Source organism: Myodes glareolus, chromosome 6 (assembly GCF_982192425.1).
Source record: "Myodes glareolus chromosome 6, mMyoGla1.1, whole genome shotgun sequence".
Classification (NCBI taxonomy): Eukaryota; Metazoa; Chordata; class Mammalia; order Rodentia; family Cricetidae; genus Myodes; species Myodes glareolus.
In genome coordinates this window covers 43,588,554-43,660,642 of record NC_142031.1, presented here as the reverse complement: position 1 = coordinate 43,660,642, position 72,089 = coordinate 43,588,554, and the positions used below count along the sequence as shown (strand labels likewise).

The window sequence follows — 72,089 nt, the reverse complement described above, 5'->3', positions numbered from 1 at the left end:
TGGCACAACTTCAGTTCTCTGAGCATATCATGGTTTGTAAATATATGAAGCTCTGGACTGGCCTGTAAGGAACTATGCAAAGCAGTCATCAAATAAGGAAGTAAATTGCCTCAGCAGTGGGGTGTGAGATTATTCTGTTCATGTCAATAGTCAAAATACCATGAAATAGAGTAAAAATATCACTCAGAACAAAGTCAACACAGAAGTTCAAGGACCAACATAGAGCTCTTAGACCATATATGGCTAGATATTCTCATGACAGGCTTCTAATCACAATCAAAGCCATTTGTAGCAGATAAGTTTTACAGATATCATAGTGGAAATACCCTTGGTTACAATCCAGAGAATGCACTAAATATCCAGGAAAAAAATAACAAAGAAAGGAAGAGGAAACAGTACAAGTGGAAAGAAATAAAGGAAGAAAAGAAGAGGAAAGAGAGAGGAAAGGAATGGAGAGGAAGGAAAGAAAGAAGAGAATGGAGAAAAGGATATGTAAGTTATGAATGTGGTTGGAGGGGAGTATGAGGGAAGGAGAGGCAGAATAGCAAAGAGAATGAAAGATAAATATTTAAAAAGAATTTCATTTTGGCTTGAAACTCAGTTCAGTTTTAAGAACATTTATTGATATTTTAGAGGACCCAGATTCGTTTCTATGAACTCAAATGATAGTTCTAAGCCATCCATAATTCCATTCATGGCACTCACTGGGTACACATGCATGCACATATACAGTTTGAGATGTGAATCCTCAGTTTCTGTTCAAACTACCATGTCTGCTGCCTGTTGCTTCTTTTTTACCATCATGAAGTCTTATACGTTGAAAGCCCAAATGAACCCATTCTTTACAAGTTGTCTTGCTCATGGTGTTCATCACAACAATAGAAACATAACTAATAAACAGGGAGAACCCATCAAATGGATTTGTAATTGTAAGAAGATACATGAACAATCGTTTTTGGTCCATAAAGCTGTCATTCTCTGCTGTATCTGTGGGCTCCTAAAAACCAGATGATCATTTTTTTTTAAGGAATGTATAAATGGTATTAGTTAATCTATTGTTTACATAAAGCCTTAGATTTACACTTCATAAACATTAAATTTACACATAAATATGAGATATAAGTCTAGAAGGTAGAGTTTATCAATGCAAAATCATACATTCTTAGTATAAAGTCAGATATCTGCATCTCCACTTTTGAAAGCAGATATAAAGTGTTCAGAGTGATACGTGACCCATAAAGAAGAGGCAGAGAACAGAAATATAGTTTAGAAACAAAGCTATTATATATACTCTTTAATTTATGAGTCTAATATTTTTAAACACAATTTCAATAGTGTAAGGTGTATAGAACGGAAACTAGGAGGAGGAAGGAAACTTGTGGGAAAGGGAACATAGAACAGAAAAAGTGGATAAATAAAGAAAGTATCTTAAAGTTATTACTGCTGTGATGAAAATCATGACCAAAAGCATCTTAAAGATGGGACAATTTGTTTTTTTATACTTACAAGTAACCATCTATCTGTTAGGGAAGTTGGGGCAGACACTCAAATAGGAAAAGATCCAAGAGACATTGGTTCAGTATTGCTTACTGGCCCCTTTCTCATGACTTGTTCAGTCTGCATTATTGTAGAACTCAGAAATACAAATAAAGAGCAATCTTCTCCCACAGTGGAATGTTGGGCTCCCTCGATCAGTAATTTAATAACTGTCTTACATGTTTGCCCACAGTCCAGTATTATGAAGGTATTTTCTCAGGTGAGGTTTCCCCCTCTCAGGCAAGTTTAGCTTGTGTCAATTAGAAACTAAAAACTTATCAGGCTAGGGTATAAATATAGTTTATAGATCATAATCTTGAAAGAATTTGTTTTGTGACATCCAGCACTATATATAATGAGTATATACCAACAAAAATATTATTTTCTTTTTTTTAGCAAGAATAAATAAGGATCAGGATCTGTTGGTGGGAGACATCTGAATCTCTGTTGCTGCCCATCTATGTTTTATCCATATGACAAATACATAGAGTCTTTTGCACTCAGACAGGCAAATGTGTATCAGCTTAATTATTTACATGTCAGTGATTGCCAAAGAATTTAAAGTATAAATTCCTGCCTAATTCAAGTGAATTCTATATTTCCAGGACTCCTGATAATCAGTGTAAGTTTTTTTTACAAAATAATTCAGAAACAAATGAATTTATACATAAGGAGTATCACACACAGAAATTCAATACAGAAAAATTCATTACTGTAATTTAAAGATTGTATATTTGAAGAACATGACTGGCTAATATGATATGAATATTCTTGAATTGTTTCCAAAGTTCTTGCTCTATTAAAGAACACAACCATAAAAAAGAGGTACATTATATCAAATCAGCATTAACCCTATGACGTCAAACTAAGCAAAACTAGGGGAAAGAAACCATTACATCTTATACAATGTTGTCACTCCCATTATACAAAAGAACACATTAGACCCAGAATACTCTACTGGGCTTTCAGATCTATTCATGAAAAAGTCAGGGCACACTCATTCTTCGTCAGAAAGGATAGTGTTTGAATACCGGGCTGTATGTGGGGAGAGAAAAGCTGCTCCTTCAAACACTGGATGGCAGGCTGACATCTAAAGGAGATATGAGGAGAAGGCTATAACCATGTTCACAGCAATAACCTGTTGCATCTTCAGGATAAATGCTGATGGTGGTGAGAAATGGCTCTGTCCTAGACCCACTATGATATTGGGGTTTCTGTGTACCTTTGTCCTTCCTGGTTCCAAAAGTTATTTAGTTCCAAAGAAATCACACAGAGGTCTACATTAACTATAAACTGATTGACCCATTAGCTCAGGCTTCTTATTAACTCTTATAATTTATATTAACCCATTATTCTTGTCTATGTTAACCATGTGGCTTGGTACCTTATTCAGCCAGGCAGTCACATCTTGCATCTTCTGTAACATGGCCAGGACTGCAGAGGAAAGGGCTTCCTCTTTCCCAGAATTATCCTGTTCTCATTGACCCACCTCTATTTCCTGTCTGATTGTCCTGTCCATACTTCCTGTCTGGCTACTGGTGAATCAGCATTTATTTAAAATATAATTGGCACAATACAGACCATTTTCCTACACCACCACTGCCACTGAAACAGTAAAATTCCCTTATAGCAGCATTGTATGTTATAGCCAGAACCTGGAGACAACCTAATTGCCTCTTGACTGAAGATTGGATAAGGAAAATGTGGTGCATTTACAGAATGGAGTACTACACAGCAGAGAAAAATAATGATATCTTGAAATTTGCAGGCAAATAGATGGAGCTAGAAAACATTATCTTGAGTGAGGTAATTCAGACACAGAAAAACAAATATTATATGTACTCACTCATAAGTGTTTTTTCAATATAAAACAAAGAAAATCAGCTCACAAATCACAATTCCAGAAAACCTAGATACCCTAAGAGATATCCTAAGGTAAAACAATGAATAACCTAAGAGAGACATACATGGATCTAATCTATATGAGATGTTGTAAAAGACAAGATCTCCTGAGTAAATTTGGAGCATGTGGACCATGGGAGAGGTTTGAAGGGGAGGGGAGAGGAAGGGAATAGAGCAGAGAAAAATGTATAGCTCAATAAAATAAAAAAATTTCCCAGGTAGACTCCCAGAAAATTAGACTATTGGTCTTCTTTTGTTGGTATCAGGCTTAATAGTTTGCTGTTATAGCTCTGTGTAGACAGCACTGACATTGCAACTGAGGGTGAATCTTTGTGCTGCAGTCATGGCTAAGAAGTCTTCATATTTCAACCAGTTTCCTACCACACCTTTCTGCTCCTCTGAAATCTCCTCCTGAAGAATCCAATAGATAGCTTTAGGCATTACAAGCAGAAAAGGTGTTACTATAAGCTCTGTTATTGTGTGTTTTAATTTATGGACACACTCAAAACTACTTCCATAATTTCACAATGTGTGATGTGTGGATGAGTTTTTAACTTATGTCACTTTCAAACTTATTGAGTTTTATTGACATGATGGTTGGTGGCAGTGAGACCTTAGTGTTAAGTGCTATTTTGATTGGTATTCTGTTGTAGGAGGCGTGGGCTGCATCCTGCCACCTGGCCTGCTTAACCCCTAAAATAACCACACAGAAATTGTATTAATTAAATTACTGCCTGACCATTATTTCTAGCCTTTTATTAGCTAACTCTCCCATATTAGTTTAACCCACTTCTAATAATCTGTATATAACCACAATGTGGCTTACCAAGAAAGATGCTAACCAATGTTTGTCTCAGGCAGGAGAATCATGGCATCTGCCACACTGCCCTTCTTCCCAGAATTCTGTTCTGTCTACTCCACTTGTCTAAGTCCTGCCCTATTAGAAGGCCAAGGCAGTTTCTTTATTAACCAATGAAAGCAACACAAATACAGAAGGACCTCCTACACAATTTCCCCTTTTCTGTTTAAACAAAAAAGAAAGGCTTTCACTTTAACATAGCAAAATTACATATAACAGGTATCAAGCAAGAATTACAGTTAAAATATTTAGATCTATTTTATCTTTTATCATAACAAAGGAAAACTATAACTATGTATCTATTCTTCAACTCTATCAAATACTCCAGAAGGATATAATATTACCTAGGTAAAGGAGAAGTAAGCAACTTCCAAAACTCTAGAAATGACAGAGACATCTTGCTGCCTGGAGAGCAACTCAAAGTTGTTTTGTACTGTTGGGATACTCATCTTCAGCCAACAGGCCCATAGAATCCAGCAGACATTTCCACGAAGCAGGAACTTTTACAAACAGTTCAGTCACTTTCCTTTTTATCCTGCAGAATGTCTCACAGACTCTTTTATGAAACAGGATCCCTGAAGGACCATCTCACCTTTAGGCAAGTTCAGCAGTCCTCTCTCTGTGGGTTCTTTATGTCCTCTTTATGCAACAGTCCAGGCAAGAGCTGTAGAAGAATGAAAGTAGATCCATATCTATCACTATGCACAAAACTCAAGTCCAAATGGATTAAAGACATCACCATTAATCTGACCACTTAAACCAGAAAGAGGATAAAGTGGGAAGTAGTCTACAAGACATAGGAACAGGAGACCACTTCCTAGGTAGAACCCCAGTAGCACAGACAATAAGACAATCATTGAATAAATCAGACCTCCTGAAACTGAGAAGCTTCTGTAAAGCAAATGACACTGTCAATAAGACAAAAAGGCTGCCTTCTGACTGGGAGAAGATCTTCACCAACCCCTCATCAGACAAAGGCCTGATCTCCAAAATATACAAAGAACTCAAGAAACTAGACACTAAAACTCTAATTGATCCAATTAAAAAATGGGGCGCTGATCTGAACAGAGAATTCTCAACAGAAGAAATTCAAATGGCCAAAAGACACTTAAGCAATCAGGACTCCTTAGCAATCAGGGAAAAGCAAATCAAAACAACTATGAGATACCATTTTACACCGGTCAGATTAGCTAAAGTCAAAAACACCAATGATAGCCTATGCTGGAGAGGATGTGGAGAGAGGGGAACACTCATCCATTGTTGGTGGGAATGCAAACTTGTGCAGCCACTGTGAAAATCAGTGTGGTGGTTTCTCAGGAAACTGGGAGTCAACCTCCCTCAAGACCTAGCAATTCGACTCTTGGGAATATACCCAAGAGATTCCCTAACATACTACAAAAGCATTTGTTCAACTATGTTCATAGCTGCACTATTTGTAATATCCAGAAACTGGAAACAACCTAGGTGCCTCTCAATAGAAGAATGGTTAAAAAAGGTGTGGAACATATATACATAAGAGTTTTACACAGCGGTAAAAATCAATGAGATCTTGAATTTTGCATGCAAATGGATGGAAATATAAAACGCTTTACTGAGTGAAGTAACCCAGACCCAAAAAGAGGAATATGGTATGTACTCACTCATAAGTGAATTCTAGCCTTAGTTAAAAGTCTTTGAGCCTATTATTTGTGATCCTAGAGAAGCTAAATAAGAAGGTGAACCTGAAGAGAATCATGTAGTTATCCTCCTGGATATTGGAAGTAGACAAGAGTGCCAGGCAACCTTGGATGCATGGGGGGAAGGGGAGTTGTTGGAAAGGGAGAGGGTTAGAGAGAAGGGAGTAGGGGAGGAATGGGGAAAGCTTGGGGGATTGGAATGGGGGGAGGGAGGAAGGATGGATATGGAAGCAGGGAAGTATATATGTCAACCAGGGGAGTCATTTTAGGGTTTACAAGAGACTTGATTCTAGAGGGGATCCCAGGTCCAAGGAGAGATCCCCAGATTATTCTCTGGACAGAGGAGAGGGTGCCTGAACTGACCTTGGCCCATATCCATACTGATGAATATTTTGCATATTACCATAAAACCTTCATCTGGCGATGGATGGAGATAGAGACAGAGACCCACATTGGAACACTGGACTTAACTCCCTAGATCCAAACGAGAAGCAGAAGGAAAGAGAAGGTGAGCAAGGAAGGCAAGATCAGAGGGAACCTTCACCCGTTGATGGATGGAGATTGAGACAGAGACCCACATTGGAGCACTGGACTGAGCCCCCAAGGTCCAAATGAGTAGCAGAAGGAGGCAGACATGAACAAGAAAGGCAGGACCGTGAGGAGTGCGTTCACCACTGATACAAGGGGACTGATCTAATGAGAGTTCACCAAGGCCAGTTGGACTGGGACTGAATGAGCACCTGATCCGACCAGATTCTTTGAATGTGGCCTAATTCTCTGAATGTGACTGACACGGGGACTTCCTGAAAAGCCACTGACAATGGCACTGGAACTTGTTTCCTCTGCATATACTGGATTTTTGGGATGCTCACCTTCCTGGACCTGGAGGGAGGGGGAGTTACTTGAACTTCCCACGGGGCAGGAAACCCTGACTGCTCTGGGGGATGAAAAGGGAGGAGGAGAGGGAGTGGGAGGAGTGGGAGGGTGTTTGGAGGAGGGGCGGAAATGGAAACTTTTATAAATTAATAAACTTTTACAAAAAAATGCTAAGTAGCTAAGTTGTGGCTGCTCTGAATGTTGGCTCCACCTCTCTCCTATTTCAAAATGGTGGACATACCATTTCTGCTATCTCTGGGGCCTCAGCACTTTAACTCTGAGAATGAGCTTTTTATATGAGTTACAGCCAAATCTGCCACACAGAGCACTGTGCAGCCTGGAAACATCTCTTTGTATGTCGACAGAAATTCATCATGCTCTCCTGCTTGTGCATGCCTAGTAAATCTGATCCTGCCACCTTCCCAGGAAGGATGCACTGAGTCACAGGCATGGTCATAGCCTGTTTTCTCCCAACTCTAGTGGGCACATAAACACCCAGGTCCCACAAATATTATTGAAATGCTTTATCGCCAGAGGTTGCATGGGTAGCAGGGCCCAGGAAGCCTTGTTTTAAATGGTGTGGCTTTTTTCTGTTGCTATTGCTGAGTCAGGAAATGTCTCTGATGCATGCCCCAGCAAACAGCAAAAAGCTGTGTCAAACTCTCTCTCTCTCCTTTCTAAGCCCTCTCGGTTATTTAAGTGTATTTAGTCCACCATGGAGCAACAATCTGTTGTAGGAGGTGCAGGCTGCATCCTGCTGCCCAGCCTGCTTAACCCCTGAAATAACCACCCCAAAATTGTATTAATTAAATTATTGCCTGGCCCATTATTTCTAGCCTCTAATTGGCCAACTCTCTCATATAAGTTTAATCCATTTCTAATAATCTGTATATCACCACAAGGTCATGGCTTACCCAGAAAGATTCAAACCAGCGTATGTCTCAGGCAGGAGAATCATGGTGTATGCCACACTGACCTTCTTCCCAGAATTCTGTTCTGTCTACTGGGCTTATCTAAGTCCTGCCCTATAAAAAGGCCAAGGCAGTTTCTTTATTAACCAATGAAAGCAGCACAAATGCAGAAGGACCTCCTATACCAGTATTCCTATATACTTTGACTAAGATATTCTCTAATACAATCAGTATTATTAATCTATCACATACTGTGATTTTAAGAATCATACCTCTGCCAAGCTTGATAATGAATGCCTTTAATATAAGCTTTTCAAATGCTGAGGAAAGAGGAATTCAAATTTTTCTCCAGCCTATGTTAGTGTATGCTACACAGTAAAGCAAATAGGCATAGTTTATGTGTGTGTGTGTGTGTGTGTGTGTGTGTATGTGTCTGTGTGTGTAAAGATTTTTGTTCCTGTTCTCATATAGTCTTATTAAGTGTGTACATACATTATAACTTATATAAAATTAACAACTTAACATCTGTTCCATTAACAAATTTCCTTCTTTTTTATTTTCTACAATTTATTTGACATTTTCACCTCCTCCTGTCCTCCCTTATCCCTCCCACTCCTCCCAGTCTCTCTGTCCCTCACTCTCCAGTCCTAAGAGAAGCCTTGCGGTGGGACTGATCAAATGGGACTTCACCAAGGCCAGCTGAACTGGGTCTGAATGAGCATGTGATCAAACTTGACTCTCTGAATGTGGCTGACAATGAGGGTGAACTGAGAAACCAATGATAATGACACTGGATTTTGATTCTACTGCATGTACTGACTTTTTGGGAGCCTAGTCTGTTTGGAATCACAAATTTCCTTCTTCAGTGAACCTGAAACTACTTTAAAATATGAAAGATCACTTTGAAATGTAATTCAGACCAAATTTTAAAAAGATCAAAACAAAAACAGAACCAAAAAATCACAAGATAAGTAATAAAACAACAACAAAAAGAAGATGAAAAGTAACTGAACTGGTGGTGATCTAACAGAAATACAGTGACAGGAAACTCATTTTCAGGAACAGCTACTTGAGAGCATTTTCAAGAGAAGAAATTTGGCATTACAAAGCTCAGAAAGGAGTCCTTTACAAATAACTATGCCCTTTTATTAAGGGGTGAAGGTCTGAAATGTATGAGTACTAGGAAAGCTTTTGTCAAAGAAGACAAAAAATGTGCTTAGAAGCCAATATGGGACCGAGACTGCTAGATTTGGGAAGTCTGTCAATAAGTGTGAGGTTTAAGCTAAGTACAATGAAAACTTGTTGGACAATATTTATAATGACTTCATATTCACCCTCAATATGTTTTGGTCACTGTAGTGTTGATGTATAAAGAGGAGAAAATGTGAAGGTCATCATCATTTGTGGTTCAGAGGAACTTGTATCAAGCAGGGGGCCTGATTGTTGGGGTTTCTGTCCTGCCCATAGGCCGCAAGCCCCAAAGAAAATCACACAGAGCTCTCTATAAGTTATAAAGCTGATTGGCCCATTAGCTTAGGCTACTTATTAGCTCTTGTAGCTTATATTAAACCATTATTCTAATCTATTTTAGCCATATGGCTCAGTACCTTTTTAAGCTGGCAGGTCACATCCTGCTTCCTCGGTAACCCCTGCTGAATGGCCACAAGGTTTAGGGGGATGGGGTGTGTCTGAGCTCCCCTTTCCAGGGCATTAGGCCATCCACTGGTCAGGCACTCACTCACCCCTTTGGAAGGTCAGATCTTCTGGTACAGGATACAGGCCTCTTGCTGGCCAGAGACCTTGCAGACTAAAGGGCTCCCTTGCTGGTTGCAGGCTCAGTGGGACAAAGAAACTTCTGCAGCAATTGCTCTCACCAATTTGACCCCAGACCCCAGCCCAGAAGCAGACTGAGTTGGGGAATTCTATGACCCTGCAGATGGAGAGGGGTGCTGGGGAGGGGAAGCTGGGATGGACTGAGAAGAAAAAGGCAGCAGGCGAGATGGGGGAAGCCCCCGCTGGATGACCAGAAAGTTTAGGGGGATGGGGGTGCCTAAGCGACCGTTTCCGGGGTGTTAGGCCAGCCACTGGTCAGGCACTCACTCACCCCTCTGGAAGGATGGATCTTCTGGTACAGGATCCAGGCCACTTTCTTGCCAGGGACCTTTCAGACTAAAGGGTGCCCTGCTGGTTGCAGGCTCAGTGGACAAAGAAACTCCTGCAGCAATTGCCCTCACCACTTTGACCCCAGACCCCAGTCCAGAAGCAGGCTGAGTTGGGGAATCTAATGTAGCCATTCTTAAGGCTATACACTTTTCTCTCAGTATCACATAACTACATCTCAATGATCCAAGGAAGTTATGCTGTCATTTTCATTTGATTCTAGGTATTGTTGGTTTTTCTCCTTGGCTTCTTGAATAAATCAATGGTTATTCATGAGTCTACTATGAAGTGTCCAATTAATTATTTAGTTCCTGTAATTTCTTTCTGTACTTGTTACTAGTTTCATTTACATTTTCTTATTTGTTTTAAGACTTACATTTTGTCAAGTCTCTTGCCAACACTAAAATGGCTCCCTTAATTAAGATATCTTCTTCCCAACTCCCATATCCACCCTTCCTCCATCCCAACCATCCCATTCCCCCAGGGTCTCCCCATCCTCCCCTCCTCACTTTTCTCTTCCCATATCCTCTTACCCCTACCTCCCCACCCCCATGATCCCATTTTTTGCCTGGCAATCTAGTCTACTTCCAATATCCACGAGGATAACTCTATGTTTTTCTTTGGGTTCACTTTCTTATTTAACTTCTCTAGGACCATGAATTATATGCTCACTGACCTTTATTTATGGCTAGAATCCACTTATGAGTGAGTACATACAGTATTCATCTTTTTGAATCTGGGTTACCTCACTCAGGATAGTATTTTCTATTTCCATCCATTTGCATGCAAAATTCAAGATGTCATTTCTTTTTTACCGCTGAGTAGTACTCTAATGTGTATATATTCCACACTTTCTTTATCCATTCTTCCATTGAAGGGTATCTAGGCTGTTTCCAGGTTCTGGCTATTACAAATAGTGCTGCTATGAACATAGTTGAACAAATGCTTCTGTAGCATGATTGGGCATCTCTTGGGTATATTCTCAAGAGTGATATTGCTGGATCCTGGGGTAGGTTGATCCCTAATTTCTTGAGAAACCACCACACTGACTTCCAAAGTTGCACAAGTTTGCATTCCCACCAGCAATGGATGAGTGTTCCCTTTACTCTACATCCTCTCCAGCAAAGGCAATCATTTTTGTTTTTGATTTTAGCCATTCTGACATGTGTAAGATGGTATCTCAGAGTTGTTTTGATTTGCATTTCCCTGATTGCTAAGGAGGTTGAGCATGACCTTAAGTGTCTTTTGGCCATTTGAACTTCTGTTGAGAATTCTCTGTTCAATGCTCCCAGGTGTCCAAGGAGATGTCTCCAGCTAATTCCTCGGGCAGCTGAGGAGAGGGTGACTGAAGTGGCCTTATCCCATAGCCACACTGATGAATTACTTGCATATCACCATAGAAGCTTCTTCTAGCGATGGATGGAGATAGAGACAGAGACCCACACTAGAGCACTGGACTGAACTCCCAAGGTCCAAATGAGGAGCAGAAGGAGGGAGAACATGGGCAAGGAAGTCAAGACCACAAGGAGTGGTCCACCCACTGAGATGGTGGGACTGATTTAATGGAAGCTCACCAAGGCCAGCTGGACTGGGACTGAACGAGCATGTGATCAGACTGGACTCTCTGAATGTGGCTGACAATGAGGGCTGACTGAGAAGCCAAGGACAATGGCACTGGGTTTTGATCCTACTGCATGTACTGGCTTTCTGGGAGCCTAGTCTGTTTGGTTGTCCACCTTCCTTGACCTGGATGAAGGGAGGAGGTCCTTGGAGTTCTCACAGGGCAGGGAACCCTGTCTGCTCTTTGGACTGGAGAAGGAGGGGGAGGAGAGTGGGGAAGGGGGAGGGAAATGGGATGTAGGGAGAGGGCAGAAATTTTTTAATAAAACAAACAAACAAAAAAAGACTTACATTGTGGTTTAAAGTGAAGTCTGTTTTTTGAGAAGGTTTGTGGGATGCTAAGAATAATACATAATATACATGATAGATAGATAGATAGATAGATAGATAGATAGATAGATAGATAGAAAGAATTTATTTTAGATGTCATGATGACCATTCACTTTTTTTACAGTATAGTTCAAAGATTTCTCTGGTAGGTTTTAGTCTGAATCTAAAGAAGAGAATAGTGTGCTAAAATGAACTTCTATTTTATCAGGGCAAATCTGATCTTCTATGTCCATTCTATCTGCTCCCCCCTTTTATTAAAGTCTATTGCATACCAGTTCTAAATGACAAAGGGGAAGAAGCAGCAACTTGGAGCTTTAGATTGCCTGTGAACATGAAAGAAATAGTCTTCCAGGAAACAGCTTCTGGGAGGCCTCTGAACTTCAGTTTACAAAGAGGGGAGGTATAAAGGATGGGACAGTGGCTGACTCATCACATTATTTGCACTGTACAGCACAATCCTACCATATAGTTCCTAGCACAAGTCTTAGTTATCACAGGTGGCAGGGTAGTCCTATCAAATATGTCCTAGCACAATGCCTAATTATTATTTGGGCAACACAGAGAAATCCTCTGCAAAGAACCATGTTAATGGTGACAGTAGAGAAAAGCTGGGCATTTGGGACAAGAGACAGTTCCAAATAAGGTCAGGCAGAAAACAGGGTGCTTTCCACTAGTGAGCCTCCAAGTTACCAAGTTTGGAGAGAGCTGCCAGGCTATAGTAGACTGAAAGCTCCAACCATCAGGGCCTCCCACCATCTATCCAGGTTTGTTATATAAAACTTGTGTCCCAAAGATTGATGTGTATACATTTGGAATTGTTATTGGTGAATCTTTTCAGATTTATTCAAATTCTAATGTAGCAGTTACCAACAGAGTTGTGTCAGCTTTTTTAGGGCTTCCATTCCCTTAATAGATTTGCTTTCATCATTTGACTCACAGGACACATGTATTATTTACCAGTTAGATTCATTTCTTGGCGAAAACAGACAGTTGGATATAGTTTTCTTGACCTAGTTCAGCAATATGTATATAATTTTTGTGAATTGTGGTCACACACGATTATTAATGAATTCTTAGTAATTTCTGTCATTTATTGCAATTTCTTGGTGTGTTAGATTTTTGATAGTGTATTTTCCTTTACCCTACTCCTCAACTGTATTGGAATTTCTGACTTACAGCATTGGACATACTAATATACCTTTTCCTGATAATTATAATTCATCTACTCCTTTCATGACATTAACATCTTGTCTTTTGCTCTCACAATTGAGATGATCTTTCTTTTTATTTTTGCATACTAGTTTTATAGTGCATGGGTATGTGAGTAGGTGTGGACATGAGTGTTTGTGTATATATGAGAGACAGAGAGATAAAAATAGAAGGTAGACTGGGGAAGAAAAGATGGCAGGAGAGAGAAGGAGAAATGGGGAAGATGAGCAAATACGGTCAAAATAAATGACCTAGTAGAATATCATTGCTTTTAAGAAAATTGTGTGCAATGAATTTATAGAAAAAAAGATTTTTAAGGGGTAGCAAGATGACCCATATGCCAAATATGCTTGAAACCAATCCTGCTGTCAAATATAATTTGATTTTCTAGAACCCAAATTACAAAGGATCTATCAAGTCTAACCTGTTCTGAGTTCAAACACTAGGCAATATCACATGTGTACCTAGAAATATGCACACACTTGCACATAACACACAAATGCACACTCATTTTGACACAGAAAAACTTAATCTACTAAAATGTAATACAAAATAAAAGAAAAAAACAAAAGAAATAGACACTAATAAGGAAGTATGAAAATCTTCTGGAATCTGGAAAAGTAGGGAACACACTTTTTTATACCTTCTGAGGCAAAATACAAATTTCCATCATCATCACTTCAGTCCAAAGGGTCTTATGATAGATGCCAGAACTCCAGAAGTATAGAAAGATAATTCCTTTATATTCAAGCAACAGAGTTTGCAGTATTGTGTTATAGAAGGAATAGAAAGATAATATTGTGTTCTTCTCTGCATTTTCATATACAGATTTTTTTTTGTACCAAAAGATGTAGGGACACTGAATCCATTAGATCTCACTCAGCTCTGAAAACATTTTTATCATAGTTTCAGGCTCACTTGCTCTCAGGAAGAAGAGGGAAGTATACAGGCCCAAGGCTGAGCATGATACAGACAGTTGGTGAGACTTACACAGGAAGTTTTTGTTCGAGGTTGAAGCACTGTGGGAAGAGAAGTGAGATATTGCTGACAGTAATAATCTGCCAAATCTTCAGCCTGGACACTGCTGATAGTGAGAGTGAAATCTGTTTCAGATCCACTGCCTATGAAACGAACAGGGACCCCTGTGTGCCGAGTTGATGCCCAGTAGATTAACAGTTTAGGAACCTGCCCTGGTTTCTGTTGGTACCAGTTCAAATAGTACTTCTTGTCTTTACTGTATAAAAGACTCTGACTGGACTTACACCTGATGGTGACCTTCTCTCCTGCTGACACAGCAATGGAGGATGGAGACTGGGTCATTATGATATCAGCACAGGCACCTGCAATAAAGAATTCAAAATGAAGATTCATAATATGCAAAAACAGAATTTAGTGATTGTTTAAATTTATTTAATAATCTTGTAATGTCACATTATCATTATATATCTTATACAATGCTGTAAGAAACATTATGTCCTAGCACATACTGTAAATTTCTTATATACAAAAAAATATCTCTAAAACAACTATAACACTGTTAAACTTCTCACCAGACTTGCAGAACAGCAGGGACATGAGGATCTGTGTCTGTGACTCCATTTTACTTCCACTGCCTATCTGATGCAGCTCAGTTTATGCTGTAAAATCTGGTTTATAAATTTTGAGCAGCTGGGCTGGCCTGGAGGGGCCCATGCAAAGCAGTCATCAAATGCATAAGGACAGCATGTGTGAGGCTGGTGACAATCAACAGGCAAACATAACACCACAGGCAGTATTAATGATCCCTGCAAGATATCAGCTTATAGCTCTCCATCAGAAATCTATTAGGTATTATAATAACAAATTTGTGTTAGGATACCAATGGTAAGATGAACTTCAGTCCTCTGTGGACATACTTCTCCAAGACATATTAAACCAGTTTGCTTTTGCAGAAATGTAGGGACAGCTATCTCAGATTAACAGTATTAGGAAAATAGTGAAAGATGTTCAAAAACTCACAACAGCTAAAGAAACTTATAGTAAGAAAACATGAAGCAAAAGAAAAGAAGAGTGGATGGAAAAAAAGATGAAAAGCATGAGAGATGGAGAGAGAGAGAGAGAGAGAGAGAGAGAGAGAGAGAGAGAGAGAGAGAGAATTGAATCACTCATGCTGAGTGAACATTGGGCTCCAGGTTACATACTTAAAAAGAAGCAGAGATAAAAAGAACAGACCAGAATTCTCTCTGTGGAAATCCTGTATAACATTAATTTAAGATTGAGATGAGAGACGCTTTAAACTCAAAGCAAAGGTAAACCCAGCAGGAACAAAGAATTATCCTCCCCACAACATAGGGAAACTGAAGCAGGACTCTAAATTTGGAAAGATGGATTTCTTCAAGTAGTCATGGCTGTAAAGTAACACTGCCAAGAGTGCTTATTTCAGACATGCATATTCTAGAATAATCTAGAAGTCACCAAAAACTAAAAGTGAGTAAAAATTGTCCCACTGATATAGTGAACATCTAAAAACCTCTCCAGAAGAAGCTTCAGTCATTCTACATGACATCAATAGACCACAACATCAGAGATTATTGTGATCCTAAGGGAAAAAAAATGTTTCAGTATGAATAAAAATCAGAAGCAATAACAGAAATCACAGAATCTGCCTGGACTTCAGCTTATTGAACTCTGAAAGTATATACAAGAAGAAACTATAAAGGTCTGCCTGCTTCTGTCTTCCAAGTGTTGAGATTAAAGGTGTGTGACACAGCACCCAACTTCTCTCTTTTTTTACAGACTTTTGAACATTTTCTTTTCTCTCCCAAGCCAACATATATATATTTTTAACATACTGTAAAACATTTAGAGGCTTTCATCAACTTTGAATCTTTCCTTTACAGAATATCATTTCTCTTTTTCTGACCACATGAGTCTTTTTATATTTATTTATTTTTATTTTTTTATTTATTAAAAATTTACACCTCCACCCATCCTCTCATTTTTCTCCCCCACCACCCCAGTCATCTTCTCCCTTCCTCTCCAGTCCTAAGAGAAGTGAAGGTACCTTCCCTGTGCTAAGTTCAAGGCCCTCCTCTGTGGAGGGCCGCAACCACATTCCCCATTACTTTAAGGGACAGAGGTAGTTGACCTCTGTGACTTCAAGGTGTGGTAGCACACACCTTTAATCCCAATGCCTGGGAGGCAGAGGTACGTTGACCTCTGAGACTTTAAGAGACAGAGGTAGTTGACCTCTGTGACTTCAGGGTGTGGCAGTACACACCTTTAATCCCAATGCCTGGAAGGCAGAGACAGATCTCTGTGAGTTCAAGGTGTTGTAGCACACGCCTTTAATCCCAGCATTGGGGAGGTAGAGACAGTGGGACTATAATGCTCATGTGCTTGGTAACTGTCCACTGCTGCGTCCCTGCCTACTCCCGAGGCGTCATCTGGGTTGATGGACAGCAGACCAATTCAAGAGTGACACGTCCGAAGCGAGGACTGTTTCCTATATAAGGGATGGGTTCCCCTCATTCTGTGTCTCCGCTTTGGAAACTTATGCTCTCTCTCTCAAGACGCGTTAAAGCTTTTCTGCAGAAGGATCCTAAGTGTGCTGCGGGTCATTCTTGCTGGCGAGATGGTAGCGCGGGACACTACTCCATTCTTCCCTGTCTTGGAAGGTGTGCATCCAAACAGTCTAGGCTCCCCAAAAGCTACTACATGCAGTAGAATCAAATCCCAATGCCATTAAAATTGGCTTCCCAATCAGCCCTCATTGTCAGCCACATTGAGAGTCAGGTCTGATCACATGCTCGTTCAGTACCAGTCCAGCTGGACTCGGTGAGCTCCCATTAGATCAGTCCCACCATCTCAGTGGGGGAACCAACCTTTCACGGTCCTGACTTCCTTGTTAATGTTCTCCCTCCTTATGCTCCTCACTTGGACCCTGGGAGCTCAGTCCAGTGCTCCAATGTGGGTCTCTGTCTCTATCTCCACCCAGCATTGGATGAAGATTCTATGGTGATATTCAAGACATTCATAAATGTGGCTATTGGAGAAGGCCAGTTCAGGCACCCTCTCTTCACTTCCCAAGGACTTAGCTGGGGACATCCCCTTGAAAAACTGACCACATACTCGGTAACAAAGCAAACTTCCACAGATACAAAAAAATATTAGTAGCTACCTGTGTCTTGTCAGATCACCATGGATTAAAGTTAGAACTCAACAACAATGCTACCCCCAGGAAGCCAACAAACTCATGGAAGTTGAACAGTCAACTAATAAATCACCCCTGGGTCAAGGAAGAAATAAAGAAAGAAATTAAAGTCTTCCTTGAATTTAATGAAAATAAAGACACAACATACTCAAACCTATGGGACACTATGAAAGCAGTGCTAAGAGGAAAGTTCATAGCACTAAGTGCCCAATTAAAGAAAACGGAGAAAGCACACATTGGAGACTTAACAACACACTTGAAAGCTCTAGAAAAAAAGAAGCTGATACATCCAGGAGGAATAGAAGACTGGAAATAATCAAACTGAGGGCTGAAATCAACAAAATAGAAACACAGAAAACAATCCAAGGAACCAATGAAACAAAAAGCTGGTTCTTGGAGAAAATCAACAAGATTGACAAACCCTTTCCAAACTAATCAAACGGCAGAGAGAGAATGTGCAAATTAATAAGATCAGAAATGAAAAGGGGGACATAACCACAGACACAGAGGAAATTCAGAGAATCATTAGATCTTACTACGAAAGTTTATATTCCTCAAAGTTGGAAAATGTAAAAGAAATGGACATTTTTTTAGGTAAGTACCATATACCAAAGTTGAACCACGAACAGGTGAACAATCTAAATAGACCAGTTAGTCGCGAAAAATTAGAAGCTGTTATCAAAAATATCCCTACCAATAAAAGCCCAGGACCAGATGGTTTCAATGCAGAATTCTACCAGAACTTCCAGGAAGAGCTAATACCTATACTCCTCAATGTATTACACAATATAGAAACAGAAGAGACATTGTCAAACTCCTTTTATGAAGCTACAGTTACCCTGATACCAAAACCACACAAAGACACAACCAAGAACGAGAATTACAGGCCAATCTCACTCATGAACATCGATGCGAAAATTCTCAATAAAATACTGGCAAACCGAATTCAAGAACACATTAGAAAAATTATCCATTATGATCAAGTAGGCTTCATCCCAGAGATGCAGGGCTGGTTCAACATAGGCAAATCTGTCAACGTAATTCATCATATAAATAAACTGAAAGAAAAAACCATATGATCATTTCACTGGATGCTGAAAAAGCATTTGACAAAATTCAACACCCATTTATGATAAAGGTGTTGGAGAGATGGGGATACAAGGATTATACCTAAATGTAGTAAAAGCAATATACAGCAAGCCAACAGCTAACATCAAATTAAATGGAGAGAAACTCAAAGCCTTTCCACTAAAATCAGGAACATGACAAGGCTGTTCACTCTCTCCATACCTCTTCAATATAGTGCTTGAAGTTCTAGCAATAGCAATAAGACAACATAAGGGGATGAAGGGGATTCGAATTGGAAAGGATGAAGTTAAACTTTCGTTATTTGCAGACAATATGATAGTGTACATAAGCGACCCCAAAAACTCTACCAAAGAACTCCTACAGCTGATAAAAACCTTTCGTAATGTGGCAGGATACAAGATCAACTCCAAAAAATCAGTTGCCCTCCTATATGCAAAGGATAAAGAAGCAGAGAGGGAAATCAGAGAAACATCACCCTCATGATAGCCACAAATAGCATAAAATATCTTGGGGTTACTCTAACCAAGGAAGTGAAAGACCTATTTGACAAGAACTTTAAGTCTTTGAAGAAAGAAATTGAGGAGGATACCAGAAAATGGAAAAACCTACCCTGCTCTTGGATTGGGAGAACCAACATAGTAAAAATGGCAATTTTACCTAAAGCAATCTATAGATTTATGCAATCCCCATCAAAATCCCATCAAACTTCTTCACAGACCTTGAGAAAACAATAATCAAGTTTATATGGCAAAACAAAAAACCCAGGATAGCAAAAACAATCTTATACAATAAAAGAACTTCTGGAGGCATTACCATCCCTGACTTCAAACTCTATTACAGAGCAACAGTATTGAAAACAGCTTGGTATTGGCATAATAACAGAGAAGTCGACCTACGGAAAGGAATAGAAGACCCAGATATTAACCCACAAACCTATGAATACTTATTTTCGACAAGGGAGCTAAAGGTATACAATGGAAGAAGGAAAGAATCTTCAACAACTGGTGCTGGCATAACTGGATGTCAACCTGTAGAAGAATGAAAGTAGATCCATATCTACTTTCATGCACAAAACTAAAGTCCAAATGGATTAAAGACATCAACATTAATCTGTCCACTTTGAACCTGATAGAAGAGAAAGTGGGAAGTAGTCTACAAGATATAGGCACAGGAGACTACTTCCTAAGTAGAACCCTAGTAGCACAGACAATAAGAGAATCAATGAATAAATGGGACCTACTGAAACTGAGAAGCTTCTGTAAAGCAAAGGACACTGTCAGTAAGACAAAAAGGCTACCTTCGGACTGGAAGAAGATCTTCACCAACCCCTCATCAGACAAAGGTCTGATCTCCAAAATATACAAAGAACTCAAGAAACTAGACACTAAAACTCTAATTAACCCAATTAAAAAATGGGGTACTGAACTGAACAGAGAATTCACAACAGATGAACTTCGAATGGTCAAAAGACACTTAAGGTAATGCTCAACCTCCTTAGCAATCAGGGAAATGCAAATCAAAACCACTTTGAGATACCATCTTACACCTGTCAGAATAGCTAAACTCAAAAACACCAATGATAGCCTATGCTGGAGAGGATATGGAGTGAGGGGAACACTCATCCATTGTTGGTGGGAATGCAAACTTGTGCAGCCACTTTGGAAATCAGTGTGGTGGTTTCTCAGGAAACTGGGAGTCAACCTCCCTCAGGACCCAGCAATTCCACTCTTGGGAATATACCCAAGAGATGCCCTAACATACTACAAAATTATTTGTTCAACTATATTCATAGCTGCATTATTTATAATAGCCAGAACATGGAAACAACCTAGGTGCCCCTCAATAGAAGAATGGTTAAAATGGTGTGGAACATATAAACATTAGAGTTTTACTCAGCGGTAAAAAACAATGACATCTTGACTTTTGCATGCAAATGGATGCAAATAGAAAACGCTTTACTGAGTGAGGTAACCCAGACCCAAAAAGAGGAATATGGTATGTACTCACTCGTAAGTGGATTCTAGCCATAATTAAAGGTCTTTGAGTCTATAATTCATGATCCTAGAGAAGCTAAATAAGAAGGTGAACCTGAAGAAAATCATATAGTTATTCTCCTGGATATTAGAAGTAGACAAGATTGCCAGGCAAACTTGGGTGCACGGGGTTGTAGGGGATGTGAGGGTGAAAGTAAGTGGAGATGGTTAGGGAGAGGGTAGAGGGGGAGGATTGGGGATGGCTTGGGGGAATGGGAGGTGGGAGGGAGGAAGGATGGCTATGGGAGCAGGGAAGTTTATACCTCAACTAAGGGTTTGCATTATAATTTATAATTATAAACCATTATAGGGTTTGCAAGAGACTTGATTCTGGAGGGGTTCCCAGGCCCAAGGAGAGGTCCCCAGATGGTTCCCTGGTTAGCAGAGGAGAGCATACCTGAACTGGCCTGGGACCATAACCATACTGATGAATATTTTGCATGTCACCACAGAACCTTCATATGGCGAAGGATGGAGATAGAGACAGAGACACATATTGGAACACTGGACTTAACTCCCTAGGTCCAAATGAGAAACAGAGTGAGGGAGATCGTGACAATGAAAGCAGAACCAGAGGGAACCTTCATTTGATGATGGATGGAGATAGAGATGAAGACCCCCATTGGAGCCCTGGACTAAGCCCCCAAGGTCCAAATGAAGAGCAGATGGAAGAAGAACATGAAAAAGGAAGTCAGGACCGCGAAGGGTGCGTTCAGCCACTGGTACAAGGAAACTGATCGAAAGAGAGTGCACCAAGGTCAGCTGGACTTTTACTGAATGAGCATGTGATCAAACCAGATTCTATGAATGTGGCTGTAACGGGGACTGACTGAGAAGCCATTGACAATGGCACTGGGTCTTGATTCGTTTGCATGGACTGACTTTTTGGGATCCTGGTCTGTTTGGATGCTCACCTTCCTTGACCTGGAGGGAGGCGGGAGGAACTTGGATTTCCCACAGGGCAGGAAAACCTGACTGCTCTTGGGATAGGGGAGGGAGGAGGAGAGGGAGTGGGGGGAGCGGGAGTGGGAGGGTATTGGGAGGAGGGAAGGAAGTGGAAATTCTTTAAATAAATAAATAAGGAAAAGAAAAATTAAAAAAAAGAAAATACAATTTTGCTGGAAGTAGCTAATTTATTTGGCAACTATATACTATCAGTTTCTGAAATATATTGTTATATATTTTCTGGGCTTTAAGGTTTTGAATAAGAGTTTAGATGTCATTTTGATGTGTTTGACCTTGGATTTGACTTAGCATTTTTCAATTATATCTCTTGATGCTGAGTCTTTACTTTGTACTATTTTTTATATAATAGGTACATTCTATGACATGGAAATGTTCTTCTTTGGTGCTATTTATTTTGAGACCTAAAATTCTTTTTATAATTGCCAATAATTTGTAGATTTGAACTTTTCTTTTCTCATTTCATTCAGTATGTTCCCTAGGTCTTTAGTTTTTATCTCTGATCTTGCATATATTATGATTCTTTGCTATGGTCTCTTCATCATTTGCAGAATTCTTTGACATAGTGACAATGAATTTTTAACAAATGATGTTTCAATGCTATGTTTCTTCTTCATTTTCAAACTTAATTCAGGATATTCTTTCATCTGTTTTGTTGAGTCTTCTGGTGATTTCTTTGTTCTGTGTAAAAGGAAAAGTATAAGCTCAGGCCTTTCAATACAAAGTGAATGCACAAAGGAGATGCATTCACCCCGAAAGACCAGAGGGCAAGGAATAAAAGAAAGACAGACGATAGAGAAATGGGTAGAAGGGATATGGAACCAGGGAAGGAAGGCATAATATTTTTCCTGGAGTAAAAAAGGACTGTCTCTTGGTAAAGAGACAGACACAGAACATAGGAAAAAGATAGTTTATAAAAGTAGAAACCTGGTGTTAGAATGAGGTGCTTAATCTTAACTGGGTATTTTGATTAGTTGAGCAAGTGGAGACTTTTGATCACTGGCTTTATATCTGTGCCTTGGTATTCAGTCTCAGGAAAAGGAAATAGACAAATAAACAAATAGACCTTGGTGACTAGCTTCAGCAATGTAATCTAAAGATTTTAAGCAAGACAAAGTGCTGGGGAAAAGGGAAACCCTGCAAGATCCATATGCTGGACTAGGCTAGAATACCTTTCCAGAGTATTGTATTAATTTAATTTACCATTTCAGTTGTGGTTTTTTCCTTGTTCACTTATTCTGTCAAGTTGTTGATTGTTTCTTCATCTTTTTTCTGTTTGCCTATATGTCACTAGACTTCCTCCCTACATCCTTGTCTGAACAATTTTTTTTCATTCTTTTTTGTTGTAATTCATCATTTTATGAGTATATCTTTGAAGTCTTCACATAATATTTTATCTTTTCCAGATCCTTGAGTTTAATCCTACAGTGAATGATTATGTTTTGGGACATCATTTTTTACTTGACTTTTAATGATTTTTGCATTTCTGTGGTATGTTTCATATCTATTTGTTTAAGTAACTTTTTGATTTATGTGAAGTTTTTGTTCTTACCAACTTATACTCAAGGTATGTACCCAGAATCACTCTGAGAATCACTTAGCTTTAAGGAATTGTGAGATCTGCAATTTTATGTAGTCTGCATTACTTGTTCACTGCCATATCTCCAAAATAGGTGTTGAATGTGCTTTCAAATGAGAATAGGGACATGATTATTTACTATATGATTTGCACAGGAACACAACGTATTCCTTTCAAAACCACTTAACTCTATGATATTAGACTAAAAGGGAGCATCTGCTGACACAATATTATATCAACCATTAGGGTGGATGTGGGATATTTTCAAAGTTGGAAATCAAATATAAAAACTTCTTGAAGGAGATGTGGACCCAGAATCAAAGGAAATAAATATCACAATTTCCCTCCTTTGTAGATTCTAAATATTTCTGTATGAGTGTATGAATGTCTCTGTGTGTATGTGTACATGTACATTGTATATATGTATATCTATGTGTATATGTATGCATGTGGCTTTTGGTGGATATGTGTGGCTAGAGGTGTCGACATGGGTGGATTATTATGTATGAGAGACAAAGTGATAAAATTAGTAGAGGGACTAAGGGAAGAAGAGGTACCAGGAGAGAGAAGGCCAAATGGAAAGTCTGGTGCATATAGTCAAAACACATGGTATACTGAAAAATTATTACTTTATAAAATAAAGTAAAACAATCATGTACAATAAAAGAACTTTCAGAGGCATCATCATTCCTCACCTCAATTTCTATTATAGAACTATAGGAATGAAAACAACCTGGTATTGGCATAAAAACAACAGATAGTCCAATGGAATAAAATTGTAGACTCTGATATTAATCCACACATTTATAAACACCTGATTCTTGACAAAGAAACAAAAAATATACAGTGGACAAAAAGCATCCTCAACAAATGGTGCTGACATAACTGGATGTCAATATTTAGAATATGCAGATAGATACATATCTATCTATATGCACAAAACTCTAGTCCAAATGGGTCTAAGAACTCAACATTATTTCAACCATATTGAAATTCATAGAAGAGAAAGGAGAAAGTAGGTTTGAATGCATGGGCACAGGAGACCACTTCCTAAATATAACATCAGTAGTACAGGCACCAATTAATCAATGGTACCTCCTGAAACTGAGAAGCTTGTGTAACACAAAGAAGACAGTCAATAAGGAAAAATAACAGTTAACTGATTGAGAAAAGATCCTCACCAACCTCACATCAGACAGATCACTAATCTCCAAATTAAAAATCTCATAAAACTGGACATCAAAATTCCAAATAATCCAATTAGAAAATGTGATACAGATCTAAACAAAGAATTCTCAGCAGAAGAATGGATAATGACTGAAAGGTAGTTAAAGAAATAGTCAACATCCTTAGCCATCAGAGAAATGCAATACAAAAGAATTCTGAAATAACATTTTACACCAGTCAGAATGACTAAGATTAAAAACACCAATGATATCTTATCCTGGAGAGGATTCAGAGTAAGGGGAACATTTCTCCATTGTAGGTGGGAATACAAACTTAAACAGCCCCTTTGGAATTCGGTATGGCTGTTTTTCTTTTTTCTGAAAGTTGGGAACCAATCTAACTTAAGACACAGCAATACCACTCTTAGGCATATAACCAAAGGATGCACATTCATATCACAAGGTTGTTTGCTCCTTTTATTCATAATATTCAGTATTGGGAAACAACCTAGGTGCTCCTCAAAGGAAGAATGGATAAAGACAATATGGTACATTTACACAATGGTGTACTACACAGTGGTTAAAAAAACTTATATTTTGAAATTTGCATGCAAATTGATAGAACAAGAAAAAGACATTCTGAGTGAGAAAAGCCCTACTCTGAAAGACAAACATGGTATGTACTCACTCATAAGTGGATATTAGATGTAATGTAAAGGATAATCAGTCTATAGTCCACGACCTCAGAGAAGCTAGGTAAGAAGGAGAATTCTAAGAGAGATATGCGTGGATCTGCCTTGAGAGATGAAATAGATAAGATCTCTTGCAAAAATTGGAAGTAAGGGGGCAGGAGTGAAGGAAGGGCAGAGGGGGAGTGAAGTAAGGGAGGTAGAAGGAGAACATGATTAAATGGTTTGGTCAAGATTGGGGAAGGACAGAAAAGGAGAACAAAGAAAGACATATTGTTGAAGGAATGTCATTTGTTGGTTCCTCGCCACTTAACTCTGAAATAATCACGCAGAAGCTGTATTGATTAAATCACTTCTTGGCCCATTAGCTCTATCTTCTTATTGGCTAACTCTTACATATTAATTTAACCCATTTCTATTAATCTGTGTATCGCCACATGGCTATGTCTTACCAGCAAACATTTCTGGTGTGGGAGAATTGTCTGTAATCTGTCAATCATATTTTAAATAAATCCTGATTGGCCAGGCAGGAAGCATAGGCGGGAAAACCAGACAGGAAGTAGAGGTGATGCAATGAGGACACGAGAATTCTGGGAAGCAGGAAGTTCGCTCCACCATTCCTGCACAGTTCACTGAAGAAGCAACAACTGTGAGCTGACAACTGAAAAAGGTACCAAGCCACATGGCTAACATAAACAAGAATTGTGAGTTGCCATAAGATGTAAGAATTAGTTAATAAGAAGACTGAGCTAATGGGCCAATCAGTTTATACCCTAATATAGACTCTGTGATTTCTTTGGGACTTGCTGGCTCTGAGGTCCCGGGTAGGAGAGAAACCCCAACAAGTCGGCCCTCATGTTACAGATGGTGCCCACGTGGATAACTGCATCCACAGAAAGCCTGAGAAAGCTTGGAAAAGAATAGAGCAAAGCATGTTTTCTTGGTAGCAGCAATTTCTCAGGTCTGCTCTGCTTACTAGAGGCAAGCAAGCGCTCTCATTTAAGTGAGGCTTCCTGACTCAGCTTTAGCTGCAAAACCCTGCAGCTCTTTAGGAGGTCCTGCCACAAAACACTTAAACGGTGTTGATGAAAACCTGAATGCATGCTTTTTAGGTTTTCAGCTGTAGCAGGAAAAAAGCTGCGCTGTTTTAAAATACTGGCTTTCTGGGCTGTCCTGCCAGGGCAAACTCTGTCTCTTTTGGGCAGGCAGTCTGACTGACTGTGATCTGTGAGCAGAATGCTGCAGCTTTCTTGCTAGCAGGGACCTTGAAACACTGTAGAGTTGTGATGACAAAAATGGCTCTGATGGTTCCTCCACCATGAGGCTGGAGAGCTAAGGAATGGGCTGGATTCAGTGGTCAAAGCCACAGCTCTCCATATTGCTTGGTAAACTAAAGACTCACGTAGTCAGAAAAAAAAGAGAGATATACAGTAAAGAGAGATTCAAAGAAGAAGAAGACCTCTAAATGGTTTACAGTGTATTAAAAATATATGCAAGTTAAAGGTTAAAGTCATTAAAAATAAAAAAATAAAGAAAGAGAGAAGTAGGGTGTAGTGGTATACACCTTTAATCCCAATGCCTGGGAGGCAGAGACTGACCTCTGTGACTTCAAGTTGTGGTAGTACACACCTTTAATCCCAGCACTGGGGAAACAGAGACAGGTGGATCTCTGTGAGTTCAAGGACAGCCTGGTCTACAGAGTTATTCCAGGACAAAGATATACAGAGAACCTGTATCTAAAAGTCAAAGTAAAAGTAAAAGAAATAGAGGTTAAAGTAAAGCCACACAAAGATGGAAAATATACAGAGACTCTTGATACTGTATGCTATTATGCTCTCTTTGAATTGTTTGAATGCTGAGGAAGGAGCAACAGCTGCTAAAAAATATTTGCTTATAAATGCTGCTGAATTAATCCAAGATAGATATTTTGAAAATGCCCTGGCTTCAAAATTAAAGTCAAAAGGTATGCTACTTTGGAGAAGAGATTGTGCTTTTGTTTCCACAGGAAATGAGAGGCTGTGGATTCATTCTGAGTTAAGAAAAATCAGGTTCGATAAAGGAAGACCACCTGAGAAATCTCTGGTAGGAACAGATGGCCCAGATTACAGAGTTCTATAACTCTGTAATAGATTCTATATGCAGAATAGATTCAAGACTGCTGCCTGAGATGATCAAGACTCCCAGGATACTCCAGTCAGGACTTGATTATAACTCTAAGTTTTCTTTTGGTCTCCATAAGATTATCAGCGCCCCCAATCAGCAGGAAGTAGCCTCGAAAACTACGCCCACATTCCCCCCCAAAATGGACTGTGGATATTTTCCTTTGTTAAAAAAAGAGGTGGAAATGGTGTGGGAGAATTGTCTGTAATCTGTCATTCATATTTTAAATAAATGCTAATTGGCCAGGCAGAAAGTATAGGTGGGAAAACCAGACCGAAAGTAGAGGTGATGCAATGAGGACACGAGAATTCTGGGAATCAGGATGTTTGCTCCACCATTCCTGCACATATCACTGAAGAAGCAACATGTGAGCTGACAACTGAAAAAGGTACCAAGCCACATGGCTAACATAGACAAGAATTATGAGTTACCATAAGATGTAAGAATTAGTTAATAAGAAGACTGAGCTAATGGGCCAATCAGTTTATAACCTAATGTAGACTCTGTGATTTCCTTGGGACTTGCTGGCTGTGGGGTACTGGGTGGGACAGAAACCCCAACAAGCCGGCCCTCATGTTACACATTTCAGCATGTCTGTCTCCAGTAGTGGATCCATGGCTTCTTTTCTCCACACTTCTTTCTGCCATTTATCAGTTTAATTTTCCCTGCCTAGTTCTGCTCTACCCTATCACAAGCTCAATACAGTTTCTTTATTCATTATTGAAGAAAGGGAACACATAGGCAGAACAACCTCCCATACCACATATCTTGATGTTGAGAGCCATTATGGGACTATCATGAAACCTGGCAGCAGTGAAATTCCCGGGAATCCACAAAAATAACACCAGCTATGCCCTTAAGCAAGAGTGGAGAGATTGCCTAAACTAGTCTGCCCCTGAAGTCAGGTTTCAGCATCACAAAACCTTCACCTATCAGCTAATGGAAGTAGATGCAGAGATCCACAGCTAAGTACTGAACCAAGATTACAGAGACCTGTCAAAGAGAGAAAAATGGTTATATCAGTAAGAAGTCAAGGCCATTATAGTTATACCCACAGAAATAGCTGATCTGAGCTAGTGGGAGCTCACTGACTCTGGACTGATAGCAGGGGAACCTGTATAGGATCAAACTAGGCCCTCCAAATATTGGTGAGCTTTGTGTGGCTTGGGCAGTCTGTGGGGCTACTAGCAATGGGGTAAGAACTTATCCTTATTACTTGAACTGGTTTTCTAGAGTCCATTCTTTTTGGAGGAATACTTTACTTATCCTAAATATATGGTAGAAGGCCTTGATCCTGCCTCAAAGTGATGTGTTAAACTATTTTGACTCCCTGTGGAAACCCTTACATTCTCTGAGGAGTGGGTGGTGGGTGGGGGGCTGTGATTTGGGGGAGCAGGAGGAGGGAGAGAGTGATAACTGGGATAGGTATGAAAAACAAGATACTTTTCAAATCTTAAGTGGTACATTTTGATCATATGTCTAAGTTATAAGAGCTATTCATTTGTATTAATCTATATTTTCTAAAATATATGATATATAAAAATGTTCCATTATTAATGGCATCTTTAAAATTTTAATCATGTGCTTTGTTTTTAATTTTTTTTCATTTCAATGAAACCTGAAGTGTCTATGTTTATTTTTCATCATGTATAAATGTATAAAATTCTGAGTAATGCATTTTTTATTTGTTTTCATTTGAGTTCTGTAAACTTAGCTTTCAAATTAAACTCTTTTATGAATTAAAAAAAAGAAAAATGAGAAAAGATCATTTTGAAATTATATTAAAATAAAAAAGAAAGTTGAGTACAATTAATTCATTTCTATTAAAGATTTTAAGGAGCAGAAAGATCCATCAGATGCCAAAGACACTTGCAACCAAGCCTGATGTCATACCCTACTTTGATCCCCAGACCTAAATGACACAGAAACAATCATGTGCAAGTGTCCTCTGAAGTCCACAACTATACCTGTTGTGGTCAAACAACAGGTATACCTGTTATATATCAACTGTTATATATAACAACTATACCTGTTATATGTCAAAGTGTACCTAGAATCATGCCCACATATACACACAGACAAACAAATGCATATTCACAATGACACAGAAAAGACTTCCTAATTTATCAAAATATAAAAAAGTAAAATAATTTATGGAAAGGGAAAGAAAAAGAAACAGAAGAAATGGACACTAGTAAGGAAATAAGAAAGCACCACTGAATTCAGTAAAAGAGCTGAAACATTTTTCCTAGAGCCTCCACCTTTACATTTGTCATTACTTAGTCACATAGAGTATTATATATTAGATACTGAAAGTTCAGAACTGTAAAAATAAATCCCTCAAATTCAAGCAGCAGAGCTTGTGTTAATGTGTTACAGAAGGAATAGAAAGATAATACTGAGTACTTATTTTCATTTTCATTTAAAGTTATTTTTTTTTCATACGTAAATACATAAGAGACATTGAACCCATTATTTTTGCTGGGCACTTCAAACTTTTAGCTACTGTTTTAACACACCAGTATCAGGCAGCAGGGGGACATTTGCAGGTCCAGGGCTGTGTGGTGCAGGCATCTGGTGAGAATCTTCTCAGGGAGGTTTTGTTGGAGGCTGAAGTACTGTGGGAGGAGTACCAAGTTGATGCTGACAATAATACTCTGCCAGGTCTTCAGTCTGGACACTGCAGATGGTGAAAATGAAATCTGTCTCATATCCACTGCCTGTGAAACGTTCAGAAACCCCAGTGTACCGAGTGGATGCGTAGTAGATCAGTAGTTTTGGAGACTGTCCTGGTTTCTGCTGGTACCAAGCCAAGTAGTTAGTTCTACCAGATAAAAGACTCTGACTGGACTTGCAGCTGATAGTGACCTTCTCTCCTGATGACACAGCCATGGAGGATGGAGACTGGGTCATCACGATATCTGCACCGGCAACTGCAAACAGGAATAACACGCATGCACAGAAATGGTAACACTTAAAACTTGTCATTTCATAACCTTATATTGTCATATTCAAGAGTGTATTTCTTACATACATTGTAAAATTCTTGTATAAAAGAAGTGACTCCAAACATATTATAAATTTGTCACCAGACACCCAGAGGAACAGGCACATGAGGACCTGGGTCTGTGACTTCATATTGCTCTGCCAGCCTCTCTGACACACTCACGTTCTCACTCAAAAGTCCTGGTTTATAAAATCAACTGAACTGGGCTGGAGGGGCCCATGCAAAACAGTCAGCAAATACATAATGAAATGTTTGGGCAGTATGTGTGAATGGCTAGTGCCACTCAATACAAAATACCATCACTGGCAGTGTGAGCAATCACTGATATAGTTTACTGCTCTCAAGCAGAAATCTATTAGGTACTCTAATAACATCTTTGGGATGAGGTCCAAGACATATTTAAATCAGCTTGATTTTGCAATGTTAGCAAAGCTTTCTCAGATAAATTGTACTGTGGAATTGATATGACATGCTCAAAAATTCACAACAAAAGAAACTAAGGATCATCAACGCAGTCATAGCCAAGATTAAGACTCGGGACCTGTGCGGCAAGAAGAAGGAGGGGCTGCTTAAACAACTGGAGGATTTGAAGGTGGAGCTATCCCAGCTTCGCATTGCCAAAGTGACAGGTGGCGCTGCATCCAAGCTCTCCAAGATACAGGTTTATCCTCAAATCCATCGCACCTGTCCTCACCATCATTAACCAGACTCAAAAGGAAAACCTCAGGAAATTCTACAAGGGCAAGAAGTACAAGCCTCTGGACCTGCGATCCAAGAAAACGAGAGACATGAGCTCACCAAGCAGAAGGAGAAACTGAAGACAAAGAAGCAGCAGCGGAAGGAGAGGCTGTACCCTGCTATGCAAGTATGCGGTCAAGGCCTAATGGAAGGGCAATAAAGTGAAAAAAAAAGAAACTAAGGGTAAGAAAACATGCAAGAAAATAAAGGAAGAGTGGAGGGAGGTATAGAGAAAAAGAAGTGAGAAAGTGAGTATTAAGGCTAAATTTGTTTATCTCCTATCTTTAAATCCATTATTTTTTAAAACTTATTTTTTTATATTTTAAATATCAATCCCTGTTCCCACTCCTTCTTTTCATCTGCTCCCCTAAACCCACCCCCATCTGCTGCTTCATGAAAGTAAAGACTCCTCTGGGAAATCAACTAAGTCTGTGCCATCAAATCATTGAGAGAGGATCAAGGCCCTTCCTGTCCCCATGCCAAGACTGAACAAAATATCTCTCCATAGGGAATTGGCTCCACAAGGCCAATTTATAGCTTCAGTAATATGAGAGAATAAAATATTAATTCAAAAAATCATTAGCCCTCCTATGTACAAATAATAAATGGTCAGAAAATAAATCAGAGAAGTATCATCCTTCACAATATCCACAACAACATAAAATATATTGGGGTACCTCTAAAAAAAAGGTTACATACCTGCATGAGAAGAACATTAAGTCTTTGAAGATTGAAACTGAAAAGGATATCAGAAAAGGGAAAGCTCTCCCATGTTCTTAGATATGTAGATCAATATAATCAAAAAGGCAATCCTACCAAAAGCAATGTACAGATTCAATGCAATCTCCATTAATATCATAGAATAGTTATTAACATACCTTGAAATAACAATGATAAATTTTATACGGAGAAACAAAAAACCCAGGATAGCCAATAAAATACTGTACAATAAAGGAACATCTGGAGGCATCACCATACCTAACTTAAAGTTCTATTATAGAGCTACAGTAATGAAAAAAGCTTGGTATTGGCATAAATAGAAACAGGTGGACCAATGGAATCAAATAAAAAACCTGAATATTAACCCACACAACTATGAATGCCTGATTTTTGACAAAGAAGCTAAAAATATAAAATGGAAAAACGAAAGCATCTTTAGCAAATTGTACCGGCATAACAGGATGTAGACATGTAGAAGAATGAATATACACCTATATTTATCCAAATGCACAAAATTCAATTCCAAATATATCAAAGACCTCTATATAAACCCACCCCATGGAAACTCATAGAAAAGAAAGTAAAATGTACCCTTTAATGCATTGGCACAGAGAACATCTCCTAAATATGAAACCAATAGCCCAGTCACTGAAAGGAACAATTAATAAATCGGACATCCAGAAACTGAGAAGCTTCCTTAAAGCCATGACAACAATCAAAAAGACAAAATGGTTACATAAAAATGGGAAAATATTCCACCAATCCCACATCTGATAGAGGGTTGGTATCTGAAATATATAAAGAAGTTGAGAAACTAGACATCAAACTATCAAATAATCCATCGAAAAAGTGGAGTATACATCTAAGAAGACAATTCTCAACAGAAGAATCTCAATTGGCCAGAAGACACTTAAGTAAATGCTCAATATCTTCAGGGAATCACAAATCAAAACGACTCTGATATACCATCTTACACCAATCAGAATGGCTAAGTTCAAGAACACTGATGACAGTGGAGGCACATTTTACCCCGTAACCAGTTACACATCCTCAGACTCCACAGTTCCTTTCAATCAGCATTCAGCATAGGAATCCCAGCTTCTCCCATGGTCAGAGTCATAAATACCTTGACAATGTTCATACTATGAAACACAAAGCAGATAATGGTGCTAGGTTTGTGTCCCTGTGAACATTCAGCATACCATCAATTCCACATAGGACTATAGCTTTTAAGATAAACCTCAACTTAGCTAGGAAGTGAGGCTTTTTCCATAATCAACATTTTCCTTCTCTATAGCACCTGAACTGGAGGTACTGACAATGTGAATAAAAGTCAGATATTTCTGTTCCGTCTCAAACCTTGATATCCTTGAAGAGTATCATTCAATTTGAAGCACTGAGTGAAGTTCAGTATTCTCCAATCAAGGACAGAAGTACACTGCAGCCTTACTCTACAGGATATATAGATATATGTTTGCGGTAAAACACGTATAATTACAGGTTCCCTAGGAAGGTTTGAGGTCACTAACTCTGTGTTCCTGGGAGAACTGTGTGACAGTGATCTCCCCCCTCTTTCCTCTTCATAAAGTTATTAGTTTTGCTTCAAACACTCCTGTCCCAATGCCTCAACACAGCTGCACACAGGTCCTTACTCCCATTGAGCAGAACATCCAAATGAGCAAATATTAAACTCATTATCTCCTTTTCTTCTAGTGATTGAAACGGGGAGACACACCAGGCTTCACAGTTTCAATGTAATTCAAATTAAGAGATACTTAAGTTATTGCGTAGCTGAGCACTGTAACACTCACTTCCATGGATGATAATGAAATATGATGATTTTCACCACTGTTTTTCCAACTCTCTGAGCAGTGTCCCTGGGATAATGATGTGGATTGAATTATTGTTTCACACTGTTACCACATCCTGCAAGACATTCTCTATTAATGTCTAAATATCTAAAGAATTTTCCATCCTCTGTCTTCTACAACTTCATTATTTAACATCCTAATGATTTCATGTATGGATCTTTATCTGTTTTTTTTAATTGGTTCCTAGGCATTTTGTTTTTAAGTTGTGAATGGAATTCACCCCTGACTTCTTTCTTAGGAAGTTTGTTACTTTTACACAGAAAATCTACTGACCTTTGTCTATTGACTTTATATAGTGCTCTTGGTTTATATCCTGCCCTTTGCTGATAGAATTTTTAGGACTAAGAAATTTCTGACTGAATTCTGAGAGTCTTTAAGATTAAGAATATATTGTGCTCATTTTACTTTTTGCAGTTTTTCTCAGTCATGTTTGTGAATTTTTCTGAATAAGAGTGAGATTGGATATGTGCCCTTCTCTCATTTCAGAATTGTGAATCAGTGCTCTGTTTTTTCCTACTTAGTATAATTATAAGACTATTTCTCTCATTCATAATTTTGGTTTTTGCTTTAAATTGCTTTGCAGTGTTATTACAAATTTCTTTCATTGTTGTTCTTTTAATCCCATTTTATCTGGCTTGTCAATCAATTACAACACTGTCCAACAGACAAACAATAAAAACAGCCTGTCTGAGAATTATCCAGAACTATCATTCCCTCATTCTCCATGATCTCTGTTGCTAAAAGGCCCCTGGACTCTGGATCAGCAATTCAGTTCCATGGATAGGGACCAAGATCTATGTTTCTTGAGCTGACACCCACACAGCTTCCATAGGTCTCTGGAGATGCTTCAGGGACGTGCAGTTGCACAAGCCTCTCATGTGTACTCTTTCATTTCGAACTGAAGACAGCAGACCTTTTGGAAATTAGCCACCCAGGACCTTTGTATGTGTGTAGGCTGTCTATTAATCCAAAGTTTATTCAACTCCTTCACAGCCTTCTTAATATCCTCATCCATCATCAAGGAGAAACTCGACATAATCCATCCCATCAAGTGGATTCTCAGGTTGTTGAAGACATTCATCTCATCCAGTACTTGGGTTTCATATCAGTGAAGACTTCCTCAATGAACCCATCACATTGCTCCTGTCCCTCCGTGTCATTCTAGAACAGTGTGAGTCACCAGCTGTCTGTGCACTGTTTGGAGATTTATTTGTTGTTTTCAATCAAGATGCTCTGTCTAAGGGTCAGCATACTGTGTAATAAAAAAAAATCTGTCTCCTTGATGACATGCTCCTATTTTGAAAAAAAAAATGAATAGTTGACATGGTCTCTCTTGGTCCTGATAATAGAAACCAAGTATTCTTCATTTTTCCAGAAGAACCTGCAGGAGAACAGGGTTGCTCATGCTAGTTGCTGTGTCCTATATTCTTAACTATATTCAGGAAACATTCTTCTACTGCTAGCTCATTCTGGGATTTATCCTGAGTTTAAATGAGTGTTTTATACTTACCAAGATGATGACAGGATTTCAACTTCTGAAGTATTTTGTGTTGAATTGGAGTTAATATTTTTAGGTTTGAGCCACCCTTTCTTTCCTGCATATAAAATAATTTGGTTATAGTTTACACCTCTCTTAATGTATTCCTAGATTTCATTTGCAAGAATCAAGAGGTCCTTATGTTAATCAGGGAAATTTTCTCTCATCTCTGTATTTTTTCCCTTTTGAATCTTTATTTTGATTTCTAGATAATCCTGACTTTCCCACATGAAGTCTGATTGTATTCCTTTCTTTTCTTTCACATGAAACAGTTCCAGGGGTGTTAATGTTATTTCTTCATTAAAGCACCACCATAATTCTGCCAAATACCTTGTGCTTCACTTTTAAAATAAATATTTGTATTTTAATTTTGAAATGTTGTACAATAAAAAATTTAAAATATTTATCCCATCCCAGAAAGAAAATAAAGATTAATGAAGGCATTTGGGCCTAGAGACAGTCTCCAAATGAAGTCAGGTAGAGAACAGAATGTCTCTGTTGGGGAGGGATACTCCTTGTTTCCAAGAGTTGAGATATCTGTCGGGCCATGGTAGATTGCAACATCTGACCAACAGGGCCTCCCAACATCTATCTAGGTTTGTCTCATAACACTGTAGTTCAAAGTCAATATGAATGCATTTGGAACTGTTAAATAATTTTGGTGACTCATTTTCTTTAAGGTTGCCTTGTCCCATTGATTTAGCACTCTTCAGATTCTAATATAATAGTTTCCATCATATGTGGTGATATTTTTTTTGTGCATTAACGAATAAAGCTTGTCTGAATATCAGAGTGCAGAATTAGCCACAATTGTAAACCACAGAGGCTAGACATTTCTGGCATACACTTTTAATTACAGGTTTTGGGAACACAGAGGCAGACAGATCTCTGTTAATGCAAGGCCACCCAGGGCTGCACAAAATTTATTCAGTCTTAAAGAAAAACAGATCACACAAAAGTGATCCCAGCATTTGGTATCACATGCCTTTAACCTCAACGCTAGGGAGGTGGAGACAGGAGTGATATGGCTTGGCATAGAGAAGAATACACAGAGAGGAGACAGGAGCTCGGGAATTCAATCTGAGCAGTCAGTCTGAGAATACAATCTGGAGAGGTAGTCTGAAGACAGGATCACCCCTTTGATCTGAGCATTGGTAGAGGTAAGAACTCTAATGGCTGGCCATTTGGCTTCTCTGATCCTTCACCTTTCTTCCCTGATGGCTGACTTCAAGTTTTTTTTAATTAGGACCATTTGGAATTTGTGCTACAAGTACAATTCTTCCAGCTTAGTTTTGGACCCTCATTCTCTCAGTAGATTTACTTTCAACATTAGACTCTAAGCACATGTGTATAGTTAAAACATAGTTGTGGTTGAATAAAAGAGTTGGATATATTTTCAATCTAGTCTAAAATTTGTATGTCATTTTTGAGAAATGGGATCATATAAGGTTATTAATAAATGTTTATTAATTTATATAATTTTGTTGAGGATTCTTAATGTAAGAGATTGTTGATTTATCTTCCTCTGCCCTACCGCTCAACTACATTGGAGTTCCTGGCTTATAGTGTTGGACATAATGATATCTCTTTTCCTGAAAATAATTATTCATCTAGTTCTCTCTTGAAAGTATGATTTTCCTGTGCTCTCTTGATTGAGATGATCTTTATTTTTCTCTGTACATAGTATTACTGATGTATTTTCTAAAGTGTTATTTTCATGGTTGTGAACTGCCATACCTTGTGATTTTCTTGTAATGTCCTTATTTCTCCCTCAATTTAAAATACAATTTGGCTGAACTTAGCTCAATTATTCCCATATATTTGTGAAATAGATTGTTCCATGCTTTTCTGGTCTTTAAGGTTTGGAATGAGAGTTCAAGTGTCATTCTCAAATGTTTGTCTTTGAAGTTGACTTAGCACCTTTCCATTACATGTTTTGATGTTTATTCTTCATTTTGTAGGTTTTTTTTATTGAAGAAGCACAATCTATGACATGGAGAGATAACTCTCAAGTGATTTCTATCTGGGTAGCTAAATGCCTTTTGTCATTTATCATTTTTTTCTAAATATGATTTTTTCTATTCTTGCTTTATTCTATATAATCTCTATGTTTTTAGTTTTTTCAGCTCTTCTTTATCTTATGCTTCTTAGTATTGGTAACTCCATCATATACTAGAATTCTTAGACATTATAACCATTATATATATTTTTAACCAATGATGTTTCAGCTATTTTTTTTCAATTTCAGTATGAAGATACAGGATATACTTTCCTCCATTTTATTGAGACTTATGGAGATTTCTTTGCTCTGTGTTAAAAGAAAAGTATAGGCTTAGGACCTGAAAGATAAGTTCTCAGCACAAAGCATATGATTATTTTTCTCCAGATGGCAGAGGGCAAGTCATAAGAGAAAAGGCAGAATACAGAGGAAGAGTGAGAAGGGGATTGTAACCCTGGAAAGCGAGTAGGAGTATTTTTCATGAATTATCAAGGACTGTCTCTAAATAAAGAGACAGATATAGCACATTGGAAAATGGTAGTTAATGAATGTAGAAACCTGGTTTTAGGATGAGATGCTTAATTTAGTTAATTAGAGTGCAGGAAGGTTTCTTCTTTCTCAAAATTGGGAGTCAGATACAGATTCTTCAGAAGGAGATATGATCCCAAAAACAAAGGCAACAAATTCCACAAATTCCTTCCTTTACATACTTAGAATACACATATTTAGAATCTGCAAAGGCTATGTGTGTGTGTGTGTGTGTATATATATATATATATATATATATATATATATATATATATATATTTCTGTATGAGTTTGAGTGTATTTCTGTGTGTGAATGTATGTGTATATTTATGTGTGTGTATGTGAATGTATGTGGATATATGTGTATTTATGTTTATAAGTGTGCATATGAGTGTATGTGGGTGTGGGTGTGTGGGCATGGATGTGTGAGCATGGGTGTGTGAGCATGGGTGTGTGGGTATGGGAGTGCATATAATATGAGAGACAGAGAGATAAAATTAGAAGGTACTCTGGAAGAAAAGATTGCATGAAAGGGAAGGAGAAATGGGGAAGATTAAGTATATATGTTCAAAATATATGAGATACTGGAAAAACCTTGCTTTTAAGAAAATTGTGTACAGTGAATTTAAATCAATAAAAGATTTTAATGGGCAGCAAGACATGTCAAAGACACTTCACAGAAAGCCTGATATCAAACTTCAATTTGAGTCCCAGAACCCAAATGACGAAGATAAGATCAAGTCCAGGCTGTCCTCTAACCTCCATTTCTATACCATGTCAGATGTACACCTAGAAATATGCACACACTTACATACAGACACAAAATGCACAATCTCATGGTCACTGAGAAAAAGACTTAACAGACTAGAATACAATAAAAAGTTAAAGAAAAAACAGAAGAAATGGATGCCAGTAAGGAAGTAAGAAGCTCTCTAGAATCTATTAATTTTGGAAACACTTCTCTCTAGATCTTCCAAAATGAAATACAACTTGGAGTCATCATCACTTCAGCCCATAGAGTCTTTTGATTGACACCAGAACCCCAGAAGGATAAAAAGCTAAACACCTCAAATATTCAAGAAACAGAGCTTGTGGTAACTTAGTTCTCCTATGAAGTTTTGTAAAACTTTCATACTAACAAACAAAAGAGACATTGAACCCATTACAATTTGCTGAGCTCTGCCAACTTTTTAATCAGAGTTTCAGGTACACTGACTCTAAGGCAGAAGGGGGAAGTGTAAAGGACCAGAGCTGTGCATGATGAAGGCAGATGGTGAGACTCTCAGGAGAGGTTTTTGTTGCAGGCTGAAGCACTGTGAGAGGAAAATAGTTAAATTGCATACAATAATAATCTGCCAAGTCTTCAGCATGGACACTGTTGATGGTGAGAGTGAAATCTGTTCCAGATCCACTGCCTATAAAGCGATCAGGGACCCCAGTTTCCCGAGTGGATGCATAGTAGATTAGTAGTTTAGGAGATTGCCCTGGTTTTTGCTGGTACCAGTTCAAGTTGTTATTCTTGCTGTTACTGTTGTAAAGACTCTGACTGGCCCTGCAGCTGATAGTGATCTTCTCTCCTACTGACACAGCCAAGGAAGATGGAGACTGGGTCATTGTGATATCTGAACAGGCACCTGCAATCAGGAAAACAAATGGTCATAAGTAATAAAAACCCACAGAATTTAATACCGATGAAATTTGTCATTTTATAGCCTCATAATGTCATATTGCCAGAGTGTGTATCTTTAACAGTAGTGTAAGCAATACTGTCCTAGCGCACATTGTAAATTTCTTTTATACAAAGAGGTGATTCCAAAAATATTATAATACATTTATTTAAGTTTCTCACCAGAGACCCAGAGCAGCAGGGACATAAGGATTTTGGTCTGTGACTCCATGTTGTTCCCCCTGCCTGTCTGATGTAGTTCAGTTCTCAGCAAAAAGACCTGCTTTATACATTATGAGCATCTGGGCTGGACTGGAGTTTCCCATGCAAAGCAGTAATCAAACACATAAAGAAATGTCTGGACAGTGTGTGTGAATGACTGGTGTCAATCAGCAGGCAAAAATACAGTCATGGGTAGTGTGAGCAATCCCTGAAGGAGATCAACGTACTGCTCTCACAGACAGAAATCAATGGGGTATTCTCATATCAAGTTTAGGCTAAAATGCCTTACATATTTAAGTCAGTTTGCTTTTGCGGCAATGTCTGGAAATTTATCTCATATTAACAGTACTAGGTATAAAATAAAATAAATTAAAAATTCACAACAGCAAAAGAAAGCTAGTGTAAGAAAATATAAAGTAGAAAAAAGGAGGAGTGGAGAGAGGAAAATAAGAAAGGTAGAGAGAGTGTGCATTGAGGCTAAATTTGTTTATTATCTCCCATCTCTAAATTTATTCTTATACTGAAGACAATGAACAATGAGCTCAAGTTTCTTAGCTACACAAGGAACAAAGATTCAAAGGGCAGCTCATAATTCACTCTATGAAAATTCTGCGGAACATTAATTTAAGATTGGAATGACAGCTTTAATCTCAAAATAAAGGCAAACACAGCAGACACTAATAAGTATCCCTCACACAATTTCAGTGAACTGAAAGAGGACACTGAATTTGGGAAAAGGGGAGTGGAACAAAACAAACTAGATTTCTTCAAGTAGTCATGATCAATACTGCCAAGAAAGTTCATTCCAAAAACTCATATTCTGGAGTAATCTTTAACAGTACTAAAACTGGGTAAAATGGTCCTATTGACATAGTAAACAAGAAAAAACCTCTGTAGCAAGGGGTAAAACCATGTTAAGTCAAGTATTAATTTTTCAGAAACCAATAGACCACAACATCAGAGATGGTTGCTATCCTAAGACAATAATGTTTGAGTATGAGTGAAAATCTGTAGCAATAGCAGAAATCAATACCATGACTGGATATAGACATGTGAACTCTGAAAGTGCATATAAGAAATAAATTGCAAACCCAATATTTTGTGTAAAGTGTAAGAAATGGAAAAATGAATAAGTAAATTGTCATGGCAATTAGTAGAGATTCATGTCTGTAATTCCAGAACTGGAGCGACATAAAGAGCAGAACTCTGAATTTGAGGTCAGCCTAGGGTAAAAATTCCAGGTCAGTCTAATCTATGTGTGGAGAAAATCTGTCAAAAACATGCTTCATTTATGAAGGAATTACAAAACAACTCAAGTGCTTGGTATCCAAAGTAAAGTAGTTAACTGACACTGAGATTTTAGCATTGAGACAATAATATTATTGAAAATTAAATATACATTTAAGTAAATGAATTTCATATTTATATTGTATTTATTATATAATGTATACATCTACATTTTATGTGCAAAATTCTTAATTATTTCAAATAAGCATATTCAGATCTCTTTTGTAAACTGCTCACCCCCAATCATAACAGAGAGACAAGCTGTATGTTGAATAAGAAAGTTCTGAATATCAAGGTCAAGAATATGACAGATGAGGAACTGCCAAAGTCAATGTCTAACAATTTGTGCTGTGTCCTCTAGCTTAGACAAACTTTGTACTTATTTTGTTACAGCTGCAGTGGCTCATATTGTGATTTCATGTCATTGACTGCTGCTCATTCAGATTGGACACATGGAGACTGGATCTTACAAACACAAAGGCTCCTGTAGTTCAACATGTGTTTTTACAGTATATAAGATCAACACTAAAAGAACTAAATTCCCATGTTCTTTTTTTGTGTGGTAGTAAAAGCCTGAAAATCCTGACTTACTGCTTTCCTCACAAATTTTGTTTCCACCCTGGTGAATTTGATTCCTTGGGATGTGATTAAAAATGAACTAATTCCAAACCTACTGACCAAAAACAACATAGTTTTATTTGTTTACAACTTTGGAGCCAGGAAGTCTTATGCTGATGACATTGAACTCATGAGACAATGCACACTCTTCCATGGACACCACCATGAATATGAAGTCCCAGGGAAGACATATTTCATCCTAAAAAAACCAGCATTATTGGAACTGATGATGTTGTCTGTTATTATGGTGAAAAAGGCACACAATCTCCACTGACAGTACAATAACCTAACATGCAATCATGCCCACTTAGTAACTGGTGTTACATGTTACTTTACTTTGGAACATCATAGAAAATTGCCTGAAATTGTATGAGAGGAAGAACAATGAAGCAACACATTACAGATGAGTTCTATATACTGCGAGAAGGAAGGCTTCACCCAGGCAAAATCTTAGTTGTTCTTTCAGCTCCACTATCCTCAGTATAGATTTATAGAGCAAAATAATAAGCATTATCCAATCCCCTCTTAATAAATTGACATGATAGTAGGTAAAGGGTATTCCAAGTATCAATAGCCTAGGTTCTTTTGAAGTTGATCAGTGACTTCTACATGATTTTGTGGTTTGTGGATTCTTCTCATTTTCGGCAGTAAAATAGAAACCAATCCAAAAACATAAAATCATTTTTTATAAATAAAAGGAAATCATGAACACAAAAATAATGGCAAGACAGAGCAGAAAGAGCAAGCAGTATATGGTGTTGAAGGCACTGAAAACTAGGAGAGATACTGTGAACTTCAGTATAGAGGTTTCTCAAGGTAATATGAAATCACCATATGATTTAACTATTCCTACACTATGTATTTTCTGAAGTAGATATAAATGAGCTTAAAAGAGATATGCTACCACACACATGTTTATTATTGCACTGTTCACAATAGTCAGAATTTAATTTGACCCAGTATCTTTCAACAGATGAATGGATAATACAAAGACACAAATTTGCAAAGAAATTTATTGAACTATAATAAAAATGGAAGTTACAAAACTGTTTTAACTTTTTGTCTATGTTTCAATATACACATTTGTTTCAGAAAAGACTCCTTGCATATGGAAATCAGTACTCATTTTTCTTTGTTTTTGGATGAAGTTAGGTTAACTTCTTTTAGTCCAGGCTGAATAATAGTAGTCTTAAAATCTTTTATATTCTTGAGGTTTTCCTTACTGCATGCCCCATCAATAACTGTGAAAGTCATTGGACAGGGTGGCAGGGAAGCACATGAGTGGTGGATTCAGGACATTTCTAAAGTCAAGGTAATTATATAAAACTTAGTGGGACCAAAATGGAAAAACATTTACTGCTTTTATAATGAGATGTTTTGAATGCCTGGATTAAAATTTTCCTTGGCAACACCTTGACGGTAACCTGTAAGATCCTAAGGAAATGAGCCAGACATTGCCTGCTTAGTTTATAGGGGTTGAGTTACTGAATTTGTGATAACTTCTTGTGTACCATTAGGAAAGTAATAAAGTACAGTTTCTCTCTCCTGATCTAGAATGATAAACTTGAAAAACTCAAAGATATGCATCAGAAACTATTGCTATGAATCATTTAATTGAGCTTTCACATTCCACATGGGAATAATACAAAAGCCCAAAGAATGTTCATGAGGAAGTGGAGAGAAAGCTTCCGTGATTATGTGTTGCATTATTGGGCCTCTCGATTTTATGCACTTGTAATGGTAGAAAAACTAGATTATGCAAAGGATCTGGGTGTGGTGTCGTGCAATTTAGTGGGCAGAGTGAAGAGACTGGTGGGTTGCAGGTACAGGGTCACTATGAGCTACATAGTGATTTCCAGGTCAACTCAAGATATATAGTGAGACTTTGTACTTCTCCTCCTAAGAAGATAGCAAGGAGTGAAAGAAGGCAGGAAGAGGATGTGGCCACATTGTGGAAGATGTTATAGAAAAATTATCTTGTATTAGACAAGTAGAAAAAATAACTAATGAATCTAAGTCCATGGATAAGCTTATGTGACGGACACAGTGATGCAGATCAAAATCTAAGCAATAAATCAGCTGTAGGAGGCTTGTGTGTGTGATCTGCTGAAGAGAATTTTTAAACTCTCAAGCAAATACAAGTGGAAATGTAGCAATAGGGTGATGATGTCAACTTCTATCTTCAAGATTACTAACAATCTTCAATATTCAAGGCTCTTATTTTGAGAGTCTGATGAAAGTTTCCTCTACATATTAAATGATTTTTCTGTCTAGTCAGTTTATGAAACATAAAAATTACAACTTGAAAATAGTATCATGGAGATCTTAACTAAGGAAGCAAATTGAAAACTTTTAAGGCGTACGTGGTAAGACAATAATACATACTGTTTACTCACTCATAAGTGGATTCTAGCCATAATTAAAGGTCTTTGAGCCTATAATTCGTGATCCTAGAGAAGCTAAATAAGAAGGTGAACCTGAAGAAAATCATACAGTTATCCTCCTGGATATTGAAAGTAGGCAAGATAGCCAGGCAACCTTGGGAGCACGAGAGGGGGTGGAAGGAAGGGGAGATGGTTAGAGAGAAGGGAGTAGGGTAGGATTGGGGAAAGCTTGGAGGAATGGGATTGGGGGAGGAAGGAAGGATGGATAGGGGAGCAGGGAAGTATATATCTCAACTAAGGGAACCATTTTAAGGTTTGCAAGAGACTTGATTCTAGAGGGGTTTCCAGGTCCAAGGAGAGATCCCCAGATTGTTCCCTGGATAGCAGAGGAGAGGGGGCCTGAACTGGCCTTGGCCCATAACCATACTGATGAATATTTTGCATATCACCATAGAACCTTCACCTGGTAATGAATCGAGATAGAGACAGAGACCCACATTGGAACACTGGACTTAACTCCCTAGGTCCAAATGAGAAGCAGAAGTAGGGAGCACGTGAGCAAGGAAGTCAGGATCAAAGGGAACCTTCATCTGATGATTGATGGAGATTGAGACAGAGACCCACAGTGGAGCACTGGACAGAGCCCCCAAGGTCCAAATGAGGAGCAGAAGGAGGGAGAATATGAACAAGGAAGTCAGGATTGTGAGGGGTGCGTTCACCCACTGATATATGGAGACAGATCTAATGTGAGCTCACCAAGGCCAGCTGGACTGTGACTGAACGAGCATGTGATCAAACCAGATTCTCTGAATGTGGCTGACACGGGGAATGTCTGAGAAGCCATTGATAATGGCACTGGGACTAGTATCCACTGCATGTACTGGCTTTTTGGGATCCTAGTCTGTTTGGATGCTCAGCTTCCTTGACCTGGAGGCGGGGGGACTTGAATTTCCTACAGGCCAGGAAACCAGGACTGCTCTTAGGACTGGAGAGGGAGGAGGAGAGGAAGTGGGTGGGAGTGGGAGGATAGTGGGAGGTGGGCCGGAAGTGGAAATTTTTATAAATTAATAAATACAAAATAAAAGAAATAAAATAAAATGTCTGTATCACAGGTTCACCCCGTTTTAAAGACAAGATTTCTAAAATATCATGCTTGAGTTGTGTGGTGAAAAGACAGAACTCAGATAATGAACTTCAGTTAGCAGCAACTACAGGAGTTTTTGTTTGTTTGTTTGTTTCTTTTGCAATGGAGCCCTATGTGAGGGAGCTCCTTACTCTGTTGACAGAAATAGGTTGCAAAAACATTTACTTCCACAGGATGGATGGCGAGGGTGAAGTCTGTCTCAGACCCACTGCCATTGAACCTTACAGGGACACCAGATACTAGGTTGGATGCAAAGCAGATGAGGAGCTTGGGAGATTGTCCTTGTATCTGTTAGTTCCAGTGCCTATAACTAATACTTTGTTCGGTGATACACTTGCTGGCCCAACAGGAGATAATGGCCCTCTGCTATAGAGAAACAGGCCTTAAAGCTGGAGATTGGATCAGAACAATGTCCCCAGTGGAACCCAAAATGATAAACACACCTCGCTGTTTCAGATATACTGAACACACCCAAGTGTAAAACCATCATGTATGTGAAAATCTATAACAGCAGTCATGAACTACACTCTGGGAAGTCATAAAATTAAATGGGAACTTAACACTATTTAGATGCCTTAATTTCAAAATTGTCGGAACATCAAGGCATGAAACACAGTGACAACCACAGTAGTTGCTCCCAGCACTGCATTCCTTCACCTGGAAACAAGAGTACCCAAAGTAGGAGAGCACTTGACCACATCTCTCTGAGCTGGACTAGAGGCTGCTTCTTGGCCACTGCCAAGCTTCCTTTTAAAAATTCTGTTAGTAATCTGCACTGTGGTTAAAATATCAATGTGCAAATCAACTCAGAAAAAGCTGGACTTGGTGTTCAAAGAACACCTGCTCTAGTGCCACCCTATGGCAGTTAGGATTAGCAAAAGAACTGTCTAGAGTATTCTCAGTAGTGTATCCCAGGTGACGTTTGGGCTGGCCTTTCTAAAATGTCACTTTCTGTTCTGAAGTACCAGGTAAGGAGTGCATTGCGATTACTCTTCTTGCTCTAAAGGATGTAGGTTTCAGAAGCACTGCGATCCCTCAGAAATAAACTTTTAGGAAAGATATCTTTATATGTATTCTTTTTCGGTTTTTTTTTTTTTTTTTTTTTTTTTTTTTTTTTTTTTTTTTTTTTTTTTTTTTTTTTTGAGACAGGGTTTCTCTGAAGCTTTGGAGCCTGTCCTGGAACTAGTTCTTGTAGACCAGGCTGGCCACAAAATCACATAAATTCACCTGCATCTGATTCCCTAGTGCTGGAATTAAAGGAATGTGCCATTGCGGCTCAGATCATTCATTCTATGGGTATATTTGTGTCTTTGTTTTAACATTGTTGTTTTTGTACTCAGATTTCAAAACTGGTCATCATGACCCTTTGAACTATTTTGGCAGATGGCTGTGAACTATCATTTGGATCCTGGGAATCTATGTCATCTACAAGATCATTTAAGACTCTTATCTACTGATCTATTTCTTTATCCTAAACTAATTTTTGTATCTTATAACAACAACATACATGGCATTTGAACAGATACTTCTCAACAAGACAAAATAATTGGATTCAATACGATTGAGAAAAAAGAATGTTTTGTGGGTTCAGATTAGAAGCCGAAGGTGGCCCCACTAAGAAGCTTTAATCTCAAAGTCATCAGGAGTAGAAGAGTCAGTGAACTGAGAGAATAAAATGAAGAATGAGGCTGGAAATGTAAAATGTAATGAACAAGTGTTCTTAGTTATATTCCAGAAAGGTCCTTCTTCTCCTGTTCCATTCAGAGATTTTATAATGAGTTTAAGTGAGTGTTCTGCATTCATCAAGATAATGACAGGACTTCTGTTTCATAAGAACTTTGTTGGATTGCAATTAAGATTTTTGCTTTTGAACAAACTTTTATATTTGAATAAAAAAATCGTTTGAAGTGTACAGTACTCTTCCTGTGTTTTTTGGTTGCCATTACAACTATTAGGGCATCTTAATAAATCAGCATCTATTTTCTTCCTTTTTTTCCCTTTTTAGTCTTTATTTTGTCATCTGGGTAATGCTTCCTCCATACAATGAGTGTGGTGCTGTTCTTTCCTTTTCAGTGACCTGGATCAGATCCAGAAGTGTTAATGTCAACTCTTCATTAAAGGTTGAAGTGAATTCTACAAAGCATCCATAAGTCTGGGGCTTCACTCCTTTTTTAATAATTTGTAATATAACTTTAAAATGTTGCACAAAATGAAAACAATGTTTTTACGTCACTCCCAGAAAGAGACTACATTATAAAATGTTGACATTAAGACTATAATTATACTTCTTATATTTAAAAGATGCTATGCTTCGTGATTTTTGACCATGAGTTCACTAAGACTTGCTCACCTTTCCCTTATGAAAAGTCCCACTTTGCAAATATTACCTGTTAATTGCATTTACTTTCATGTGCAGTGGGAATGTATTACAAATCAAAATGTGCCATTAAAATAAAATATATTCTAAAGACTTACACACAGCATTTTTTTCACATTTTAAAGTGACTAAAAATTTAAATTTACTATGCAGCTCTTATCACACTGTCTGGTGCTAAGAGAAACTAGGTGTCCTCATATCACCTGCACCTTCCACAGGGTTCAGCAGCAGCACACAGTGCAGACACCAAGTATGCTTCCATGGACAGTGCCTTGTCTCTCTGTTGTTGATCTGCATTCATTTGTCCAATGCCATCCTTTACCACACCTCCTTCATATACCTGAAGGCCGAGGTTTCCTATTCCTGCCATTCCCAGATGAAGTGTTATTCCTAGAAATACCTTGCCTGCAATCCCTTTTTAGATGTCCAAATTTCCTGCAATTAAAACATTTGGCAGGTTGTTGTCCCCTCATCGCTTTGGAAATTGCTTCTCCTACCCAAGATTCGTCATTGTAATTAAAGGTCTGAAAATTCATGGTATGCTGGATCCATTCATCCGTAGGTGCTCATCTAGACCTTAAAGACCCAATTATCTTTTTGCAGTCTAAGTTTTCAGTTTCAAAAGTCAGTGATTCAAGAATTAGTCATCTAGCTTCTGGGTCTGTTATTCCTTTGTTCAGAGCCTTAATTAATCTTTGCAAAAAGTCAGTATAGGGTTCTCCCTGTCCCTGCCTAACCCTGGCATATGACTCTACCTTTCTTACTGGCTCTGGTAATCTATCCCAGGCATTTAAAGCGGCCTTGTGGCATAGAGACAGTACTTCATCATCATAAAGAGCTTAGACCTGTGGATCAGTGTAAGCTCCTACACCAAGAATTTGATCCTGTGAAACCTCCACACCTTTTGCTCTTCCATGCTGTTCCATATGTTTAGATTCTTCCTTGAAATAAACTCCAAAAATCAAGGAATCAAAATTGTGGGGGACAGCCTTGACATTTGAAGCCCAAGTCCTTATCATATCCTTAACAAATGTAGAGTGCAAGCCATAATTAACAATGGCTTGTTTAATTTCCTTTAGGTCATTCATTCCTACTGGCGTCCATCTAGCTTCTTTGGCTCCCTTTGAGTCTTTAGAAGTTGATGCTTTGTCAGAATAAATTACAGGGTATGTCTCCTCCTTGAACTGCCCCCTGTCTATCATGTAAATTGCCATCCTGGAGGTATATTCTGTCTGTTACCTGATCAAAACTCTGTGATAACTTCTCAAAATCAAATTCAACAGCTTGGACCCTTTCAGGTAAGTTCCTAGCACCCTTAGATAAGGAGTCAATTTTGCCTATCATGGTATTAATTCTGTCAAGTAATGCCACATATTTCCACAATGATATAACATTAATAAGGAAACTAAAACCTAATAACCAGTAAATCAAGGCACCTCCATAGGCATATAGGTCACTTGTGATTTCTAGCTGCAGCTAGAGTACCATTAAAAAAGAAACCTACCTGACTCAGTAAAGCGTTTTCTTTTCTTTCTTTTTAATTATTTTTTTAAATTTTTTATTTTATTTTTTTATTTATTTGTATTTTTTTATTTAATTTTTACTGGGAACCCCTCCAGAATCAAGTCTCTTGCAAACCCTAAAATGGCTCCCTTAGCTGAGATATAAACCTCCCTGCTCCCCCAACCATCCTTCCTCCCTCCCCCCTCCCATTCCCCCAAGCCTTCCCAAATCCTCCCCCTCTCCCCTCTCCCTGACCATCTTCCCTTACTTCCAGCCCCCACCCCCCATGCACCCGAGTTTGCCTGGGAATCTTGCCTAGTTCCACTATCCAGCAGGATAACTGTATGATTTTCTTCAGGTTCACCTTCTTTAGCTTCTCTAGGATCACAAATTATAGACTGAGTCAGGTAAGCCAGACCCAAAAAGAGGAATATGGTATGTATTCACTCATAAATGGATTCTAGCCATAATTAAAGGTCTTTGAGCCTATTATTCGTGATCCTAGAGAAGCTGGATAGGAGGGTGAAACTGAAGAATCTCCTATCCTCGTGGAGAATCCTCTCCTATCCTCCACGAATCCTCGTGGAGATTGGAAATAGTCAAGAGTCCCAGGTAACCTCGGGTGCATGAAGGGGTAGGAGGGTTGTTGGAAGGGGAGAGGGTTAGAGAGAAGGGAGCAGGGGAGGAATGGGAAATGCTTGGGGGACTGGGAGGAGGGTTGTTGGAAGGGGAGAGGGTTAGAGAGAAGGGAGCAGGGGAGGAATGGGAAATGCTTGGGGGACTGGGAGGGGGAGAGAGAGGAAGGATAGATATGGGATCAGGGAAGAATATATCTCAACTAAGGGATTCAGTTTAGGGTTTACTAGAGACTTGATTATAAATGGGATCCCAGGTCCAAGGAGAGATCCCCAGATTGTTTGCTTGACAGAGGAGATGGTGCCTGAACTGGCCTTGGCCCATAACCATACTGATGAATATTTTGCTTATCATCATAGATCCTTCATCTGGCGATGGATGGAGATGGAGACGGAGACCCACATTGGAACACTGGACCTAACTCCCAAACGTTAGATCCAAACGTGAAGCAAAAGAAAAGAGAACGTGAGCAAGGAAGGCAAGATCAGAGGGAACCTTCATCCGACGATGGATGGCGATACAAACGGAGACCCACATTGGAGCACCGGATGGAGTCCCCCAAGGTACAAATGAGGAGCAGAAGGAGGAAGAACATGAAAAAGGAAATCAGGACTGCGAGGGGTGCGATCACCCACTGATACAAGGGGACTGATCTAATGAGAGTTCACCAAGGCCAGTTGACTGGGACTGAGCGAGCACGTGATCCAGCCAGATTCTCTGAATGAGGCCAGATTCTCTGAATGTGGCTGGCCCGGAGTCTTTCTGAAAAGCCATTGACAATGACACTGGGACTTGTTTCCTCTGCATATACTGGATTTCTGGGATCCAGTCTGTTTGGATGCTCACCTTCCTGGACCTGGAAGGAGGGGGGAGGAGCTTGAACTACCCACAGGGCGGGAGATCCTGACTGCTCTTGGGGATGGAGAGGGAGGAGGGGAGGGAGTGGGGGGAGTGGGAGGGGGTTGGGAGGAAGGGCTGAAATGGAGACTTTTGTATTTTAATAAACTTTGAGAAAAAAAAAAAAGAAACCTGCTATTTTACCTATCAGCCACCAGATGGCGATGTCTCCAAGTCATGCCTAGAATGGCTGCAGGTGTCAAGACAAATTCTGTTTTAAAATCTGCTCTGTTATTTGTTTTAAAACTGCGGAAAATAAGTCAATTGATAGGTCAGACGTACACAGAGAGAAAATCTAGAGGCCAGGCACACAGTACAAAAAGTCAGAGAGCTTCTAGTGGCCAATAAACAAGGCAGCCTGGCCCACCCTGGCCAGGCGCGCCTGCCCAGCCGCTCCTTCAGCCCGATGCAGAGGGTCCTGACACAGCCACTGCGCTGTTACTAAAGAGACCTAGTGCTGTGGGCCCCGTGTCCCTGTGCTGGGATTAATGGTCAAGCTACTTGCAACACTCCCAATCAGTTATGGCGGATAGCAGGGATTTCAAACAGCATTGCTGGGACTTCAAAGAGAGCTTGCACTGCGAGCCCTGTGACTCATGTTGCAAGGGAAAATTTAAAAATCCGTGCAGAACAGATCAAATTAGGCCAGCAGAGACTGTCCGAACCTGTGTGTCCTCGGAGGTGTGGAGGTTATGGCTGAGGGAGAGCACGTGCCAAGCCAAGCTAGCCAAGCCAAGCTGGTGGCAGGCAGCCAAGCCAGAGGCCGGCAGTGGAGCCATGGGATGGGGGGTGTGGGATGGTTCTAAAACCAAATGCTGGGCACCAGATAATGCACGAAACAATCCCACACCAGTTAGGTTTTAAAAGGGTATTTATTTGGAGGGTAAAACTTACATAACACTAACCGTCAGGAAAGGAGCCTAGTCACTGCAGCAGGAGTCAGAACCAAGCGCCGGAACTAAGAGAGCAAGTCAAGGCTTGCCGCTCCTTTTTAAAGAGAACTATACCATGCCCCAGTGGGCTGGTATTTCAGCGGCTATTGCTGAAGGAGCGAAAGGTACTCCCGCAGCACATGTGAGCCATCAGCTGTCTGTGAACTCTTTGAGGAATTTTTCCATGTTTTCAATGAAGACAGTGTGGCAAAAAAATTAGTTTTGTGCAACTAAAAACTTCTATTCCTATGAAGACAAGCTTCAATATTGAAAGAACACGAACAATTGACTGTCTTTCTCGGTACCAGCTGTGGAAGTCAAGTGTTCCAGCAGAAGCTGCAAACATGACTGCAGATGTCTCTGAATGCACCATATATTTGTTATTATACTCAGGAATAACCTTTCTACTCATAATCCCTTCATGGATTTAATTATGAGTTTAGATGAGTCTTCTGAACTGATGGAGAGGATGATAGCATTTCTACTTCTTAAACACTTTGTATTGACTTGTAGATAGAAATTTTGGATAAGAGGAGTTCAACCTTTCATTGATAAATTGAAACTGATATGGTTATAGTGAACACTCCTCTTAATTTTGTCTGAGAATTAATTTTCAAGAATTATCAGGGGTTGATCTTATGCTAATAATGTATACATATATACATGATAGATGGAATATATTTTCAATGTCTATTGCATCATTTATCATGTAGTTCAGTTCTACAGCTTCTCTGGTATTTTTCAGTTTCAATCCAAAGATAAGAGTGGTATACTGAAAATACCATTTTCTTTTGTATCAGGGCATATCTGGCCTCCTATGTCCATTGTATCCTGGTTTGTTTCATAAAATTTGAATCCCATAATTTGAGTACACATTTGGTGAATCATTTTCTGTATTGCTTTCTTTATCTTTTTGACTTAGCTTTATATGTATTCTACTGTTGCAGTTAGCAGTAGAACTATGTTTGTGTTCCAATTGTCTAGGTAGGTTTACTTCCATTACATGACTCTCAGCACAAGTGTGTCATTACCAGTTACGTGTGTTTCATGGGAAAAAACCAGACAATTGGGCATAGTATTTAAATCTAGTCCAATAATATTTTTATTTTTATACTGAGTTGTGCTAGCATAAGGTTATTAAGAAATGTTTTATCAATTTCTATTATCCTGATTGGGTTTCTTGGTGGATTTTTGTTTGCTACCTTGTTTGATTTCTTTTACCCTGCTACTCAACTACACTGGAGTTTTCTGGCACATAGTGTTAGACACAGAAGACACGTTTTCTGATTATCATTGTTCATCACTTCCTCTCATGACAGTATCATTTTTCCTGTGCTTTCATTATTGAAATACTTTTTTTTCTTTTGATACATGCATAATAATTTTGTATTAACTTCTGCAGTTCTGTCTTCGTGGTAATGAAGTGCCTTAGTTTATGTTTGCCTTGTGATGTCCTTATTTATTTATTAAAAATTTTCAACTCTTCCCCTCCTCCCATTTCCATGCTCCTCCCCTTTCCCCTCTCTCTCCAGTCCTAAGAGAAGTCAGGATACCCTGCCCCGTGGAAAGTCCAAGACCCACCCTCCATCCAGGTCTAGGAATGTATGTATTCAAACAGACCAAGCTCCCAAAAAGCCAGTACATGCAGTAGAATCAAATCTCAGTACCATTATCATTGACTTCTCAGTCAGCCCTCATTGTCAGCCACATTCAGAGATCTGGTTTGATCACATGTTGGTTCACTCCAAGTCCAGCTTGCCATGGTGAGCTCCCATTAGATCAGTCACACCGTCTCAGTGGGAGGATGTACACCTCACGGTCCTGACTTCCTTGCTCATGTTCTCCCTCCTTCTGCTGTTCATCTGGACCTTCGGAGCTCAGTCCAATGCTCCAGTGTGAATCTCTGTCTCTATCTCCATCTATCACCAGATGAAGGTTCTATGGTGATTTTCAGGATAGTCATCAGTGTGGCTATGGGACAAGGTCAGTTCAGGTACCCTTTCATCTGCTGCCAAAGGACCTACCTGGGGACAAACCTGTGGACACCTGGGATCTCCTCTAGAGCCAAGTCTCTTGCGATTCCTAAAATGGCTTTCTTAATTAAGATATTTTCTTCCCTGCTCCAATATCCACCCTTCCTCCATATCAACCATCCCATTCCCCAATCTCTCAAATCTCCCCTCCCTTCTATCTCCTCATCTTCCCTTCCCCCCACTCTACCCCCACCCTTGTGCTCCCAACTTTTGCTGGGCGATCTTGTCTACTTCCAATATCCAGAACGATAAATATATGTTTTTCTTTAGTTTCACCTTATTGTTTAAGTTCTCTAGGATCACAAGATATAGGCTCAATGCCCTTTGTTTATGGCTAGAATTCACTCAAAAACATGGTTGTACCAACTTCACTGGTCTTACAGTGAAATGTTTTTGAGTAATCTAAAGAGAATGAAGACTTGACAACACCTTCCTTGACTAACCTGTGAGAGCCTGAGATGAGGACCCAGACATACTGTCCTGAGATTTTAGGTGTTGAGTTCATAAGTCACTGAGTTTGTGATAACTTGGAGTGGGAGGTCTTTCTGTCTATGTGTTGCTTTTATAGATTAATGAATAAGGAACTACTCTGAGCCTATGGCAAGGGCAGAACAGAACTAGCCAGGAAAAGTTAGGCTCTATACTGAAAGAAAGAGGGCAGAGTCAGAGAGAAGCCATGGAGCCACTAGAGACAAATGCTGGGAACTTTACCTGGCAAGCCACAGCAACATGGTGATATACAGATTAATAGAAATGGGTTAAATCAATATAAGAGTTAGCCAATAAGAAGCTAGAGCTAAGGAGCCAATCAGCGACTTAATTAATACAGTTTCTTTGTGATTATTTCTGGTCTAAGCTAGCCTTCCAGCCAGGAACCAATAAGCAGCCCCCTCCTTATTACAATAACTTCTTGTGCACCATTAGGAATGTCAGATAATTCATTTTCACTATCCTGAGCTAGCACTGTAATATTGAGAATCTCAATAATGTTCATAAGAATGTGTTGCTAAGGATCATTTTGTTGAGCTTTCTCACTCCACATGTGAAGAATTCAAAAGCCCAAAGAATGATCATGAAAAGGTAGAGTGTTTCTGCAAACTAAAGTTTCCATGATAGTGGTTTACACTGTTTAATCTCTAGAGTTTCTGTACCTGTAATTAGAGAACAACTAGAATATAAAGAGTTTTGTAGGCATGGTGTCATGTAATTTGTCAGTCATGTGAAGATGCAGATTGGTTGCAGGTTCAGGGTGACTGTCTGCTATGTAGTGACTTCCAGGTCAGCTCAGGATATGTAGTAAGATGGTATATTCCCTCAGCCTATGAAGAGGGTAGAAACTGAAATGAAGTAAGAAGAAAATGTGGCCACATTGTGGGAGATATTAAAAAGAAAGATGTGAATATTAGATAAGAGTAAAGAAGAACTAAGTAGTCTAAGCCTGTAGATGTGCATCTGTGATGGACGCAGAAATACTTATCAGCAGTTAAGCAGTAAATCAGCTGCAGAAGGTTTGCTTGTGTGATCTCTTGAAGAGGAACTTTTGATATCTTAAACAAGAGAAGTGAAAATGTGACATTACAATGAGGATGTCAACTTGTGTTTACAAGACAACTAACAGTCTTCAATATTCAAAGCCTTTATTTTCAATGACTGAAAATTTCTTGTAAATTTTAAATGATTTTTTAGTCAATCTATTGAACTTACAAATTGTACTTTGAAAATAATAGGAGGGAAATCTTTATTAAGAAAGCAAATTGGAAAAAAATAATTGTGATGTATCCATGGTCAGACAAACACATGTATTAGTTTATGAAATCTCTGTTTCACAGCTTTACCCTTTTTATGAATAATCTCTCTAAGATCACATAGTGGAGCTGTGTGGGGAGAGACCCAGCTCACAGACTTAACTTCAGTGAGCAGCAGTCTCCAGTAGGTTTTTGTTTAGCCTGGGAGCACTGTGGGAGGAGACTTATAACTCTGTTGACAGTAATAGCCTGCAGCATCATCAGTCTCCACAGCATGGAAGGAGAGGGTGAATTCTGTCCCAGACACACAGAACCTGTCAGGGACCCATATAGTAAGTTGGATGCACCATAGTTAAGGTATTTGGAAAGTTATCCTGGTTTGTGTTTGTACCAGTGCCTCTAACTAATGTAATAATCAGTGACACTCTTGCTGGCCCTGACTCTTTTGGCCCTGCAATAGATGGTGGCCCTCTGCCTTATAGAAACAGACATCAAAGCTGGGGACTGAATAAGCATGATGTCAGAAGTGGAGTCCAGAAGGATAAACACACTGTGCTGGCACAGTTATACTGAAAGCACTATGGTGTAAAACCATCATGGATGTAGAAACATTAGGATTCATGAGTTACACTCTGAGAAGCCATAAAATAAAACAGAAATTTAACACTGCTTAGTTGCCATAATTTCAATGATCAGGACATCAAGACATGGAAAGACATGTTTTCCCCAACACTATACCCTCTCATCTGGAACCCAGAAACCACAGCAGGAGAGTAGCTGACCTGTTCTCTGAGACTTGGACTAGAGGTTGCTTCCTAGGCTTTGATGCACGACTTTTAAAGGTTCTTTGAACAATTTGCACTGTGGCTGATGTGTCAATATGCAAATAAGCTCAGAAGTATGACTTGGTGCTCAAAAAATACCACCCTTTGTCAGTTAGAATTAGCAAAGTATTCGCTAGAGCACTCTAAGTAGTGTACACTGGATGGTTTCTTTTGTGGCCTTTTGGCATTGCTATGTTCTGTTATTTTGAGGCTCCATCTGTGCCGTTACTGCACTGCTGCAAAGGATATGGGTTGCAGATTCACTGTGATCACTAAGAATTAACTTTTCATAATTTATTTTATAAAGAAAATGAACAATCTTTTTACATTTTACCTACTAACCCCAGTTCCCACTCCCTCACCTCCTCCTCTTCCCTCCAACTAACTCTGCATCCCACCCCCATCCACACCTCGGAGAAGAAAGGGGCAATGCTTTGGGGAAGGTTCAAGGTCCTCCCTCCTATATCTAGGCAGAGAAAGGTATCTATCTGTAAGAGTCCGCACTTTTCTGTGGATACCCACACCCGATTCCAGGTGTGCGCTTTCCCGAGCTCGGGCCCACGAGAATGGACGACTGTCCTGAGGGTTAAAAGAGACACACACAAAAAGAGACCTTTGCTCATTTACCAGAGTAAATGGCAACTTTGTTAAACTCAAGTCGGGTATTTATACCAGTGGGCAGAGGGATCAAAAGGCAAGGCCTCCTCCCATCCAGGAGCAGGAGGAGAAGATTAAAGCCTCCTGGTGCCTCAGGCAGGATCAGCTGGGGGAGGCAGGCTACGGACCCACTGCTAAAACCTTGAATACAGGTGGAATCACCATAACAAAGAGAGCCAGGTTCTTGCTAAGTTATCCCCTCAAGCCAGCGCTAGAGCAGAATCTCCAGGGAGCCGGAGGTCACAAGGCCCTGCAAATCGCCAGGAGAAGGGAAAAAAGACCTTGGTAGCTACATCTATCCAAAGAGAATAGGTTCCAAACAAAAGCAGTGCAAGCCTTCGATATAAATCCTGGTGCCACTAAGTCTGCCACAGTCATACAAATGTCATCCACATTCAGAGAGACTAGTTTGAACCTATGCTGTTTCCTTGCCTGTCTATCAGAAGTTGGTGAGCTCCCAATAACCGAGGTAGACTGTTTCAGTGGGTGTCTCCATCACGGTCTTGATCTCTTTGCTCATACTCTCATTCCTCTAGCTCTTCAGCTGTACATTGGTTGCCAATCCACTTCTCTAATGCAGATCTCTTCCTTTTTCCATGAGTTTCTGGATAAAGGTACTATGGTAATAATTAAGATATTCATCAATCTGACTACAGAGCAAGGCCAGTTTAGGTCCCCTTTCCTGTATTTCTTTGGGTCTAGATGGGTCATCCTTGTGAATTCGTGAGAATTTCTCTAATACCATGTCTTTTGTAATTCCCATAATGGCTCCCTCAATCAAAATATATTTCTTTGGTCTCATCTCTTTCCTTCCTCCAACTTGCCTATCCCATTCCTTCAAGTTCTCTTGCCTCCTCTTCTATACTTGTCTTCCCCATCTTCCATACTGCTCTACCCTTGTGCTCCCAGTTTTGTCAGGTTATCTTGTCTGTTTCCACTTTCCACGTGAATCTATGCTTGTTTTTCTTAGGGTTCACTTTGTTACTTAGCTTCTCTAGGATCATAAACTATAGACACAATATCCATTGCTTTACAAATGGTATCCACTTATGAGTGAGTACATACCATATTCTACTTTCTGGGTCTGGTTTACATCACTCAGGATTTTTTTCTAGTTCCATCCATTTACATGCAAATTTCAAGAGGTCATTGCTTTTAACCAGTAAGTAGTACTCTGAATTCTTTTTTTATGTTCTTTATGTTTTTGTAATCTATTTATTTACTGAAAATTTCCACCTCCTCTCATCCGTCCATTTCCCTCCCACTCTCCCAACTCTCGCTTACCCTCCCTCTCCAGTCCAAAGAGCAATCAGGGTTCCCTGCCCTGTGGGAAGTCCAAGGTCCTCTCCCGTCCATCCAGGTCGAGCAAGGTGAGTATCCAAACAGACTAGGCTCCTGCAAAGCTAGTACATGTGGTAGAATCAAAACCCAGTGCCATTGTCCTTGGCCATTCGCTTGTTTCTTTGGTCCATTTGGTTGGAAAACCTTTTCCCAACCCTTTACTCTGAGGTAATATCTGTCTTTGAGTTTGAGGTGTGTTTCTGGTAAACAGCAGAATGTTGTATACTGTTTTTGGATCTATTCTCTTAACCTGTGCTTTTTTATAGGTGAATTGAGTCCATTGATATTAAGTGATATTAAGTGGTTGTTAACTCTGGTTATTTTTTCTGGTGGTAGTGTTTGTGTGCTTCCCTTCTTTAAGTTGTGCTGGTGGAGGGTTGTCAGATGCTTGCATTATTATGGGTGTTGATGACTTCCTTGTTTTGTGATTTGCCTTCTAGTATTTTCTGTAAGGCTGGGTTGGTGGCTACGTATTGTTTAAATCTGTTTTTGTCCTGGAATATCTTGTTTTCTCCATTGATGGTAAATGCAAGCTTTGCTGAATATAGTAGTCTGGGCTTGCATCCATGGTCTCTTAGTTTCTGCAGCACATCTATCCAAGACCTTCTGGCTTTCATGGTTTCCATAGAGAAGTCAGGTATAATTCTGATAGGTTTCCCTTTATATGTTACTTGACTTTTTCCCTTGCAGCTCTTAATATTCGTTCTTTATTCTGTATGTTTTGTGTTTTGATTATTATATGGCAAGTGGATGCTTTTGGTGATCCAGTCTTTTTGGTGTTCTGCATGTTTCTTGTACCTTCATGAGAATATCCTTCTTTAGGTTGGGAAAGTTTTCTTCTATAATTTGGTTGAATATATTTTCTGGTCCTTTGAGCTGTAATTCTTCTCCTTTTTCTATCCCTATTATTCTTAGTTTTGGTCTTTTCATGGTGTCCCAGATTTCTTGGATGTTTTTTCTTAAGAATTTGTTGGATTTGTTTTTTTCTTTTTCAATGTATTTATTTCCTCTATAGTATCTTCCGTGTCTGAGATTCTTTCTTGTATCTCTTGTACTCTGTTGGTAATACTTGTCTCTGTATTTCCTGTTCGTTTACCCATATTTCCCATATTCTGCCTTCCCTCGGTTTGTGTTTTCTTCATTAACTCCATTTCCTTTTTCAAATCCTGAACTGTTTCCCTTACTTGTTTGATTGCCTTTCGTGCTTTTCTTGGGTATCTTTGAGATATTCATTCATTTTCTCTACATTTTTGTTTGTCATCTCCATTTCTTTATGGCAGTTTTTCACATCCTGTTTAAGGTTCTCTTTTATTTTCATAATGTTCTGTTTAAAGTTGATATCTTCTACTTCTTCTGGAGAAGGGTGTTCAATTCTTTGTGTTGCATGATTCCTGGATCCTGTTGATGTCATGTTGCCTTTCAAGTTGTTGGAGAAATTCTTATATTGGTGCCTGCCCATCTCTTCCTTCAAATGCAGCCAGGATAGTCTTGGCATCTTGGTCCAATCTTTGCTGTGACTGACTCTCTGGGCTGATCTCCTCAGTGCAGGAACAGGAAGTGTTCTGGTCTGGATGGAACTCCTCAGCAGAGAAACAGGGACGCTGATCTGGATGGAATTCCTCAGCACAAAAATAGGGATGCCTATATTCCAAGGACCTCGCAGACAAAAGGGTGAACTTGGGGGGAAGGCAGAGTCTAGTGGAACACAGAATACCCTGCAGCAGAAGCTGAAGGTCAGTACTCTGATTTCTTTCTCAGCTTCATTAGCATTTGTATAGAGAAAGACTATTGATTTTTTTTTATTTGATTTTGTATCATGTCACATTACTGATGGTATTAGCTATACAAGTTCCCTAGTAGAATATTAGGGATCACTTATGTATACTATCATATCTCCTACAAATAATAAAAGTTTGACTCCATCCTAGAGATGCAAGGATTGTTCAATATATATTAAAATCTATCAATGTCATCCACCATATATATAAACCGAAAGGAAAAAACATATGATCATTTCATTAGATGATGAAAACATTTGACAAAATTCAACACCCTTTTTTGATAAAGGTCTTGAAGAATTCAAGAATACAAGAAACATTCCTAAGCATAATAAAAGCAATATAAAGTAAGCCAACAGCAAACATCAAATTAAATGGAAAGAAACCCAAAGTAATCCCAATAAAATCAGGACCAAGACAAATATGTCCACTCTCTCCATATTTATTCAATATAGTTCTTAAAGTTCTGATTAGAGAAATAATACAACAAAAGTGATAAGGAGATTCATTTTGGAAATAAATGAAGCTTTTTAAAAAGATGTCTTTGTATTTATTCTATGTATATATGTGTTTTGCTGAATGTATGCCTGTGTACCACATCTGTGACTGTTGACCTTGGATTCCAGAAAAGTGCATGGGTCCCCTAAAATACTGTGGCAGAAAACTGTGAACTACCATATGAATACTGAGAATTGTACCTATGTCCTCTGCCAGACCAGGAAGGGCACTTATCCATGTCTCTAGCCTAAAATAATTTTTTGTATCTCATAACAACAACATATTTATAGTGTGATACTTCTCTACAAGAGAAAATAATTAGATTTAATAAGTTTGAGAAAAAATATGTCATAGTTCAGATGAGAAAGAAATGCTGACTCCACAAAGAGGCTTTCAACTAAATTTCATAAGGAGTAGAAGAGGCAACGGAATATGACAATGTGATGAAAAGGACCATAGAAACCTAAACGTACAATAAACAGGCATCACTGAATATAAGTCAGGTCTCTTTCTTTTCATTCCAAATCCAATACTGAATCCACACAAAGTTTTCACAAGTGGAGGCATATTTTACTCTGTAACCAGTAAGACTCCACAGTTCCTGTCAATCAGCATCCAGCAAAGGAGTCCCAGTTTGTCCTGTGGGCAGAATCACAAATACCTTGACAATGTCTCTACTATAAAAATCAAAGCAGATAATGATGCTAGGTTTGTGTCCCTGTGGACACTCAGCACACCATCAATTCCACCTCGGACTCAGTTTTTAAGAAAAACCTCAACTTAGCTAGGAAGTGAGGCTTTTTCATAATCAACATTTCCCTTCTCTATGGCATTTAAACTGAAGGTACTGACAAAGTGAAAAAAAGTCAGACATTTCTGTTTCCAAGGTATTTGACAGTCTGAAATGACTCAGACCCTGATATCCTTGAACAGTATCATTCAATTTAAAGCACTGAGTGAAGCTCAGTATTCTCCAATCAAGGACAGAAGTACACTGCAGCTTGACTGTACCCAGAAGGCCCATTTGGTAAAGCCTTAGTCTCCAGGATGTTGTTTTTTTGCTGGTAAGACATGTATAATTACAGGTCTTCTAGGAAGTTTTGAAGTCCCTAACTTTGTGTTCTTGGGAGAACTGTGTGACAGTGATCTCCCCCTCTTTTCTCTCCACAAAGTCCTTAGCTTTGCTTCAAAGACTCCTGTCCCAATGCCTCACCACAGCTGCACACAGGGCCTGACTCCCATAGAGCAGAGCATTCAAATGAGCAAATATTAAACTCATTATCTTCTTTTCTTCTAGTGATTGAAATTGGGAGGCACATCAGGCTTCATACTTTCAATGTAATTCAAACCAAGAGATGCTTAATTTATTGTACAGCTGAACACTGCACCACTCACTTCAATGGATGGTAATGTGATGATTTTCACCATTGTTTTTCCAACTCTCTGAGCATTGGCCCTGGGATAGTGATGTGGATTGAATTCTTGTGTCACATGGTTACCACATCCTGCAGGACATTCTCTCTTATGTTAAATAATTTTTCCATCCTCTGCTGCTACAACTTTATTATTTAACATCCTAATGATTTCATGTACGGATCTTTAACTTTTTTTAAAATTGGTTTCTAGGTATTCTGTTTTGAAGTTGTGAATGGAATTCACCCTTGACTTCTTTCTTGGGAAGTTTGTTACTTTTACAGAGAAAATTCAGTAATTTTTGTCTGTTGACTTTATAGAGTGCTCTTGGTTTATATCCTGCCCTTTGCTGATAGAATTTTTAGGACTAAGAAATTTCAGATTGAATTCTGAGAGTCTTTAAGATTAAGAATGTATTGTGCTCATTTGACTTTTACATTTTTTTCTAAGTCATGTTTGTGCATTTTTCTGAATAAGAGTAAGATTGGACATGTGCCGTTCTCTAATTTCCGAATTGTGAAGCAGTGCTCTGCTTTTTCCTACTTAATATAATTATAAGAATATTTCTCTCATTCATAGTTTGGGTTTTGCTTTAAATACTGTTGCAGTTATTATAAATTACTTTCAGAAACCCATCTTTGTTTCATTGTTGTTTTTTAATCCCATTTTTTAAACTGACTTGTCAATCAATTACAACACTGTCCAACAGAAATACACTAAAAACAGCCTGTCTGAGAATTGTCCAGATCTGTCATTCTCTCACTCTCCATGACCTCTGTTGCTAAAAGGTCCCTGGACTCTGTATCAGTAATGCATTTCCATGGATAGGGACCTAGATCTATGTTTTTTGAGCTGACTCCCACACAGCTCCCATAGCTCTCTGGAGATGCTTCAGGGACATGAAGTTGCACAAGACTCTCTTGTGTACTCTATCATTTCAAACTGAAGACAGCAGACCTTTCTGAAGTTATCCACCCAAGACGCTTGCATATGGATAGACTGCCTATTAATCCAAGGTTTGCACAACTTCTTCACAGCCTTCTTAATATCTTCATCCACCATCAAGGAGAAATTCGACATAATCCAACCCACCAGGTGGACCCTCAGGTTGTTGAAGACATTCATCTCAACCAGTACTTGAGTTTCATATCAGTGAAGACTTTCTCAAAGAACCCATCACATTTCTCCTGTGCCTCCTTGTCATTCTAGAATAGTGTGAGGCATCAGCTGTCTGTGCACTGTTTGGAGATTTATTTGATGTTTTCAATCTTAGTCTTAGTCTAACTTAATCTTAGTCTGACTAAGGGTCAGTATACTGTGTAATCAAAAAATATCTGTCTCTTTGATGACATGCTCCAATTTGGAAAGAAAATGAGTAGTTGACATTGTCTCTCTAGGTACTGACAATAAAAAACAAGTATTCTTCCTTCTTCTAGCAGAACCTGCATACAGGGCTACACATGCCAGTTACTGTGTCCTAAATTCTTATTTATATTCAGGGAACATTCTTCTACTTCTGGCTCATTCTTGGATTTATCTTGAGTTTAAATGAGTGTTCTGTACTTACTAAGATGATGACAGAATTTCTACTTCTGAAGTATTTTGTGTTGAATTGGAGTTAATATTTCTGGGTTTGGGCTACCCTTTCATTTCTTCATAGAAAACAATTTGGTTACAATTTACACTCCTCATAATGTATTCTTATATTTCATTTGCAAGAATTAAGAGGTCCTTATGTTAATCAAGGAAATTTGTCTCTCATCTCTGTATTTTTTTCCTTTTGAATCTTTATTTTGATATCTGGATAATCCTGTCTCCCCACATGAAGTCTGGTTGTATTCCTTTCTTTTCTTTGCATGGAACAGTTCCAGGGGTGTTAATGTTATTTCTTCATTAAAGGGTCACCATAATTCTGCCAAATACATTGTGTTTCAGTTTTTTAAAAAATACTTGTTTTATAGTTTTGAAATGTTGTACAATAAAAAAATTGAAAATATTTTTTTACTCCCAACCCAGAAAGAAAATAAAGACTAATGAAGGCATTCAGGCCTAGAAACAGTCTCCAAGTCAAGTCAGGTAGAGACCAGAGTGTTTCCCACCAAGGAGGGTTGTTGAGGGAAGGATCCTCCATGTCTCCAAGTTTGAGAGATATGACAGGCCATGGTAGATTGCAACATCTGACCAACAGGGCCTCCCAGCATCTATCTAGGTTTGTCTCATAACACTGTAGTCCAAAGTCAATGTTTACACATTTGGAACTGTTATATACTTTTGGTGACTCATTTTCTTTATGACTGTTGTGGCCCATTTGATTCAGTACTGTTGAGATTATAATGTAATAGTTCCCATTATATGTGGTGAATTTTTTTGTGCATTAACAAACAAAGCTTTCCTGAATTTCAGAGTGCAGTATTAGCCACAGTTGTTAACCACAGAGGCTAGACATTGGTGGCATACACCTTTAATTTTTTATTTTTTGATTATTTATTTATTTATTAAAAATTTCCACCTCCTCCCCTCCTCCCATTTCCTCCCCCTCATTCCTCTCCAGTCCTAGGAGAAATCAGGGTGCCCTGCCCTGTGGGAAGTCCAAGGCACTCCACCCTCCATCCAGGTCTAGGAAGGTGTGGCACACACCTTTAATTCCAGCTTTTGGGAACACAGGCAGACAGATACCTGTTAATACAAGGCCACCCAGGGCTACACAAAATTGATTCAGTCTAAAAGAAAAATAGCTCACACAAAAGTGATCCCAGCACTTGGTATCACATACCTTTAACCTCAACACTAGGGAGGTGGAGACAGGAGTGATATGGCTTGGCATAGAGAGGAATACAAAGAGAGGAGACAGGAGCTCAGGAATTCAATCTGAACAGTTAGTCTGAGTAGTCAGGATGGGCAGTCACTCTGAGAATACAACGTGAAGAGGCAGTCTGAATACAGGATCACCCCTTTAATCTAAGAGTTGGTAGAGGTAAGAACTCTAATGGTTGACCATTCTGATTCTCCTATCCTTCACCTTTCATCCCCAATAGCTGACTCCAAGGTTTTATTAACTAAGAACATTTTGAATTTGTGTTACAGGCATGATTCTGCCAGCTATGTTTTGGGCCCCCATTCTCTTGGAAGATTTACTTCCAACATTTGAATTTTAGCACATGTGTATAGTTAACAGGTAGTTGTGGTTCTTGAATAAAAGAAACAGTTGGATATAGTTTCAATCTAAGTCTAAAAGTATGTGTGTCGTTCTTGAGAAATGGAATCACATATAGTTAATAATTTTTATTAATTTCTATAATTTTGTTGAGGATTCTTAACTCAATAGATTGTTGATTTGTCTTCCTCCACCTTATTTCTCAACTAGATTGGAGTTTCTGGCTTATAGTGTTGGACATACTGATAGACATACTGATATCTCCTTTCCTGATAATAATTCTTCATCTAGTTCTCCCTTGAAAGTATGATTTTTCTGTACTCTCCTGATTGAGAAGATCTTTATTTTTTTATGTACATAGTATTACTGTTGTATTCTTTAAAAATGCTATTTCCTTGATGTTGAACTGCCCTACCTTGTGATTTTCTTGTAATGTCCTTATTTCTCCTCAATTTAAATTACAATTTGGCTGAACATAGCTCAATTATTCCTGTATATATCAGAAAGAGATTGTTCCATGCTTTTTCAGTCTTTAATGTTTTAAATAAGAGTTCAGATGTCATTCTCATGTGTTTGTCTTTGAACTTGACTTAGCACCTTTCCATTAGATGTTTTGATGTTTATTCTTTATTTTGTGTTTTTTTTTACATAATAAACACACTCTATGACATGAAGAGATAACTCTCCCGTGATCTCTATTTGGGTAGCAAAATGCCTATTTTTTATTTACCATTTTTTCCTAAGTACACTATTTCTCTATTATTGCTTTATTCAACATAATCTTTATGTCTTTAGTTTTTGCAGCTCTTCCATATCTTATGCTTCTTAGTATTGGTAACTCCATCATATGCTAGAATTCTTTGACATTATTACCATTATATATTTTTTTTAACCAATGATGTTTTAGCTATGTTTTTTTCAATTTCAATCTTCATACAGGATATACTTTCCTCCATTTTACTGAGTCTTATGGTGATTTCTTTGTTCTGTGTGAAAAGAAAATATAGGTTCAGGGCCTGAAAGATAAGTTCTCAGCACAAAGCATATGTTTTTTTTCCTTGATGGGCAGAGGGCAAGGAATAAGAGAAAAGGCAGAATATAGAGGAAGAGTGAGAATGGGATTGTAATCCTGGAAAGGGGATAGGAGTATCTTTCATAGATAAAAAAGGACTGTCTTCATTGTGGCTATAGGATAGGACCAGTTCAGGCACCCTCTCCTCAGCTGCCCAAGGAACAAACTGGGACATCTCCTTGGACACCTGGGAACCCCTCTAGAGCCAAGTCTCTTACCAACCCTAAACTGGCTCCCTTAATTAAGATATCTACTTTCCTGCTACCATATCCACCCTACCTCCATCCCAATCGTCCCATTCCCCCAAGCTCTCCCTATCCTCCCCTTCTCACTTCTCTCCATCATCTCCCCTTACCCCACCCAACCCCCACCCCGAATCTCTTAATTTTTGCCTGGCAATCTTGTCTACTTCCAATATCCAGGAGGATAACTATATGTTTTCCTTTGGGTTCACCTTCTTATGTAGCTTCTCTAGGATCACGAATTATAGGCTCAATGTCCTTTAATTATGGCTAGAATCCACTTATGAGTGAGTACATACCATATTCCTCTTTTTGGGTCTGGGTTACCTCACTCAAGATAGTGTTTTCTATTTCCATCCATTTGCACATAAAATTCAAGATGTCATTGTCGTTTACTGCTGAGTAGTACTCTAATGTGTATATATTCCACACTTTCTTTATCCATTCTTCCATTGGAAAGCTGAGGAGAGGGTGCCTGAACTGGCCCTAACCTATACCACACTGATGAATATCTTGAATATCACCATAGAACATTCATCTGGCCATGGAAGGAGATAGAGACAGAGACCCAATTTGTAGCACTAGACTGAGTTCCCAAGGTCCAAATGAGGAGCAGAAGGAGGGAGAACATGAGCAGGGAAGTCAGGACTGTGAGTGGTGCGCCCACCCACTGAGACACTGGGGCTGATCTAATGGGAATTCACCAAGGACAGCTGGACTGGGAATGATGGAGCATGTGATCAAACCTGATTCTCTGAACATGGCTGACAATGAGGGCTGACTGAGAAGTCAAGGGCAATGGCACTGGGTTTTGATTCTACTGCATGCACTGGCTTTGTAGGATCCTACTCTGTTTGGATGCTTACCTTCCTAGACCTGGATGGATGGGGGAGGACTTTGGACTTCCCACAAGGCAGGGAACCCTGACTGCTCTTTGGACTGGAGAGGGAGGGGGAAGGGGAGCTGGGAGAAAGGGAGGGAAATTGGAGGAGATAGAAATTTTTAATAAAAAAGACTGTCTTTTTAATAAAATAAATAAAGAGACAGATATAGTACATAGGAAAATGGTAGTTTATGAAGGCAGAAACCCGGCCTTAGGTTGAGATGCTTAATTTCAGTGGGTATGTCAATTAGGTGAACCAATGAGGACTTTGATTGCTGGATTTTGGTGCTTTGAGAGTTGGACCTTAATAGCCTCTGAATGAGGGATTGGCGATATAGTCAAATAGACCTTGTGTCTTGCTTCAGGAATGTAATCTAACAGTTTTAGCAGAGGTAGAGGCAAATAGGGAGAAAGGGCAAGGCCTCCCAGAGCCACATGCTTGAACTTATAAGTGTCCCTTTACTGTGTGCTGTATTTGATACACTGAAATTTTACTAACATTTCAATTGTAATTTTTCCTTGTTTTCTTATTCTGCCATGTTGCTGAATGTTTTATTCATCTTGTTTATGTTTTCCTATATTTTACTAGCCTTTCTCAGTACATCAGCTGAATAAATTTTTGTTTGTATCTATTGTGGTAATTCACTACTTTATGAATATTTTTTGAAATCATCACCCAATATTTTACCCATTTCAGATATTTGAGTTGAACCCTTGAGTGAATTAAGATCCTTTGGGGTATAATTTTGGTTTGAGTTTTCATGATCTTATGTTTGTGTATTATAATTCATATCTGTGGGTTTAGGTACCCATTTTCATTTATTTGAGACTTTTTTGAATTAAGCAAACTATATTCAAGGTCTCACTGACCACAGAATCAGTCTGCATTGAGGTATTTGTAAATCTCCATTAATTTTATGCAGTCTGTAACAAATTTGTTCCATGCCATATCTCCAAAATAGGATAGGTTTCTTAATCAGGATGTGGACATAGTTAGAATATTTTATACATGTGATAACAATATATGCCCCTTAAAATTGAGCCTTGTTAATTGATATGAAATATAAAGACTTGAAGGCAGCATTTACTGATACAATATTATATCAATATTAGAGAGCAGGAAGATGTCTTTGTCTCAAAATTGTGAGTCAGATACAGAGTCTTCAGAAGGAGATGGGATCCCAAAAACAAAGGCAACAAGTTCCATAATTTCCTTCCTTTACATACTTAGAATCAACATATTTAGAATCTGCAAAGTCCATGTGTGTGAATGTGTGTGTGTGTGTGTGTATTTCTTTATGAGTTTGAGTGTGTTTCCGTGTATGAATGTAGGTGTATATGCATGTGTATATATGTACATGTATGTGGATATATATCTATGTGTTTAAGTGTACATACATGTGAATGTGGGTGTGGGTGTGTAGGCATGAGTGTGTGAGCATAGGTGTGTGGTTATGGGAGTGGATATAATATGAGAGACTTAGAGAAAATTAGAAGATACTCTGGAAGAAAAGATTGCATGAAAGTGAAGAGAAATGGGGAAGGTTAAGTATATATGCTCAAAATATATGACATACTGGAAAAATCTTGCTTTTAAGAAAACTGTGTACAGTGAATTTAAATCAATAAACGATTTTAAGGGGCAGCAAGACATGTCAAAGACACTTGACAGCAAGCCTGATATCAAACATCAATTTGAGTCCCAGAACCCAAATGACAAAGATAAGATTAAGTCCAGGCTTTCATCCAAACTCCATATCTATACCATGTCAGATGTACAACTAGAAATTTGCACACACATACATACAGACACATAAATGTACAAGCTCATGGTCACAGAGAAAGGTACTTAACTGACTAGAATACAATAAAAAGTTAAAGAAAAAAGCAGAAGAAATGGATGCCAGTAAGGAAATAAGAAGCTTTCTAGAATCCATTAATTTAGGGAAAGCGTTACCCTAGAGCTTCCAAAATGAAATACAGCATGTAGGCATCATCACCTCAGCCCATAGATTCTTCTGATTGACACCACAACTCCAGAAGTATAAAAAGCTAAACACCTCATATATTCAAGAAACAGAGTTTGTGGTAAATTAGTTCTCCTTTGCAGTTTTGTATAAAACTTTTATATCCCAAGACAAAAGAGACATTGAACCCATTACAATTTTCTGGGCTCTGCAAACTTTTTCATCAGAGTTTCAGGTACCCTGACTCTAAGGCAGAAGGGGGAAGTGTAAAGGACCAGGGCTATGCATGATGAATGCAGATGGTGAGACTCTCAGAAGAGGTTTTTGTTGGAGGCTAGTGGAGACTGGGTCATTGTGATATCTGCACAGGCACCTGAAATCAGGAAAACAAATGGTCATAAATAATAAAAAACACACAGAATTTAATACTGATGAAATTTGTCAATTTATAGCCCATAATGTCATATTGTCAGAGTGTATATCTTTTACAGTATTGTAAGAAATAGTGTCCTAGCACACATTATAAATTTCTTTTATACAATGAAGTGACTCCAAAAATATTATAATACATTTCAATTTCTCACCAGATACCCAGAGCAGCAGGGACATGAGGATTTGGGTCTGTGACTCCATGTTGTTCCCCCTGTCTAACTGATGTAGTTTAGTTCTCACCAAAAAGGCCTGCTTTATACATTCAGAGCAGCTGGTCTGGTCTGGAGTTTCCCATGCAAAGCAGTAATCAAATACATAAAGAAATGTCTGGACAGTGTGTGTGGATGACTGGTGTCAATGAGCAGGTAAAAATACAGTCATAGGTAGTGTGAGCAATCACTGAAAGAGATTAACATACTGCTTTCACAGACAGAAATCAATGAGCTGTTCTAATATCAACTTATGCTAAAATACCTTACATACTTAAGTTAGATTGCTTTTGCATCAATGTTTGGAAATTTATCTTATATTAACAGTACTAGGTATATAATAAAATAAATTAAAAATTCACAACATCAAAAGAAAGCTAGAGTAAGAAATATAAAGTAGATAAAAGAAAGACTAGAGAGGAAAATAGGAAAGGTAGAGAAAGTTTATATTGAAGCTAAATTTGTTTATTATCTCCCATCTTTAAATTTACTCTTATTCTGAAGACAATGAACAATGAGCTCCAGTTTCTTGGCTACAGAAGGCACAGAGATTCAGAGAACATCCAAGAATTCACTCTGTGGAAATTCTGGGGAACATTAATTTCAGATAGAGATGAAAGCATTAATATCAACCAAAGGCAAACCCAGCAGAAACTAAAAAGTATCCTTCACACAATTTCAGTGAACTAAAAGAGGACACTGAATTTGGGGAAATGGGAGTGGAACAAAACAAATTAGATTTATTCAAGTAGTCATGGCTGTAGATCAACACTGCCAAGAAAGTTCATTCCAGAAACACATGTTCTGAAGTAATTTTGAAATTAGCAGTACTGAAACTGGGTAATAATGGTCCTATTGACACAGTAAACAAGTAAAAGCCTCTCTAGAAAAAGGTAAAACCATGCTAAGTCAAGTACTAATTTTAAAGAAACCAAATAATGTTTGAGTATGAATAAAAATCTACAGCAATAACAGAAATCAATACCATGACTGGATTTAGATTTGTGAACTCTGAAATTGCATACAAGAAATAAATTACAAACCCAATATTTTGTGTAAAGTGTAAGAAACAGAAAAATGAATAAGTAACTGTCATAGCAATTAGTAGAGATTCCTGTCTGTAATCCCAAAACTGGAGAGACATAAAGAGCAGAACTATGAATTTGAGGTCAGTCTAGGGTACAAATTCTAGGTCAGTCCAATCGATACATGAAGTTAATCTGTCAAAATCATGCTTCATTTATCAAGGAATTACAAAACAACTCAAATGCTTGAAATCCAAAGCAAAGTTAACTGACACTGAGATTTTAGCATTAAGACAAGAGTATTTCTGAAAGTTAAGTATACATCTAAGTAAATGCATTTCATATTTATTTTGTATTTATTATATAATTTTATACATATGCATTTCATGTGCCCAATTTTTAATTGTTTCTAATAAGCATATTCAGATCTCTTTTGTAAATGGCTCATCCCCGATCATAAAAGAGCGACAAGCTTTATGTTGAATAAGGAAGTTCTGAATATCAAGGTCAAGAATATGACAGATGAGAAACTTCCAAAGTCAATGTCTAACAATTTGTGCTGTTTCCTCTAGCTTAGACAAACTTTGTACTTATTTTGTTACAGCTGCAGTGGCTTATATTGTGATTTCATGTCATTGACTACTGCTTATTGAAATTGAACACATGAAGACATGAGTCTTACAAGTTCAAAGGCTCCTGTCTTTGTGTTTTCACAGTATGTAAAGGGAGAACATGGAGACTAATAGAATAAAATTCCCATGTTCTTTTGTGCATAATAGAAAAAAACAGACAGTCCTTAGTTACTGCTTTTACAACAATCAAGTTTCAGCCCTGGTGCATTAGATTCCTTAAGCTAGATTAAAAGTGAAAAAAAAAGTGAAGTCAAGGAAGCATGAAAGCTCAACAGGACAATTGGTCTTAGATACTAATATTGTGTACCCGACATAGCTTGCAAATTTCATTGTATCCTGGCAACTGTATTGATCTTGACAATTACCACTATACTCAGTTTCTGATAAAAAGTCTAATTGTTCTCAATAAAAATATCACAGTCTCAGTCTTGCTGTGGCCCCTCCAAAAAAAGTAAACAAACTACAAACTCCTATCTGCAAACAGATCAGCTTAATTGGCTCCCAACTTTTTAGCCATAAAGTTCGATGCTGACGAATTTGAGGAACACAGTAATCCACTTCTATGGACATCACTGTGAAGGAAGGCCCATGGAAGTCATATTTCATTCTCAAAATCAGCAGAATCGGGGCTGAGATTGTCATCACACAGTCTCCACCTACAGTACTATAGCCTAAGATGCAAACGTCCCTCCTTAGATGGTCCAACTGCTATAACATGTTGTTTACCTTTACAAAATCATAGAAAGTTGCTTTCAAATCTGTGAGAGGAAGAACAATAGATCAACAAGTTACAGCTGAGTTTTCTGCCCCATGGGAAACACACCTTCACCCAGTAAAAACCTTAATTGTTCTTTCTGGTCTACCATGCTCAGTATGGAGATAAGCAGTAGAAGAATAAACATTATCCAATCTCTTCAAAATAAGTAGATATTATTGAAAGTAAAGAAAGTTTCAGAGTATACATAACCTGTGTTCTTCTGAAATTGGTTAGTGACTGCTACAAGGTGTTTTGTGTCTTCTGTATTCTTCTCAGTTTGGTCTTGAGATAGAAACCAATGTGAAAACATAAGATCACTTCATTCAAATAATTATTCAATAGAAAATCATGAAAATGACTATAAAAGATGGCAAGACAGAACAGAAAGAACAAGAAGTATATGCTGCTGGA

General features: G+C 38.6%; 1 pseudogene and 2 gene segments (V, D, J or C); 1 reads left to right on the top strand and 2 right to left on the bottom strand.

The window, feature by feature from the left end:
- LOC146894220 (immunoglobulin kappa variable 3-15-like) overlaps positions 1-74 on the bottom strand; it is a 957-nt gene extending 883 nt beyond the window's left edge. Inside the window, 1 exon segment of the V gene segment in view lies at positions 1-74. This exon segment is cut by the window's left edge and continues 68 nt beyond it. Within this exon segment, the coding sequence occupies positions 1-26 (26 nt within the window).
- Positions 75-30,426: 30,352 nt separating this feature from the next.
- LOC148121765 (large ribosomal subunit protein uL29 pseudogene) lies at positions 30,427-30,851 on the top strand (annotated as a pseudogene).
- Positions 30,852-38,514: 7,663 nt separating this feature from the next.
- LOC148121764 (immunoglobulin kappa variable 4-1-like) lies at positions 38,515-69,296 on the bottom strand. The segment is given in 2 exon segments: positions 38,515-38,984; positions 69,208-69,296. Coding segments are annotated over 2 exon segments (489 nt in total).
- Positions 69,297-72,089: the final 2,793 nt, after the last annotated feature.